General features: G+C 40.3%; 3 protein-coding genes and 1 pseudogene across 4 annotated transcripts in view; all 4 read right to left on the bottom strand.

The window, feature by feature from the left end:
* Nucleotides 1-2578: 2578 nt before the first annotated feature.
* On the bottom strand, nt 2579-18307 carry LOC307010187 (cytochrome P450 2K6-like; annotated as a pseudogene). The gene is made up of 10 exons (XR_013800732.1): nt 18057-18307; nt 15849-15891; nt 9559-9667; nt 5677-5826; nt 5445-5599; nt 5093-5272; nt 4876-5017; nt 3117-3301; nt 2893-3034; nt 2579-2798 (listed from the first exon to the last, which is right to left on the bottom strand). The product of XR_013800732.1 is annotated as a cytochrome P450 2K6-like (transcript).
* Nucleotides 18308-18497: 190 nt separating this feature from the next.
* cyp2k16 (cytochrome P450, family 2, subfamily K, polypeptide16) lies at nt 18498-36754 on the bottom strand. Its single transcript, XM_079607412.1, has 9 exons — nt 36497-36754; nt 29858-30020; nt 23945-24094; nt 23634-23794; nt 23350-23529; nt 23120-23261; nt 21882-22066; nt 21594-21735; nt 18498-21461 (listed from the first exon to the last, which is right to left on the bottom strand). Exons 1-9 carry the CDS (start codon nt 36743-36745, stop codon nt 21274-21276), a joined length of 1560 nt encoding a protein of 519 aa, XP_079463538.1. The 5' UTR covers nt 36746-36754; the 3' UTR covers nt 18498-21273.
* A 3981-nt stretch (nt 36755-40735) lies between these two features.
* Nucleotides 40736-44987, bottom strand: LOC306995664 (cytochrome P450 2K1-like; the record flags this gene model as incomplete). The annotated part of the gene is made up of 9 exons (XM_079607457.1): nt 40736-40966; nt 41062-41203; nt 41283-41467; nt 41589-41730; nt 42078-42257; nt 42350-42510; nt 42589-42738; nt 44554-44716; nt 44784-44987. The coding sequence occupies 9 exons, from the start codon at nt 44985-44987 to the stop codon at nt 40779-40781; spliced, it is 1515 nt and encodes a 504-aa protein (XP_079463583.1). The 3' UTR covers nt 40736-40778.
* Nucleotides 44988-59542: 14555 nt separating this feature from the next.
* Nucleotides 59543-60948, bottom strand: part of LOC306995659 (cytochrome P450 2K1-like) — a 24726-nt gene continuing 23320 nt past the window's right edge. Inside the window, exon 9 of the mRNA XM_079607443.1 lies at nt 59543-60001. Within this exon, the coding sequence (XP_079463569.1) occupies nt 59814-60001 (188 nt within the window). The 3' untranslated portion in view covers nt 59543-59813. The remainder of the gene's footprint in view (nt 60002-60948) is intronic.

Below are 60948 nucleotides of genomic sequence, written 5' to 3'. Positions count from 1 at the left end.
GTACTGTACCTGATAGGCCCCAATTGTTTGATTTTAAATTGAAATAGAATTGAAACGCAAGCTTGTGAATTGAAATCGAATCGTGAAATTTGTCACTGCTCAGCCGTAAAAGATACATTTGGCAGCTCTAAAATATTAATACGAAGATATAATCTATAATGAAAAAACATTTCAATATCTGATTTGAAACTACAAAACAAAAACTAGTCCGTGCAATTGAAACTAAAAACAAAACAGAAACACTAAGATCAGGGAACAAAAATTAAATTGAAAAACAATCAAAACATAACCCTGCTAATGAATAATGCCTGTCAACATTTTTAACAATCACTGAATGTAATGTAATTATTGAATGTAATACAATGATCTCATGTTCATAAAACAACACTACAACTACTATGTGTCTAAACCAGCACCAACTACCAGTGACTTTAGTGTTCGCTGATTGGCCGAACACACACGAAACACCAGCACCCGCCATTTAAAAAAAAAAGCTGTGTAAACACACAGATTATAGCCTATACATTTACTCTACAAACTAACTACAATGATCTCATGTTCATAAAACAACAGTATTTTATTTCCATGTGAATAGATTAACACCTACTAGGTACCCTTTCTTGCACTTGTGTGCAAGTTAATAGTTGACCTCATGTACTCTGCACGTTTTCTGTTCCACTGTAGAAGAAAAGTAAAGTAGTTTGCTGAACTTTTCATTTTCACTACCCTGGTATAATATTAAGAGTACACTGGTACATTTGCAGAAAGTGGGCTAACAGAAAATGATTTATAGAGAGGCATGAGGACTTTGAGGGATAGCAACACCACAACAAGTGTCCAAGCATAGTTCCTTGTGAATGTATGGCCTTAAATGGGCTACACATTTGTGTTCAAGAATATACAAAACAGTTGCATTTTCTCAGAGGGGCCACAAAGTAATCATCTCATTATGGGGCTTTCGCACTTGAGGACCTTTTTCCTAGAACTATTGGTGAAAGTTCACGGATTTTGGCGTGTTCGCACCGCAGGAACTAGGAACGATTTTAGTTCTAGAAACTCATTTTGAAGGAACTAATTTAGCTCATATTTCAGAGTAGGGTCTAGACCAGCACTATGTGATATTGTGAGCTAGCAGGAACTGCAAGTGCTCTGACTTCATTTAAAGTTTGTCATTTCACGTTTTTTACTCAATATAGGGAAGTTTCAGCTATATAAAGTATTTAAATGCAGTGTAAAGTTTAATTGTGTATTAAGAAATATCATTGTTTTAGTGGACTCGATTAAAATAAGTTCAGAGTACTCATAACTATTGTTTTTTTTTTTTACTTAATTGAATTGAGGTAATCAGTTTCCTCAAATGAAACGAGTTAGCTTAACTTTTTGGGTTTTACAGTGATTACATTCAATAATTACATTACATTCAGTGATTGTTAAAAATGTTGACAGGCATTATTCATTTGCAGGGTTATGTTTTGGTTGTTTTTGAATGTAGTTTTTGTTCCCTGATCTTAGTTCATAGTTTGTTTCTGTTTTGTTTTTAGTTTCAATTGGACTGACTAGTTTTAGTTTTGTAATTTCAAATCAGAAATGTGAAATTTTTCATTATAGTTTTATATCTTCGTATTAATATTTTAGAGCTGACATATGTATCTTTTACGGCTGAGCATTGACACAAATTCGATTCACAAGCTTGCGTTTCAATTCTATTTCAATTTAAAATCAAATAATTGGGGCCTATCAGGTACAGTACATGGCAAAAATATATCTCAACTAATGCTTTAAAATATACAGGGAACCCCAAATTGGTACATCACTATAATATTAAAGCTTATAATTTAATGATTTGAAGGTTACTTGCATTTAAATTACTCATAGTGAAGTTTTATACAAATTTTAAAATAATTTAGCTGCAAGCATTTGAAGGGATTCAATTCATTGCATTAAAAAAAGTATTGTGTTTTGTTTGGCAAGCATGTAACCACTTAAATCATAGAATAAACAAGGGAGGGTTGTTTTTACATATGTCACAGGCCTTTAACAACTGCAGGCAATGGTAATCCCCCAGACTCACAAAACACATGAGGCCAAAATGCAGTTTACTCTTTTATTGCATAGTTACTAAAATTTACATAGAGGACTCCAGCGGCCCTACTATAAACATACAGCGTTCTTAAACCAAGCGGATACAAGGGAATAGTGAATAAATATTACCCAGAATGCTACGGTATATTTACTGTTTTAATGGAAAATTGTACTTTACTGTCAGAATTTGGCTTTTTTTTTTTTTTTTTTACAGGTTTTAAAAGGTTTTTACAGTGCAATCTTTAACCATCTGTAGGTAACTATTTCCACATTTCATCCATTAAGTGCAATTTAAATGCTAACTTTTCCCTCAGGTTTAAGTAACAACTTAATTAATAACAACATTTGATTCATTTTAATGTGATAAATACATTTACATATTAAACATATTCTTACATACACTTCTTACCTAATACAGTAAAGGCACTATACTTTCTAAAAGGAAGCATTGAATAAACATTGAATGTAATAAATGCAAATATATCATAAATTTTTTTTTTTAATGTCCAATAAAAGGTCATATTAACTTTAAGACCGCTTCACTGCGTACAGTTTGTGTGGGGCTGGGTTCAGGGTGAAGCCCACCGCTGGTGTGAGATCCAGATCATCTTCAGACACTCCAGGAGGAGGAGTGAAGCGGAAATGCTGAAGGAGGGAGGTGAAGAACAGGAAGAGCTCCATCCTGGCCAAACTCTCTCCAGGACAAGCCCTGCGGCCTAATAAGTAAAAGAGTATTAACCAATATCACCTGTGATGGCTCAATATAATTAGTCGTATTATTAATTAGAACTAATTTGAAGTCCAGTGCACCTGCAGAGAAGGGCAAGAAGGCGTCATTTTTGACAAACTGGCCCTGCTTATTTAGGAAGTGTCTGGGGTTGAAGCTGTCAGGAGTTTCCCACTCATTTTCATCCCTCAATACAGATACCAGTAGTGCGAACACACTAGTACCCTGCACAAATCAACACAAACGATCAATGATAAATGGAACAAACACATAATCAAGAACACAGAATGCTCTTGATGAGCCAGACCTTCTTGATGAGGAATCCATTCAGATGAACGTCACAGGTGGTCTGATGGGGGGTACCAAGGGGTACTATGTTTGCAAATCTCTGCGTTTCATGGATCACAGCATCTGTATATGGTAAGTTCTTTCTGTCTTCCACCACTGGCTGACGTCCACCAATCTCTCTGTCAATCTTGTCTTGGACCTTGGCTTAGATAAATTCACAAGAAAGACCGCAGTATGAAAGTGTAGCATTACTGAATACTTGACTCTGTTTGACACTTTCCATGGTTTGAAATGAGATTTGCAAAGTGTAGAATTTCAAATTGTTATAAAATAATCCAAAAGTCCTGGGGCCTCATTTATAAAACTGTGCGTAGGAACCTTACTAAAAGTGTACGTACGCACAAAAGCCAAAAATGGCGTACGCAAAAAAAAAATCAGATTTATAAAACCGTGCGTACGCACACCTGCACGCAATTTTCACTTTATAAATCACAGCCTACCTGATAATTTGCGTACGCAAAAAAAAAACATTTACCGCCCTTTCTCCGCCCACATTCAACCATATATAGACAATGCAAATTACCTCATTAGCCATGCATATATTAAAGGAGCAAGGAAATTTGTGTTTTTTAAACCATAATGAGTGATAGGCCTACATCCATTTAAGAATGGAAGTGAAAGAAATTAAATTTAAGTACTTTCAGCATATAGTTACTTTTATGTCTTTAAACTAAACATGGATGTATGTATCTTTAGCACCCATAATGGTGATTTAATGTTATTCTTCTGACCCAAAATTTTTCAACTGTAACTCCTCCAAGAGCTTTAACTCTACAAACTCGGGTCAGACCTTCAGACTGTTCTGACTTGGTGTGTTATATCTTTTCAAACTGATTTGACTTTCAGTTTTCTTAAAAATGTATATAAAAAATCATAAAAATCCCATAGACTTACATTGCAGAGTGCTCAAATTGAGCCAAGACAAGGTTGGGCCATCAGTGTACAAGCCAAAAACTCAAATCTAAACTCCCTGAAGCCCTAGACTCAATTAAACTACCATTCTAAATCTATCTATCTATCTATCTATCTATCTATCTATCTATCTATCTATCTATCTATCTATCTATCTATCTATCTATCTATCTATCTATCTATCTATCTATCTATCTATCTATCTTTCTTTCATACTAATCTATCTATCTATCAAACTTTAACCTACTTTACACATCAAACTACTTTAAACTTCTTCAAACTCTCTGGTCCGGCTTTCTCAAGCCAGCTTAAAGTTTGTCTCAACAAACTTTTTTTTCTAGTTTGTATTTTTTGTTGTAACTGGGACTTATGAGCAACTTGTAAATATTGAAATATGTCAAACTTAATTTTGCCATTTTGCAAAGGGTTAATTCCCTTTATCCGCAGTCAATTCCTCAACTCACCATCAGTGTCGCCAAACTGCTTTGTCTTCAAAATGTGCGTACGCATGGGTCAGAGTTTGCGTGGAGGTGCGCATATTTTCACGTCAAGTTTTTCTTTATAAATCCCACGTTTTGCGCAGGAACTGGCGTACGCATGTTTTCAGCCCCGTTTTGTGCGTACGCAACGGTTATAAATGAGGCCCCTGGTTTTGACTTGACTATGATCGAGGACTATTTGTTCACTGTAAACAATTTTTTTTTTTTTCTTAAAGTAGTAAATAAAATAAAGAAGTGAGAATTGTTTCAATAATATTTTTTTCAGTGTTCAAATGTATGCATTAAGATGGCCATTTGCAGTCATACCTTGTATTTCAGGGTACTTGGCCATGAGCAAAAGACTCCAGCGTAGCGTTGTGGCCGTAGTGTCAGTACCAGCACCAAACAGGTTGTTGATTGTACATTGTAAATTCATTGAATGGTACAAAGAGTCTGTTTTGCCAGATTCCTGCAGAAGTCATGACAATGAAAGCCAAAAATGGTAATTGCAAATCTATTTTTTTTTTTTTAAGTATGACAGTACCTCGTCCTTCTGCTGTTGTATCAGGAAAGAATCAGCGATTCCTCTGGGCTCCTGAGAGTTCAGAGTTTTCTTCAGACCATTTAATATTTCCTCACTTTGTTTGAATGTTTCTCTGACATTATTTACAATACGTCGCTGATTCATCACAAAAGGACGAAGCCAAGGAAACATGTTGTAGAGCTACAAACAAGAAGAATTGCAAAGAATCATATGTACCATTGCACATATACACCTTGACAAATATGAAAAAATCATGCATTATAAACAATACATCTTTATTGTACTCTTGAACAATTAAAAATAACAATCCGTATATTAATTATTGGTGGATTGAACAGGAATGTCTGGGTACCTGAACTGAAGCTGATCCAGTCATCTTCATGTTTTCGTAAGCTCGTTTGACCATGTGATGTAACTTAGTGTTGCTGTATTCAAATCTGGTGCTGTAGATAATGGCAGATACAACGTTCGAAACAGCCATGGGCAGAGTTGTATCAAATGGTTTTCCTGCACATGGGCGAACAAGATGTTAATACTCAAATCAGTTTCATCCACCATGATCTTGTCCTTGTGGTTAATCTTACCTTCAAACTTCTCAAATTCCTCTTTTAAATATTGTGTTTCTTCAATGATTATCTCTTCACTTCTTTTCTTTCCCATTCCAAAATCTCGCAGGTTTGTGAGAGCAAAGCGTCTCATTTCTTTCCAGTTTTCACCATTGGAAAACACGATCCCTACAGAGGAATAATTTAATCATTACTCTAAAGTGGACCTTACATTTCTTACTAGAATAAAAACGTCTTGGTTACGGACAGTGTTGGGAACGTTACTTTAAAAAAGTAATTAGTTATAGTTACTCACTTGTTCCAAAAAGTAACTGAGTTAGTAACTGAATTACTCTATAATAAAAGTAACTCGTTACCAGGGAAAGTAACTATTTGCGTTACTGATCAAAAAAAAAAAGTTGCTATAATCCAAAGAATTTGGATTTTTGTGAGCAGTTTTCACAAGTCAGTTGAAATGAGTAGAACAGACGGGTGTTTGTACATAACTTTCGATATTTATTGCACGTCGACAGACAGCAAGAGGTTGATCCTGCACTTCAAGTATTATCTTTGTACCGTTACACCATATAAAGTGCATAACTCGAGCAACTTAAATGAAACTCTCTCAACCTGAGACAATGGTCAAGAAAACAACCTGGCGAACTAGCATCTGGAGGTATCTGTGTTTTTTGCTACTAGCTTTGTAGATGCGCGTGTCAATGTGAGATGCTTCATTAAATTAGAGTTGCTTACAACGGATGTCGACAAAGTCTTCGCTCCTGGACATAATGTACACATTACATGCACGTTCTTGCCTTTGACCACAATGAATTTGAAGTAGTGCTTATATCTCCACCAACTTTTCATCGGATTGCTCCTGACTCGCCATCTCTGCTGCTCCGTCAAATCTGTTTAGCAGTTGTGTGTGTGTGTGTGTGTGTGTGTGTGTGTGTGTGTGTGTGTGTGTGTGTGTGTGTGTGTGTGTGTGTGTGTGTGTGTGGCGCCTGGCGCGTGTGCTGGCATGTGTGTAAAAACATTGGCTCTGATTGGCTACCATGAAACATGACTCTGCCTTAGCCAATCATAATCGCTTACACCGTTATTAACCCACCTCCTCACTAGCTGTGAGCCAGGGGTGCGTTCGGATTCGGATTACACAGTTTATTCAATCAATGCATATAACGCACCACATTTAACATCCAGTAACGTTAACGGCGTTGTAACGACAGGAAAAGTAATTAGTTAGATTACCCCGTTACTGAAAAAATAACGTTGTTACCTAATGCCGTTATTTTAAACGCCGTTATTCCAAACACTGGTTACGGATGTAACCCTCGTTTCCTGAAGGAGGGAATGGCCACGTCGGACTGATCTACTTTAAGTGTAACTAAACGAGCAAATGCACATTGGCATGCGATATTTGCATCAGCTGCTCTGCATCGCAGCGCGAGTATATAATGAGCAGCAAGTGCATCGCATCTTCAGGTTTTCACTGAGGAGCCGAGCCGATGATCCGGCCACCTAGCGGTGGACGGTGGTACAGCAACTGTGCTGATGGGACGTGGCACCTCCGGTTACATACGTAACCGAGATGTTCCCTTTCAGTCGGACACGCTCGACTCCACGTCGGACTGACCAACGAATAAGAATCCATACCTAAGCCAACTGTTGCTGCCCCCTTCCTGCGCCCTGCGTAAGCCTCATGATCCCTCCTGCCTATTAGGCTGACGTAGAGAATGTCAATCACTGCTGTTCCGCATGACCCACTCAGCATGGTCTACATCCTACCTGCAAGGAGTTGTGGAGATTACATATGGATAACCCTGTAGGGCCGTACTACATATGGAATGACTCTGCGGTGACTCCAGCCTCATCAAAGGGGGCACCCCCAGGGAATAACACTGGCTTCCGTTTAGGAGCTATACCGTGGAAAAATTAACATATAGGATCCTCTCTGGGTCAGTACACTGAAAAAAGTGCACATGGCTTGTCATTGGTTTAAAAAACTTTTTATACTTGATCTGACTTAATAAATTCACTTTTCTAGCTTGTCGTTGGTGTGAAAAAAATTATACTTTGGGACCAACCTAAAAAAATTGCTGTAATTTGTTACAGCTAAATGTATTAGTTTTTCTCAAGCTATATTTTTGATTTGGTTGAAACGTTAATTGAGTTATGATTGAGCATTATTGGAGACACCTGATGATAACAAGCAGAATCACTGAAGGAGAAAATCGTAATTGGTGTGTTACCATTATGGTAATTAGTGTGTGTTTTAGTTGGGCTCTTGACCCTTAAATTATTAACTTTAGAATTTGTTTGGCTGCTGTACGTGAGTTATAACAGCCAGATGAACAAAGAGAAAATGTGATATGATGGTGTTGGTTGAGTTCTAACATTACCATAATTTCACAATCAATTGACCTGAATCACTGAATTCACATAGAGCCCAATTACTGGGTTACTATTGCTTTACTGATTATAGCAGTACTGTCCTTGAAAAGCATGATTTCATTTTCATTTATGATGTTTGTTACTTTTACAATGTGATCCAAATCATTTCTTAAAACTTAATCACATACAAAACAGTTTTTTTTTTTTTTTTTTTAACACAGACATCAATAATCTGCCAGTGAATCTCAACAATGGTGACAATTATAAAGCATTGTGCAGTGCATTCTGGATGCCACCAATCAAATCTCATTCATGGCTCCCATCATGCATTGCTGCATGAATAAATAATGACTTATGTTCAGAGGTGATCTGTTTGTCACCATTGTTGAGATTCATATGCTAATTATTGATATCTGTGTGTGCCTACCTGAAAGACTTTTAAGAAGTTTTCTTCTTAATCTATTTGGATTTAATTGAAAAGGCTAAAAATGGCATACTCTACCAGGACAGTGCTGCTATAATCCATAAGGTAAACTTAACTCAGAAATTATGCTCTCAATGAGTTCAGTGTTTCAGGCCAACTATTGATTATATTAAAACACAACCAACTCCATCAGATCACCTTTTATCTTTGTTCATCTGTCTGTTATAAATGAATTACAGCAGCCAGACAAAATCTAAAGTTGAACCAGTAAGGGTCAAGAGCCCAACTAAACTAAACACTGATCTCGATAACGGTAACCATTTTACATAAATTTTCTCCTTCAGTGATTCTGCTTGTTATCATCAGGTGTCTTCAATAATGCTCAACCATAACTCAATTAATCACTTAATTATCTAATTAACTTTAACACTGCTTCTGTGTTAATTTAACACTGGGGATTCTGCTGTGTAAAAAGTAGTTTTTTCCAAAATAAAAATGCTAGTTGTACCAAAATAAGAAAATGATTTATGGTCTCTATAATAAACAATATTTTAACTTTGTTTGAATGTAAAAAAAATTATTGGGTTAAAGAACTATTTTGATTTATATTAAATACAATTTTAACGTTTTAACCAAATCAAAAATATAGCTTGAGAAAAACTAATAAATTTAGCTGTAACAAATTACAGCAATGTTTTTAGGTTGGTCCAAAGTATCATTTTTTTCAGTGTACATATGGACACACAAGACCACTTCTCCCTGAAGAACTGGTTCGTTATACTGTTTGCAGATTAGAGCATGAACAAACTAACTGCCTGGCTCCGAAGCGTAATCCTGAAGATGCGATGCATACTTGTGGTGCGATGCGGAGAAGCTGATGCAAATATCGTATGCCAATGTGCATTGGCTCATTTAGTAACACTCGAAGTAGATTGGCCTCTCTGGGAAGATTCCTATTCGTCGATCAGTCCGACATGGCGTCGAACGTAACCGACTGAAAGGGAAACGATACATTATTATTATTTGCAACTTTATATACAAGACATTACATCTACAAAAAAAAATTATTTATTAAATGATCATCTGAAGGTGTGAAACCTTACCATATCCCTGGTTGAAATCATGGAAAATGGGTGTTATATCTCGGTCTCCAAACTCCTCGGAAAGGTTGACTAGTGCGTGTTTGATGGTCTTATCCTGACAATATTACCACTAAAGCCATAAATAGCTATTGAATCTATCCATCCATCCATATCTATCCACTGGCATCCATCCACGGACACATAGGACAACACATCCAAAACATGCCCTATTAGTGGGAATAGTGACCTTTGAATGAACACAGAATCTGTCTGTCTGACTGTTTATCTATCTATTGGCATCACCTCTTTTTTGTGCATTTGCCAACTGGCATGACGACTGTCTCCCTGGTTAAACATTACCACTGACTCTTACCCTAGTGATTGTGAGAACTGGGTGACCTACATTTTGTAATTTGTATGCACCGTAAGCTTGCCAGTACGTGGCACGTGTAGTAATTAAGCAATAAGGAATGAGAGGAAAGGCCCTATTGAGAATTTAGTCTGAAGGGCATTGTTCTTGAGCTATGATATAACATAACCCCTGGTTTCACAGACGAGGCTTAAGCCTAGTCGCAGACTAAAATGCATGTTTGAGCTGTTTTAACTGAAAGCTAATTGCACTGACACATCTTAAAATGTGTCACTGTCATTGTTTTGTCTCAAGATGCACACCAGTAATGTAAGGCATGTTTATAAAAGCTACTTAAATGCCCTAAGTAAACTGCAAGCCACAATCAAAACATTTTGAAATCTATGTTAATGTGTCAACGTTAACTGCATTGAATTAACGTCTTGTTTGCACCAGCAATAAATGTTGAACTTTTTTTTAAATGTCAACTAAAAATAAATGTTAATGGCATTGAATCAATGTTACCAATGTGATGTTGGTTCTACATCATGCTTGCACTCTCAGAAAATGAAACACAACTACTACAACTGACTTAAAGCCACACAGCCTGAAATCAACTGCAAATAAAAGAAGACAATAAATCACTCAAGATCTCGGCAGAAGTTATTTTTGAGAATTCAAATTAGCATTAACATTTAGATGTTGATTTTTATTGAAAATGTTTGGGTACCATTAAGGAGATCTGTGTTTCCTTTAGTTGGGCAGTGTGACTTGGCTTTTAATGTGAGTTTGTGGACTTTGTAACAGTATTTACCTAAACACACAATTTGTTGCAAAGAAAGGCAGAAAAACAGAATTTTTTTTTTTCATTTTCAATATCATAAAGTAGAATAATTCACTAATCTTATCCCTGAGTAAATTCACCAACAATAATTTCAGATTATCACATCACGTTTTAATGTCAAGAGGTTCAGTCACAGGGCTACTGTCATCAATGAGGTTAAATTCATAATACATCACCCATAAAACCAGATTAGACTCTGAGTGAGATCAGGGAATGAGACTATTACATGATTACATGTTTATCATCAACAAGTATGGCAACATTGTCTTATCACATACTGTTCTTGCCATAACAAACACAGTTAGAACAGACAGAGAGCAACGTCTCGGTTACGGATGTAACCCTCGTTCCCTGAGTAGGGAACGGAGACGTTACGTCGAATGACGACGAATGGGGTTCGCTTAGAAGCCTATCCTCTTCGAACAGTAATAAAACTAGCCAATGGCAAGCAAATGCCATGGGTCTGCTGAATTTGCATAGCGTAACTTCGCCCCACAGTGTGGGTATATAAGGAAGTGAGCCGGCAACATGCAGATATGTTTCTTCGCTGAAGGAGCCAAGCTGAACTCAGGCTGTTCCAGCGGTACAGCGGAAGTGGCAGGAAGACGTAACGTCTCCGTTCCCTACTCAGGGAACGAGGGTTACATCCGTAACCGAGACGTTCCCTTTCGTTGTCACTTCGAGTTACGTCGAGTGACGACGAATGGGGTTCCCAGTCCAATCACGCCACCTCGGCTGTCTTCCAGTGCCCTGCGTAAGTCTGAGCTCCCTGTCGTGAGACTAGCACGGACGAAGGACTCCTACTTAACACAGGAATACCAAGGTACACTGGGAAGCATATCACAGTGGAAATATGCAATCAGTGCCCGCCCGAAGGGGGGGGACTTAAAAAACACACATATGACCCGGAAGGGGGTGCATACGGAGAACACTGGGGTGTCCAGCCCGTAGGGTGGAGTATTTCAACCCCAGGGGTGGCAGACTGGCTTACCAAGGGAAAGACACATGCTCGAGAGAGGCTTATAGTGGAAATACACACGTGGGGGTCGCCCAGAGGGGGAACCATGCACATGGTGGCACCTAGCCAACGCGAAAGCTGCCGGAGGCAAAACTCTGGCGTTGACGTCAACAGCGCTGGAGGAACTCAGGGCTTATCAGGCTCACCTGAGGAATATCGCACGTATCCAGTCCGTGGAGTGGAATCGCGAGCAAGTGAAGACACCTGAGCGGGTCCTAGCACCGGCTGGTTGAAGCGAGTACTCGGGAGGACACTGGCTCCACTCGGAGATTGTAGAATCTGGCGAATGTGTTGGGTGTCGCCCAGCCTGCAGCTCTGCAGATGTCTGTTAGCGAGGCGCCATGCGCTAGAGCCCAAGAGGAGGCCACACTCCGGGTGGAGTGGGCCGTCACACCAAGGGGGCACGGTCAACCTTGCTTCTGGTAAGCCAAAGCAATGGCGTCCACTATCCAGTGAGACAACCTTTGCTTGGAGAGAGCCTTTCCCTTCAGCTTCCCACCATAACAGACAAAGAGCTGGTCTGAGGTCCTGAAACACTGCGTTCTGTCTACGTAAGCACGGAGGGCGCGTACTGGACAGAGCAATGCCAAGGCTGGGTCTGCCTCCTCCAGGGGCAGCGCTTGCAGGTTCACCACCTGGGCCCAGAAGGGAGTGGTGGGAACCTTGGGCACATATCCAGGCCGGGGTCTCAGGATCACGTGAGAAAAGGCCGGCCCGAATTCCAGGCATGCTTCGTCTACAGAAAATGCGTGCAGGTCCCCTACCCTCTTGATGGAGGCCAAAGCAACCAGGAGCGCTGTCTTAATTGACAGGAACTTAAGCTCCACTGATTGCAGAGGCTCAAAGGGAGCACTCTGCAGGGCAGTTAGTACCACTGAGAGGTCCCAAGAGGGAACGAGAGGAGGGCGAGGAGGATGTAGTCTCCTCGCTCCTCTCAGGAACCTGATGACCAGGTCGTGCTTTCCCACGGACTTACCATCAACTGCATCGTGATGTGCGGCGATAGCGGCAACATATACTTTCAGGGTGGAGGGAGACAGCCTTCGCTCCAACCCATCCTGCAGGAAGGAAAGCACGACACTGATCGGGCATGATCTGGGGTCTTCTGAGTGAGAAGAGCACCAAGAGACGAAGAGGTTCCACTTCAACGCGTAGGCATGTCTAGTGGACGACGCTCTAGCGAAAGTGATGGTGGCCACCACCGCTGGTAGGGTACTCAAACCTGCCTCGTCCCGTCCAGGAGCCACACGTGGAGGTTCCAAAGATCGGGACGAGGGTGCCAAGGGGTGCCCCGTCCCTGAGAAAGGAGGTCATTCCTCAGAGGAATTGGCCAGGGAGGTGCTGTCGCGAGGAGTACAAGTTCGGAGAACCAGGTTCGGGTGGGCCAGTGCGGCGCAACCAATATGACCTGCTCCTCGTCCTCCCTGATCTTGCACAGGGTCTGTGCAAGAAGGCTCACTGGGGGAAACGCATACTTGCGGAGGCCCCGGGGCCAGCTGTGCGCCAGAGCGTCCGTGCCGAGCGTGCCCTCGGTCAGGGAGTAAAACTGGGCGCAGTGGGACGAGTCGTGGGAGGCAAACAGGTCTACCTGTGCGTCCCCGAACTGATCCCAAATCAGCTGGACCGCCTGGGGATGGAGTCTCTATTCTCCCGGAAGAGGCTGAAGCCGTGAGAGCTCTTCGGCTGCACAGTTCAGGTCTCCCGGAATATAAATGGCTCGAAGCGACCTCAGATGCTTCTGACTCCATATGAGGAGGTGGCGGGCGAGTTGCGACATATGGCGGGAGCGTAGACCACCTTGTCGGTTGATGTACGCTACTGTCGCGGTATTGTCTGAGCGGACTAGTACGTGCTGGTTCTTGAGCAGCGCCCGGAAGCGGTGCAGAGCGAGACGTACTGCCAGCAACTCGAGGCAATTGACATGCCATAGGCAGTGGGGACCTGTCCAGGAGCCCGCGGCAGCATGTTCATTGCACATGGCACCCCAGCCCGTGGAGGAGGCATCCGTTGACACAACAACATGCCTGGAAATTCGTTCTAAGGGCACTCCGGCCCGTAGAAAGCTGAGGTTCGTCCACGGGGAGAAGGTCTGACGGCAGGTCGGAGTAACTGGTACTCGGAGCTTGCCCTGGTGCCATGCCCACCTCGGGACTCGATCGTGAAGCCAGTGCTGAAGCGGTCTCATATGAAGTAATCCGAGCGGCGTTACCGCGGCTGCAGATGCCATATGCCCCAGGAGCCTCTGAAAAAGTTTCAGTGGAACCGCACTCTTGCCCTCGATTTGTCTCAGGCAAGTCAGCAGTGACTGCGCGCGCTCGCTCGTAAGCTGCGCGCACATGGCGACCGAGTCGATTTCCATACCGAGAAAAGAGATCCTCTGCACGGGGCAAAGTTTGCTCTTCTTCCAGTTGACCCGAAGGCCCAGACGGGCTAGGTGCCGGAGCACTAGGTCCCTGTGTTCGCAAACCTGGTCCCGAGAGTGAGCTAGGATTAGCCAGTCGTCGAGATAATTCAGGATGCGAACCCCGTGTTGCCGTAGCGGCACAAGGGCTGCCTCGACGACCTTCGTGAAGACGCGAGGAGACAGGGCCAGCCCGAATGGGAGAACCGCGTACTGGTATGCCTGCCCCTCGAAAGCAAACCGCAGGAACGGTCTGTGTCGAGGAAGAATGGAGACATGAAAGTAGGCGTCCTTCAGGTCGATCGCTGCAAACCAATCCTGTGGCTGCACACATTCGAAAATGCGTTTGGTCGTGAGCATCTTGAACGGAAGCCTGTGAAGGGAATGGTTCAAGACACGCAGATCCAGGATTGGCCGTAACCCACCGGTCTTCTTGGGGACAATGGAGTTAGGGCTGTAGAAGCCGGACCTCATTGCGGCTGGAGGGACAGTCTCGATCGCACCCTTCGCCAGCAGGGTGGCGACCTCCGCTCTCATGACAGGGGCATTGCCACCGACCATAGTGAAGCGGACTCCCCTGAAGCGGGGAGGAGACCGCGCGAACTGAATCGCATAGCCGAGCCTGATGGTCCGCGCGAGCCAGCGGGACAGGTTGGGAAGCTCTAACCAGGCTCCCAAGGACTGTGCCAGCGGGGTCATGCGAACGACAGACGTCCCCCCGGGGGTGCAGCGAAGCGGAATGACTGGCCCAGACGTGGGTGGCATAGCGGCCCGGTGTGGGGGCACGGTCATTAACCGCGTCCTGCCAGAGGAGGCCAGGGAAGGACCAGCGTTCCACGGGGGCGTGCTCTGGCAGGGGTCTGGTGACAGAAGGGGATGAGAGCGGCGGGGCCCGTGGGCGGCGCACACTGTCACTCCCTTCTGGGGGCTCAGAGATGGGGATATCAGTTCTCTCTTTAACCACATTAGGGTGCTGCCCACCCGTGGGTGAGCAGCGGGGAGTGGAGAACAAAAGATTCTCCCCCGGCCCTCCACCGGGGGAAGGAGTGGTCCTGCTACCATCTCCTGTGAAGAACTGATTGCCATCTCTGAGCAGCCCGTCTCAGGAGCGCCGCTTGGCCTGGCGTTTAGCGGGGCGCGGGGCTGGAGAGGGCTGTGGCGCCTGCCTGCGGCGTCCTCCACGACGCGGCCCGGGTGAAGGCTGCTGCTGGGGCCGTGCGGGAGGGGCGGGAGCCGCGGGAGGGCGCCCTCGGCGGCAAGCAGGCTGAGGCGTCTGAGCCGACGGCTGGGTGGAGGCAGCAGCGGACCGTCGGGGCAGAATATGTTTGATAGCCTCAGTCTGCTTCTGGGCGGTTGAAAACTGTTGGGCGAAGTCTTCAACCGCTCCGCCGAAGAGGCCAGAGTCTGATAGTGCGCTCAGCGTCCCTCATATCGGCCAGGTTGAGCCAGAGGTGTCTCTCCTGGACCACACTAGTGGACATCACCTGACCCAGGGAGCGTGCGGTCACTTTCGTCGCCCGGAGAGCGAGGTCTGTGGCGGCACGCAGCTCATTTAAGAGCCCTGGGTCAGACCTCCCCTCGTGCATGTCCATGAGCATCTGGGCCTGGTAGACCTGCAGAGTGGCCATGGCATGCAATGAGGCAGCTGCCTGCCCCGCAGCTCTATAGGTCTTCGCCACCAGGGTCGACGAAAACCTACAGGCCTTGGAGGGGTGCTTAGGATCACCACGGGAAGAAGCGCTCTGAGGACACAGTTGCATCGCAACAGAGCGTTCAACCATAGGTACCCCAGTGTACCCGTAAACAGCCGCCTGATCAAGAGGAGGAAAGGCGGAGGAGGTCGCCGAGTGATCACGGGAAGACAAGGGTGCCTTCCAGGACCTCGAGACCTCCTCATGCACATCCGGGAAGAAAGGCATTGGGGTCGGACGCCGACGTGAATCGGCGGCCGCCCCCAAAAACCAATCGCCCAGACGCGAGTGCTCGGGGCAGGGCGGCGGATTGCACTCTAACCCGATGCTCGCGGCCGCCCGGGAAAGCATGGCCGTCAGCTCAGGATCAGGATCGGGCAATGCTGACGCGCCCGAAGGCGGCAGCACAGCCGACCCCTCATCTCCCGAGGACTCCTGCCCACCTTGTGATGCTGTGATCGACATAGCATCGTCATTAGGAGCGCCAGACGGCGTGCTCGGTCCTCCGCCGACCGTTGGCCGGGACTGATCAAGCGCATCATCTGGTCGGCTCGCGGGTTGCGGCACTTGAGAGGGGGATGTGGCCCGAGGACGAATCGTCGGTTGTTGTTGCCACACCGTCACCCTCAGGTCAGCCTGGCCACCAGCCGAAGTACCAGCTCTATCTGCACTAGAGGGGGTAGATCGGGGTGTGGATGAGGAGACTCTCACTCTTTCGAGATCACTGAGTCTCGACCGTAGTGTCGCAATGGTCATGTTTCCGCAATGAAAACATGAGTCATCCACAAGCGCTGTTTTAGCGTGCTCTAAGCCCAAACACGCAAAACAGCGATTGTGCCCATCTAAATCAGACAGCCAGTGACCACAACCAGAAGGGCACGGGCGATGCATCTTTAAAAAGACGTGCCACGCGCTTTGCTCTTTTAGAGAAAAGGAAGATCTCCGCAGATGCTGAAGCGACCAGGGAGAGAACACACACACACACACTGGCAGATCACTGCTCAGATCGCAGGGAATGTGCACTCGCTGGAACTCGCTGTCACACCAACACCTGGAGGGAAGCTCGTCTCGAAGAGGAATGTAGAGATGAAACTCAGGATGGCTTGTGGAGTGAAGAATAAACTTGGCTCCGAAAGCGAAAACATATCTGCATGTTGCCGGCTCACTTCCTTATATACCCACACTGTGGGGCGGAGTTACGCTATGCAAATTCAGCAGACCCATGGCATTTGCTCGCCATTGGCTCGTTTTATTACTGTTCGAAGAGGATAGGCTTCTAAGCGAACCCCATTCGTCGTCATTCGACGTAACTCGAAGTGACAACGAAAGGGAACTAATGTTACACAATCAAGTGTCAAGAGTCCAACTAAAGCAAACACTGATCACCAGAAAAAAACGTTTCCTTTTTTAGCACATTGTTGTCGTGTAAATTTACCTTACACTGCTTCAGTGTTACTTTTAACACCCTGCTGGTGGTTCCCATTTAAACACAGAGCAGTGTTAATTTAACACCGGCTATTTGGCTATCCATAAGGAAACAATCTGGCACACACTTAGGAAACTACAGTCAAACAAAAAATATTCAGACACCAGATATCATTTTTTATATTTTTTTTACTAGTGGGTGCAGGACACTATAGGTTATTTAAATAAGTGAGGATAGCAAAATAAAGTAAACTGTGACATATTATACCCAAAAATTGTTGTTATTATGATGAACACCAGTACAATGTATAAAAATTTGGGACCAAAAATTAGGTTCCACTTTATTTCGCTATAGTCCACTTTAGACATTCTACTAACTATAAGTAACTTTGCAACTACATGCCGACTAACTCTCATTAGAGCATTAGTAGACTGTAAAAGACTGTCAGTAGACTGGTAGGTTATGGTTAGGTGTTAGCAAATATTAAGCATACAGTCTATGAACACTTTAATGACAGTTAATTGACATGTAGTTGCAAAGTTACTTATAGTTAGTATAATGTCTAAAGTGGACTATCGAAATAAAGTGTTACCAAAAATTATTCAGACACTTTGACCCAAGGTTTATTTTTTTATTTATTTTTTTATTATTGCTAATGTGACCTTTTCACACCACAGAGTCTCACAAATAAATTAGGTTGAATAGCTGACAGCTGTTCAATTTAAGTACACAATTATATAATACCAATTTAGGTCAACCAATTACCAAGCAATGCTTAATTTTGTTATACCTGATTTAAGCATGTTTGGTTTTTGCACAGGCTCATGTAGGTTTTCTTGAGGTCCAGCATGTGCAGGTTCCCCAGCAGTGGCAGTGGTTTGGGTCCTGGAGGATATTTCCCCTCATCCTGAGAGCTTGAGCTGATGGAAAAGAGAAAAATAACCAAAAACAACAGCAGGGCAAGTATTGTACCTGTGCCCTGCGAGAGTAACACTTCTGTTAAAGCCATGGTCAGAGATCTCGTTTAGGTTTGATGTTGGTTGTAGTCTTGCTCTATGTACTCTGTAGGTATAGGAGAAGTATAGGAGGGGCCATAAGTAGGGTAACCTTTACTTAAAATTGCATATCTGTCAATGGTAAGCTGATTAAAGAAAATAGCTAAACCTAATTATAATTGCAAATAGTGCCGCTTTCTTGAATTGTTATCAATGAATTCAGACACAGAAGATGTTTTACCAGTCTTTAATAATAACAGCCATTGTCTTAATTTCATGTAGAACAGCTTTGAAAATCAGTACTTTGTTTTACAGCATAAGCAAATAATTAAAAAGAAGTATTTAAAGAAAGTATTTACAATACACTGAACCTTAAGCTTGAAACAAATATAGAAGAAATGTAGGTGTAAATTGTTCATGAATGCATTTAAACAGAACAGCAATCTTCCACAGCACACTTTGAACGCCACCCTAAAAATCTGGGAAAACTACAAAATAGTTTAAATATTAACAGATGCATGTGCAATGCATTTGTGTTATGACATACGTGCTGAATGAGTTGAACTGTTTCAATAGAACAACTTGTCCTACATTTTTTTTATGTTTTTACATGACCCATTTATCTCAGTATAAATGTTTATTATATATAAATAAGTCTGATCTGTTGTGTTATGGTTTACACTCATGCAACAAGATAAAAAAACTTGTTTCGATGGTCTCTCATCTCAGTCAGGTCTGTTGAGTGTTGTGGACACTTTTCAGCTGCTCAGGACAGAAGATCAGCTTGCTGCCAAACCACCTGTGCACCAGTTCGACCAGTCTTTGAGACCAGTTTAAACCAAGCAAAACAGCACCAACGCATTTAATTCCGGTAGTGTTTTTTTTAATACATTTAATACTGATCTGGCCCACATGCAGCGTGCAATGGCGACCCTGTTTGCCAGATCTGGGCCACAAGCAGACCAATGCCACATGCCAGCCAAGAGCAAAGAAATCAACTGAAGAGAAAAGAAGACATTAAATCTGTGAAGATCTCAATAGAGGATGATTAAACAACTCCACAAACAACATTATCAGCTTCACTTATTACTAACCAGACTGACTTTATTTCTGTCAGACGTCTACAGAAGTTTTTATTGAGAATTAACAGAGGTTTAACTCTGTTTCATTTGAAGTCATAACAGTGATTAGTGTTTCCATTAGTTGGCCTCTTAACTCTAATTGTATTTATTGGCTGCTGTGACAGTGTGTTTGTCAAATATATTTGCAGTAGCAAAGAAAGCTAGTGAAATGTAATTGGGAGAAGGTGGTTACCTGTTGATGGCTTTATAATCATCATAAAATAGCCTGGAGACTGGTCCTTGACTGAGTTTGGCTTCACCGAAAGGTTTTGTTTTCTATCGGGTCATCTGATGGGAGTTTTGGTTCCTGCCACTGTTGCCTCTGACTTGCTTAATTGGGGACACTTAATATTCAACAATTTGATCTGACTGTACTGACGCTGTTGCATTAGAACTGAACCTCATCACCCTGTCAGGGGTTATTTTGAGAGAACAACTGGCTGGATGTACACGATCCCTTACTCACCAGAGGTTTAGATGATGATTTGTTGAAAATGTTTGGTCACCATTTTTATAGATTTTGCTTTAGTTGGGCAGTATGACTTTTATGTGAGTTTGTGGTTTTTGTAACAGTGTTTACTCTGTTAATTCTCAAAAAGAACTTCTGCTGAGATATTGAGTGATTTATTCTTTTCTTTTGTTTGAAGTTGATTTCAGGCTGTGTGGCTTTAACTGTGCGTTCACACCGCCGCCGGCGAGAGCGGCAAAATTCGCTCTCGCCGCCCTGTCACCGACGCCGTGAGATTCGGGGACGCTCTGACGTAGATTTTAGAATGCGTGATTTTTTAAAAACTTTATTTAAAAGAGCCGCAAAGCAAATAAGAACTGAACAAAAATCAATATCCTATTTTGTGCAGGCTGGCCACATGTAGAGTATAAGTTAACCTAATGAAATCTTTTAAATGTGAAAGTAACAAAACACCAACAATTTCAGACACCTTTTTCCATGCGTCGTTCTTTTTATTAATGTCCCTGTATGTAAACAGGGACAAGTCGTACAATAACGGGAAACCCGCAACATAAATAATTAACTTTTCCTCCATTTTGCGTAGGAACTAATATGGTCAAAACCAAAGTTTACAGGATTGTGTTCTCTGGTATCCTCTCAGGCAGAGGACTTCTACATTCCGATTGGTTCCCGCTGGTTGCCGTCGAACCGCGTCATAGCTTATTACCATAAAGTTGACTTGATTTTAACTCTTTATGACGCTCTCGCCGTCCAAGACGCGCCTTGTCGGAGCTCGACGCCGGCTCTCATTGAAAATGAATGGCGTCCGGCCACTTTGACGCTCTCGCCGCCGGCGGTGTGAGTCAGTTGTAAGAAGTTGTGTTTCATTTTCTGAGACTGCAAGCCTGATGTTTCATTTTTGGATTAAAAAATAAATAAAAAAGTCAACATTAATTGCTGGTGCAAACATGATGTTGATTCAATGCGGTTAACATTGTTTCACTGCTTGCTTGCTATTCTTAAACTTAGTTTTTTTTTGTATCCTACATAAACCAGATGTGCTGAGCTGTGACAAAAAAAGACCATTTAATTATTTTAAAAGCTTTGAAAAAGAAACACACATGTAAAAAAACTGTTATGTAATGAAATATTTGCAACTGAAAATGTTTATTTAATCACACAATAATGATATTTTGGAATAGCCATCAAGTAAAAAAAAAAAAGCTCTTTGATTGCAACTGGTGCAGTTACAGCAACTGTTTAAATGCAAAGAGGACTTAAAAGTCACACAGTAACGGCTATTATTTTATTTAGTATTGTGACATACGACAGTTGTTCAACACTTTGTAATTTCTGATGTTTAAATAAAGAATAAACACTATAATGCAAGGGCTGTATCTGATTGAAAACTATCAACTTTACAGTAAAAAGAATGAACAGATTTTACAAGCGTTTCACTGCGCACAGTTTGTGTGAGGCTGGGTTCAGGGTGAAGCCCACCGCTGGTGTGAGATCCAGATCATCCTCAGACACTCCAGGAGGAGGAGTGAAGCGAAAATACTGAAGGAGGGAGGTGAAGAACAGAAAGAACTCCATCCTGGCCAAACTCTCTCCAGGACAAGCCCTGCGGCCTGAGAGAGAGTCAAAAACAATTTCACCAGGGCCAAAAACAACTCAGAGAAAGTCAACTTTCATTTGAGACCATTTATAAAGGATATTTAATTAATAGAGAAGACAACCAAGCCCTACGTGAAGGAAAGTACCTGCAGAGAATGGCAGGAAGGCGTCTCTCTTGATAAATCGACCACGCTCGTCCAGGAAGTGTCCAGGGTTAAAGGTGTGGGGTGTTTCCCATTCATCTTCATCCCACAATACAGACATTAGAAGAGGAAATATGCATGTGCCCTGCTCAAGGAAAAATATCACATCTTTATTTTTTGATATGATGGTGTTTACAAAGTAGATTACTGCAAGGAGTGTGACGGTACTATCTTGTGTAGCATGATACAAAAAAACTGTTTTACTTTTGTTTTATTTTATAGTATGCTGACCTTCTTGATGAAGTATCCATTGAAGTGAACGTCGCAGCTGGTCATATGAGGGATACCCATGGGTACAATGTTGGCTAGTCTCTGGGTTTCATGGATCACAGCATCTGTATACGGTAAGTTCTTCCTGTCCTCTGTAACTGGTTGCCGTCCACCAATCATCTGATCAATCTCCTCTTGAACCCGATCTGCAAACGTCCAAAGTGTATTTAACAAATCAAACACTACCCAGTTAAAGAAGGCAAGGCAAGGCAAGTTTATTTATATAGCACATTTCATACACAGATTTCAATCAATTAAATCTGTGATTTCAAAATTTCAAGAACTGTCATGCCTGATAATATATATATATATATATATAGTGATTGTTATCATTAAAATAATTTTCAATCCTTCCTCTTCTTTTTTAATAAAAAGTAAATATTAGTTTAAAAATCGCGAAGCGCAAGACAGTAATGTTTTCAGCGGCAAGTGATATTTTTTTCTTCTGTAACGTATAGCATTTTCTAAAAACATGTAAAAAATGTTTAGATAACATTGTTAAAACATTATCTCCTAACATTCTTATAAAGTTTTTTTAGCTGGAAGTTTTCCGAGTGGGCACTGGACATGGACTGCAATGTCAGTCAGAAGCCGAGTGACAAAATGACAATGACAAAATCAAGCCGAGGTCTAAACTGAAAGTTTGTTTGACTCAAGCTCCAACGTTGGGCAGACGTCAAATTTTGGTTGGAATAAACACCACACTGAAACACAGACTACAACTGACTTCCAGCCACAGCCGTAGATGAAATCAACTGAAGATAGAAGACATTAAATCTCTGAAGATCTTAGCAGATGATTAAACAGCTCCACAAACAGCATTACCAGCTTAACTTATTACTAACCAGATTGCTTTATTTATGTCATATGTCTACAGAAGTTCTTATCGAGAATTAACAGAAGTTTAGATGTTGATGTTTCATTGAAAATAAAAGTTTGGTTTGATATCACCATTATGGTGATCAGTGTTCGCTTCAGTTGGGCAGTTTTGTTCGCGTCTCGTGGTTATACCATTGAAACAGTAAGTGTTTTAACATTTATAGATTGCCCTCATTAATTTCCATTGTAAATAAGTGTCTTACTGTTTTCCCTTGGTAATCAACATTATGCTTCAAATACTGTTGAGCTGAATTTAACTTGTAAACCCAGAATAATGTTTTAAGAAAACATTTCAGTTAATTGCAATGTTTCTATCATACCCTGTATATGTGGATATTTGGCCATAAGCAGCAAGCTCCAGCGCACTGTTGTACTAGTAGTGTCCGTGCCAGCGATGAACAGGTTGCCGATTGTGTAAATGATGTTCTCCTTGTGGAAAAGTGAGTTCTTCTCTCCAGATTCCTGATCAAATGGTACGTTAGAGATTTAAAGAAGAAAAAAACCAAGATGAGCATTCAAATTTTAGGCTGCTTGATGTTGTTGACCATACTTCTGCAGTCTGCTTGCGGATGAGGAACGAATCGACAATGCCTCTGAGGTCCTGTGGGTTCAGTGATTGACGTAAACTGCTCACCAGCTCTGATATCTCTTTGATATCAAGCTCAAGGTTTTTCATGAGCTGTCTCCAATTCTTGAGCCATGGACCCAAGAAAGGGAACATGTTGTAGAGCTGGAGAACCAAAATCACGAGATGTTTCTTTCACCATAAATCAATAGTGTATAACATTTTAAACCAGTTAATTCTCACAGGTTATATTAAAATCATATGTGAACCTGCACAGACGCCGTTCCACTCAGTCTGACGCTCTCATTGGCTCGATCCACCATACTCCGTAGGTGAGGGTCTGTATACTCGAATCTACGGCCATATACAATGGCACAAATGACACTTGAGGCAGCGTAGTTCATCAACTGTGTGGTTTCAAACGGTTTCCCTATAAAAGAACAGGCCGAGGTTTTTAACTTTTGGTCCATTTGAAGACCATGCCTATTTCTTTACTACTAGTGATTTTCTAGATGCTTTTGAAACTTTGCATTACAGGCATTATGTCTCTTTAGAAGCATTGATTATTTGATTACTTTACCTTCAAACTTCTCAAATTCCTCTCGTAAATGGCATGTTTCCTCTATGATTTTCTCCTCAATTTGTCTTTTTCCCATCCCGAAGTCTCGTAAGTTGGTGAGAGCAAACCGTCTCATCTCTTTCCAGCTCTCTCCATTGGCAAATATAATTCCTACAAAGATGTTTAATTTCTTAAATTAATCTAACAGAAATCATTGTAGTTCAAACAGTTGAGTGACGCCAAGGTCATCGGTTCGATTCCCAGGAAATGCATTAACTGATAAGAATCAAGACATTGAAAGCAGTCATTTTGGATGAAAGTGTCTGCCACATGCATAAATATAAATAATAAACAGTGACCGTAAAAAAGTATATACTTTAAAAATGTGTAATTGTGTTTTCATTATGTAACAAAATGGCATTTAAAGAAAGAAGATTATATATATATATATATATGTATATATATATATATATATATATATATATATATATATATATATATATATATATATATATATATATATACAATATTCTAAGAACAAGTATTTGCTACACTGCCGATTTTGCAGGTTTTCCTACTTACAAAGCATGTGGTCTGTAATTTTTATCATAGGTACACTTCAACTGTGAGAGACGGAATCTAAAACAAAAATCCAGAAAATCACATTGTATGATTTTTAAATAATTAATTTGCATTTTATTGCATGACATACGTACTTGATCACCTACCAACCAGTAAGAATTCCGGTTTTCACAGACCTGTTAGTTTTTCTTTAAGAAGCCCTCCTGTTCTACTGTATCAACTGCACCTGTTTGAACTTGTTACCTGTATAAAAGACACCTGTCCACACACTCAGTCAAACAGACTCCAACCTCTCCACAATGGCCAAGAGCTACGTAAGGACATCAGGGATAAAATTGTAGACCTGCACGAGGCTGGAATGGGGTACAGGACAATAGGCAAGAAGCTTGGTGAGAAGGCAACAACTGTTGGCGCAATTATTCGAAAATGGAAGTTCAAGATGATGGTCAATCTCCCTCGGTCTGGGGCACCATGAAAGATCTCACCTCGTGGGGCATCAATGATCATGAGGAAGGTCAGGGATCAGCCCAGAACTACACGGCAGGACCTGGTCATTTGACCTGAAGAAAGCTGGGACCACAGTCTCAAAGAAAATCATTAGTAACACACTACGCCGTCATGGATTAAAATCCTGCAGCGCACGCAAGGTCCCCCTGCTCAAGCCAGCGCATGTCCAGGCCCATCTTAAGTTTGCCAGTGACCATCTGGATGATCCAGAGGAGGAATGGGAGAAGGTCATGTGGTCTGATGAGACTAAAATAGAGCTTTTTGGTGTAAACTCCACTCAGGAAGAAGAAGGATGAGTACAACCCCAAGAACACCATCCCAACCGTAAAGCATGGAGGTGGAAACATCATTCTTTGGGGATGCTTTTCTGCAAAGGGGACAGGACGACTGTACCGTATTGAGGGGAGGATGGATGGGGCCATGTATCGCGAGATCTTGGCCAGCAACCTCCTTCCCTCAGTAAGAGCTTCGAAGATGGGTCGTGGCTGGGTCTTCCAGCATTACAACGACCCGAAACACACAGCCAGGGCAACTAAGGATTGGCTCCGTAAGAAGCATCTCAAGGTCCTGGAATGGCCTAGCCAGTCTCCAGACCTGAACCCATGCAGCGATAATCAAATTTCGGGGAATAATTCATTCAAATGAAATGAATATGAATATGATTTATCGTCTATGAATATAAATTTACCCTTAAAAGGGAACAAGTTGTCCGTGCGTATATGGACACTCATTTACAAGGAATTTATACTTGATGATCCATACAGTTAGGCATAACTAGATCCATTGTGTACATCAATAATTAATCATAACGAATTACAATTCAGAATTAATATATCACTTGTCTAGAATCAATTTTCGGGATAACTTTTATGGAATCAATTTATCATCAAACAAATCTATTCGTCCAGCGAACAGATCGCAGATCTTTATTGACTCTCATTAAAGCTACCCCTATATAGAAACTCACGAAAAGCTATTCTTCTGGCCACGAAAAATAACTTCCTGTTCTATAAAAATACTAATTTGCGTATCAACAAAATGTAAAGCTTGTAGCTAGATCGAACATTTTAGTGACTTGAGACATGAGCTTTAGGCAGTTCCAGTAAATGAATATAATGAAATTAACACATGAGTTACCAAACAAACAAATGACGACACTGTAAAAATGAAAACATATATTTTATTTATATCTAATTAATAAAAATGAGGCAACAGATTACAAGCAATATTATTAATTAAATTTAACAAATTAGAATTGAGTAATGATTAATCAAATTAATTCCTTAAATGTTAACCATTTTAAATGAGTAAAAATTACAAAATATGTGTTATTGCCAACATTGAAGACACCTGATGTTAACAAGCAGAATCACTGAAGGAGAAAACCATAATTAAAGTCACCATTATGGAGATGAGTGTGTGTTTTAGTTGGGCTCTTTGTCACAGGTCGAGGTGGGCCAAGCCAGACTGCACCCACCCCTGGACCAGGATCACCCTGAGGAGCGCGTCAAAGGAGGAGGCAGGAGACGGGAATAAAAAGAATGACAAGCTTTATTTAGTATATAAAAGTAATTTGAAAATCCTATCTAAAATCCTCTTCCCAGGAATCCAAGGCGACACCGTGGTAAGTGATAGACCGGCGGGTATCACAGGAGAGTGGGTGGGTCAGGCTCACTTCTTTCTGGCGCTGGTGCCAAACTCCCAGTGGTAAGTACTGAACCGGTGGGTATCACAGGTGAGTAGATAGGTCAGGGCTCACTTCCTTCTGGCGCTGGTGCCAAACTCACATTAGTAAGTGACGAACACCACACAAGGGGCCTCCGGGCCACAGCAACCTCAGGGTCGTCGGCGGAGCAGAACTCTTTTTGAACAGGCCAGATCAGGACCTCCAGCAGAGATGTACGGTTCTCACGTGGGTTGTAAAGGGCGGGCACTTCGCACCATACAGGTGGGTTTCAGGGCTGCAACAGACTCAAGTCACAAGCTGAGCGGGGCTTTCTGGCACAGACAGAATCAACACTTCAAATAGAGGTGAACAGCTCTCACATGGGTTGCAGGGGACAGATACTTCGTACCTTACAGGTGGGTTTCAGGGCTGCAACAGACTCAAGTCGCAAACTGAGCGGGGCTTCCACTGGAACAGACGGAATCGACACTTCAAATAGAGGTGAACAGCTCTCACATGGGTGGCAGGAGACAGAGTCACAAGCTGAGCGGGGCTTTCACTGGGGCAGACAGCATAAAAACTTCAAGCAGAGATAAACAGTTCTTATGTGTAGTGTGCACACGGGGGCTTTTCCTTCTGACATCCAACAGGTGACTACAATCGATCTTACTAGGCTCTTATGATGAACGGTAGACCAGCATGACACATGGGGAGTGCACGGCGATAAAAGATAAATCTTCCACACACACATGACAGTCCAACTCCAAACATGCAACGTGATGGGAAATGTCAATTCCAGCACTACAAATCCACTCTTCAAGTGCAAAATAAGGCCAACACTCACCCAGAGGTCTCGATCTGAAGAGCCGATGATAGTCAGAGTTGGGACAGATGTTGTGAATAATTTCCTCACCACTACAAGCGGGCTTCACTTCGCTGTTTCCAATGGCCAAGGAGGAGGCAAGAGATCGACAAGGAATCAGTATATTTCACTCAGTGCGATGTGTACCACGTGATCCGAGCACTCCAAACCAGTATCCAATTTAGTGTAGAAAACATGCGTTTATGAGATTCAATTTTTCAATCACTCATCTCACTCTTTTCCAGTCCAGGCGACGAATTCCACTCTTCAAAAACTGCCCTCGGATCCCACAAGCAACACTCCTCTTCTTTCACGATGATCCTTCAGCTGCAACACTCTACAAACATTTCCCAACGGGAGAGAACCACACCAGATCGACAGGGGAAGACAAAGAAACAACAAGCCAACACGGAGAGAGAACACCCAGCCTTCTCTTCCCCTTGTGTTTTATCCTCTCAAAACTCTGGCGACCTCAATCAGGCACTCAAAGTGAAGTCCCCACACCTGTTGCCAATCTGCCGTTTAGTTGTCATGACAACAGACACACACACCGGCCCGGGGACAGTGTTACACTGAAAGTGCCCCGGCGGGAACACTTCTCTGGTGGAATCAGTTCCGGGGATTATTTGTCACCCCGTGACATCTTCACCCTTAAATTATTAACTTTAAGTTTTGTTTGGCTGCTGTACATGAGTTATGACAGCAGATGAACGAAGAAAAAAGGTGATCTGATGGTGTTGGTTGTGTATTTACATTATCATTATATCACAATCATTTAACCTGAATCACTGAACTCATATAGAGTCCAATTTTATTAACACCATATAGAGTGTTTTTTTATTTCAAAGAGAAACAGTTATAAGGAACATTAATTTGTTGGTATGGCAATAAGAATGTATACTGCACAGAAATGAAAACTGAACTACAACTATAGCCCTAATAGCTAATACACATTAAATGTAGTCACGCAATAATGATGTAGTTAACATTAATAATTTGAGAACAAAATATATTTTTCACGTTTTGACGTGATATAAGCAATCGTTAGATTTAATCAGCATGACATAGCCTACTGCAATGCTTCCCCCCACCCCCCGAATTTGGTCAGAACAAAAGTGAATGTTACTTACTTGTTCAGATGACATTTACCTATGAAAATTCTAATGTTGGTTATACACTTTCAAAAAGTATACTCTGAGATTGCTGTTGACAGCCTACAGTATCCACAGCGACGCGGCAGCGACAGGTTCTCCTCAATACATTGTGTTCATCCGCGCTGTTTCATGCCGATTTACTACCCACGCACAGTTAATAATTACGCGAATAACTGCAATTGCAGATTTCGAACAGAGATGGCGACAAAGAGGAAAAACGACGGACTGCAGCTTTAATCAAGTGGCCAATATCCTGTGCTTAAAGTCCCAGGGGTCTTCTTAGTCTCTTTGGGGAGCCACAAAGATGCAATATTGACAGTCCAAAGCAGACTTAGAGATGCCAGTGCGGGAGTGAAAAGACCTCTTGCCATTTCAGACAATGAAGGATGTGTTTGCGAGATCAGGCTTTCACTCATTTGAAAAGCAGCTGACCGGATGTCATTGTCATTGTTGCTACACCCAATAGAAAATCTTTGGAGGGAGCTGAAAGTCCGTATTGCCCAGCAACAGCCCCGCAACCTGAAGAATCTGGAGAAGGTCTGTATGGAGGAGTGGGCCAAAATCCCCAGTGTGTGCAAACCTAGTCAAGAACTACAGGAAACATATGATCTCTGTAATTGCAAACAAGGGTTTCTTTACCAAATATTAAGTTCTGCTTTACTTATGTCATGAAATAAAATGGTAATTAATTACTTGAAGAGTACCTATACAAATTACAGACATGCTTTGTAAGTGGGAAAAAATCGGCAGTTTATCAAATACCTGTTCTTCCCACTGTATATACACAGGTATATAGTATTTTTCAGAGGAAAAAAATCACAAATGAAGATCGTTGTTATAAATATACATTCAAAATATAAATTGTTGAAAATATAGACAGGTTTTGGACACTTTCACTTTCTGAAGAGACTTCATACATCCATGAAAAGAGACCAGTAACATTTTTTTCAGAAAAGTGGAGTTGGTTCTGAGAAACACTCAAACGTTATTTGAGCACATATGACTCTTGATTGATTTTTTGGTATCTAATGCAGTGAAATTCAGATTTTATAATTGTGACATAAATGTCCAAAAGTGTCCAAAATGTGTATGTAACTCATTTGTATGTAAATAAGTATAAAGAAAGCTTTAAGTATATTGCCAGGACACTGGGCTGCTCTTACCATGACCTTTAGTGAAATCATGGAACAGTGGCGTGATTTCTCGGTCTCCAAATTCGTCTGCATAATTAACAAGTGCTTGCTTCACTGTTTTGTAGCCGGCTAGTACAACCACTTTCTTTGGACCAAAGTAGACCGTGAAAACGGGACCGAACTGCTTTGCCATCTGCCGAAGATTGAAAGAGATGTTACCCCTTACGAAAAGAAAATATATTTCCCTATATATGAATGATTATTAATATATTAAATGGTTTAAACTGATTTGAAAATAGGCTACAGAATAATATATTGTGTTAATATATTACAATATATTGAATAAAAGGAATTGCCGCTTTTCATATATTGAAAAATATGTGACAATATATTTACTAATTTCATCATGTATGTAATTGTATATTCAATAATACACTTCATGATAAATATAGATGTATATGTGGACAGATATGGTACTGCATGTAATATATTGCAGATCATTTTACTCATGCATCAAAAACACACATATATAGAAAAATATAAAATGTAATATATTTCTTATTAATTTCATTATAAATGTTTAAAGGGCACCTATTATGACATTTAAAATGTTCCTAATGTTGTTTAGGGAGTCCCCAACAACAGTTTTACGTGCATGCAATGTCAAAAAACACTTTTGTTTTCGTATAATATGCATTTATTTTTACCTGTGTAACCAGGTGATGGTTAGGGTCCTTAATACTTTTATTTTGAATAAGAGACATATCTGTAGAGTATGTACTGAAGGGTCCTTTAAGAGGCATCGGGTGACGTCATCGAGAATGCGCACGAACAAATGAGCGTGAACGCGCGATGAGGAAGTCTGTGTCTGTGACTGCTGTTCGAGTCTAATTTGTCGTCATTCAGGTACAATCTATGTATAACGCTGAGTTGATAGTGTATATTTGCTGTTTTCTGGAAGATTGCCTCGAATGTTGATTTGTATTCATAGGGAGTTGTTTACGCAGGATTGCGTGAATGTGTGAGTGTGACTGAGCTGACGCACCGCGTGTACAGACGAGGCCTGTTTGCATTGACGAAGTGATTTCATAGTGTGTAACGCGAGAAACACGAGAGAAAAGTGAGTAATATACATACAATGTAATTTCAGGTATATTTTGTGAGTGTTATTTCAGCTTAATTGTTATGAAGTTCTAAGATGTTATGTGTTTTCTTTATAGAAAAGTACCACTACCGTATTATTGTCATTGGTGTATCAGTATCTGCATTGTTTTGATTATTGCATACAAAAAGAGATGACACATTGTATTTTCTTTTTATATTTTCCTTTATTTTGGGGAACAACTTGCTGTGTGATTTGAGAGTACACTGGCACTGTATTTTGTTTTATTGTGAGTTGTCTGCCTGTAACTGCCAGAAAAGAAACAGAAACTCCTAACAAATTTATAAGGAATAAAATAAGAACCCCACTTTTATTTGTTGGTCCGGTGTCATTTTCCTGTGGCCACACCTGATTTGCTCACCGACTCCCAAATGATTCGTTCAACGACTCATTTTTCCAAACCCCTCCTTTGCGCGACGCTAATCTGCGATTGGTCAGATAACCCAGCAGTGTTTACATAGATAATACTTATTGTTTAACACGGAGTACAATGATGCATCAATTAAATTGTGTTATAATAATGATTATACATAGGTTTCTTGTATACAAACAATACCGGATGCGCGCGCATCCAAGAGGCAAGACCGCTATATGTTATGCCGAGTTCTGTAAAAGAACATTGTAATTAACGTAGATTTCGCATTGTTTGTAAATTCTTGTTGACTCAATAATAAACTGCAATTTCAGAGTTGAATCTGTTTGCTTGTGTTTCATTTGCATATTAATATAACATTATGTAAAAAGTTAGTTAGTTGACTAGTATGAAATTGTCCAACTAAGTTTGCGAATCATAAAAACATGACATACCCTATGCATTTAGGTTAGTTTACAGCACAACAGCTCCGCGTCATCTCTGCTTCTGCTAGATATAGCCGTAAAGACTGTTGCTTTCTGCCTCTTAGATGCGCGCGCATCTACGTGATGACGTTGCACAGAAACCCGTGTATAGTCCACTGCTTTGTAGTTTGTAGTAAAAAACTAAAAATAAGATAAAGAATTTAATGTTTCGTTAGCGAGCATAGCCCAGAGTTCATATTGTAAAAGCACAATCAGTCTTTGTTTGCATTAGCCCGATGCATAAACATAACGTTTTTACACACAAAAAAAATGCAGTTACGTTACTCTATTCTTTAAAACAACTCCGAAAACAACGACAAACACTTCACATATCTCAATACAATTGCCATTGAAGACCTAGAAGCTAAACGGTGCTTACGCAACAAACAAAATAATAATTAAGCATGTTACATAAAACATAAAAGCAACAATTATTAATAACACTTACAGGTTGTGATACGGAGGAGGAAGCTGATGCAAATACACTTAGAAATGAACCTTCCTTCAATATCAGCCAGCTCGCGAATCCCAGTTTGATTGCATTTAAAAAGCAATCGTCTTCAAAATGGCGCGAACAAAGCACAAGGCTCGGACTATACTTCTGTGGTATAGTTATATATATGAATTGTGGCCACTTAGTCTTCAAATGCTCCTCCTTGGGCAGATGAAAAAAGTTGGCTTTTGAGTCGCACTTCAGAACACAGCGTCTCGTCGGCATGATATTTTCCCTGGCCTTGGAGCGCAATAAGTGGTCGTATCGTATTCAAATAACTTGACAAGTTGACGTCATCTAGTCAGAGAAAAAGCTTCGGTCTTCTAACGATTCATAAAAACGACTCAGAGTCGACTCTTACTTTTGAAAGACAATAACGTTATATACGGTGCACTTTCATATTTCAAACTTTGCAGGATGTTTTTGTTCACTTAGATCTATGTTACACACTACATGAAAGGTAAATTTCAAAATTCCATAATAGGTGCCCTTTAATATTTTCAGAATTCATCACGATACTACAAGCACACCTACATTCACTTCAGTGTTTCAACATTTTAGTGTTTAGCCAATAGACTAACACTGTGTTGAGAAGCGCAAAGTCTTTACTCATTTAATCAAATAATTAAATTCTGAATAATATTTTGCCCAATCGTCAAACTCACCACAGGCTCTACTCTTCAGCACAATGGTGACCCCAAAAACTCAGACATACCAGAAAACCTTTTAAATTAAAAAAATAATAGCACATTTAAGCCCACCGGCAACTATAGTTGCCGCAGTGTATAGTTGTCATTTTCCTTTTGTAAGTATTTTTCTAGATGTTATCCATGTTTAATGTCTCAATGACATGCAAGCAAACAACCAAGTAAAGGATTTCAAGAAGAAAAAAAAGGTATTCACTTCCTTCCTGTCACATGAGGCTGTCAACTTCCTATCCCTACTTCCAGGAAGCATGGCAAAGGCAAACCCTCCCAAAGAAAGGTCATTTTCATGTTAATAATACGATTTTTTTTGTTGACATATATATATCTACATAATCATGAAGGTCTCTAGAATCATCCAAACAAAACAAATCTTACAAGAGATCTATAGTTTTTTGTATACTTAGTCAAAAGTCCAAGCGGCAACTATAGTTGCCGGTGGGCAAATGCCTTGTAAGTACATATATCATGGGGAAATGGATCATACTGTGTTAATAGGTTAATAAATCAAGGTTATTGGTCTTGTTTAGTGCATAAACATAACTTAACCCTTTAAATGACATCTGTATGCACTGTTATTTTTGTTATTTGCCATTTTGTTATTTGTTTTTTTGTTTGTTATATAGATATATTTTTTTCTTCATTCTATTTATTTGTATTTATTTATTTATTTTCATTTAACTTTTTGATACACAATGCCCTAGTATGGCTGCACTTTGTTCTGAACTTTGTTCCACCACTTTAACCCTTGTGCGTGTTTCGTTTGTGGTTTACAGTCGGGCTGTTTGGAGTCTTAGAGACCCCAGGCAACAAAATGTAGGCTAATATTGTAACAAAAAAATTGTTTTTTGTTTTTGTTTTCACAATGTCATTTTACTCAGTTTATTAATGTTTTTACTTCACATTTGGACATTTTTACTCCACAAAATGTATACAAATAAATGTAAAAAAAATTTTTGTAATATATAGAAAAATATTTTAAGATATAAAAAAACATTTGACATTTTTTTTATGTCAAATTCACCTTATAAAAGACCCACATTTCTAAATTTAATTCATTAAGATAACATGGATAATTTGACATGGTTTAGTGTAAGATTTTTGCCCATATTTCGGAAAATTCCGTTTTAAATGTAAAAAAATATATCACTTTAACCAATAAATGGCTGCAGAGCTCTAAAAGGCATACTTTTCACAAATCATATCTACAATATTATTATTAAATCATAATATGTATATGAATACAACTGGAAAAAGTTGTGAAAATATGTCTTTCAGTTAGTCAAATAGCAAATAGCCAAATTTGTTACTTTAAAAACTGCATTTTCCAAAAGATATGCAAAAATCTTACACTAAATCGTGTCAAAAACTAAGCCGAGGATGGCGCGCTGGTTCTCTCGCGGCGCGGGCTCCTCTTCTGACCCTGGCGTTTCCTTCCAGGCCCCGTCCACTGCTTGTTCCGGCCGAAACGAGCGTCCGGTTCGGGGCGGCCGCGGGGCGCCACGGCGGGCTGTCTAGGCTGTCCTTGAGCCTGGCGAGGAGCCGAAGAAGAGCGGGACCTCGCAGGTGACTGGAGTGAGCGACGGGGCATCACGTGGCTCATCGCTTTGGCGCGCTTCTGCGTCTCGGAAAAACGCTCCGTGACTGACTCCACGGCGTCACCAAAGAGGCCGGAGGGAGTGACTGGAGCGTTCAGGAGCGTCTTGCGGTCTGAGTCCTTCAGGTCAGCTAGGGTTAGCCATAGGTGCCTGTTGAGGACGACCATAAATCCCATGGAGCGGCCGATAGCCTGTGCAGAGCGCTTGGTGGCCATCAGTGCGAGGTTCGTTGCCGCGCGCTCGCGTCCGCGAAGCTGACAGCGTCGAAAACCTCGTCCTCGGGTGGGGGAGGGCCCACCAGCGGCTCGCTGGCGGCAGTGGGCCTCATCCCTACTGTTGCTCGAGCCACTTCCCTTCTGGCTCTGAGGGCGCGCACTGGCAGCTCGGCGCAGTGGGCGCACGTTTCGTCATTCAGTGCCGCTTCGGCGTGGGCGGGGCCCAGGCACGCGACACAGAACTCGTGAGGGTCGGGCGGGTCCAGGGGGCCCCCCACATATCTGGCATGTTATAGATTTCCGAGATTCTGACGCAATTGTCGCGCCCATGCATTTTATACTGCCCGCGAACCTGTCAGTATTTGCATGCTTCGCGTCGATTGGCCAGCTGTCCCTCAGCTGGCGTTAGCTTATAAGATTTCAGCAAAAATGGAGAAGGGAGGAGTTCCCATATACGTCTCAGTTGACGTAATGTTGAAGTTACCGCCTTGAAAGGGAACTGCATTTTCCAAAAGATGTGCAAAAATATTACACTAAACCGTGTCAAATTATCCATATTATCCATGAATGAAAGTTAGAAATGTGGGTCAAAAAGACCCCGAACAGCGCACAAGGGTTAAGACAAATGGATTTATTGTTTGTTGTGTTTTAAGATTTAAGAATCTCACTAACACCTCTTCCATGATGCCAAATGTTCTCCTCCTATTCATATTTTACATTGAGGGGGTGCATACAACATATTTGCCCACCGGCAAGTTGCCGCACATTCAAATACGATTTTCAAGAAAAAAAAAAAAAACCTGGGGAAAATAAATGCAGAATATGTTCATATAGGACACTATTAACACGACTATATGCATGAAACCATTCAGAAAAATTTGAGCACAAATGGGTTAAACACCAACAGATCTCCCTCTTATACTAATATTGAGCAAAACACATTAAATAACACTTCATTTTTAACATTTGCTCTCCATTAAAAAGCAATGCTGGGAACTAGAACTCATTCCGTGAATGTGTGTAATATATGTGTGTGAACATATGTTCACATTTATATGGGAATATGTATGTGCAATATATGTACACAATAAAGGATACATATTTGTGAATAATTCATGTAATGTTATTTTTGTCTTAATTTTTAAATATGTTACATGTATTAATATATAGCCATATACGGTCAATGCTGCAGTATATTGAAAAATATAAGCACTAGTTTCCCAGAAATGTATTATGTAATATATCACATTAGATTTTGCAGTATATTCCCATATATATTTTTGTTTTGTAAGGGGCAGGCATTTAAAGGAGAAATAAATCTGTTTCAAACATGATTTGACTTTATTCTGTGGAACAGAGAAGATATGTTTTGTCCATGCAGTGCGCAATAGCGTCCACTGTTGTTTGGCTCATCAAAATATGTAATTTTGTTATTAAAAGTCATAAGTGTTTGGAGCAACATGAAGGTAAGTAAATGATGACAGAATTGTAATTTCTGTGAGAACTATTGAATTTTCTCCCCGTGGAAAAAAACTGAATTGTTCTCTGCTGTAAAAACTCACCAGGCCAGTTTGTCAACACTTCGAGGCTCTCTACTGATTAACCACTGGGAACAAAGCTGAAGCGGTTGCCCAATAGGACTGAAATCATTCATGCTTACCTCACATAGGCTCAAGTGTGGTTTGTTTATATCCAACATTAGCAGATTTCCCAAAAGTGGCAACGGTTTTGGCCCTGGAGGTTCATTTTCATCTCTCTGAGACTTGAAGAATAGGAGATAAACAACCAAGAGCAGAAGCAAGCAACATGTTATTGTTCCTGTGCTGGAAACCTGAAGAAATACTTCCATGAAAGCCATGTTCACAGAGCAATACCCATAAGACCTTAAGGTTTGTACCGTAATGTACATACTGTGGGAGTGGCTACTTCTGGTCTTGGAGGTGGAGACTGTCAAAAACTAGGACACAGAATGTTGTTGTAAACCATGGTGTAAATGCACAGTAGATTACAGTTAAAGCAACAGTTATATTTTTCCAATTATACTATTTTTTATTATTGAACTAATATATAGAAAAAAATTAATCATTGACAAAGCGTTTGAACATCAAATATGTTGTCATTTATCTGGAATAATTGCTTTAGATCTGGCAAATTGCAAAGATTAACATGCATTTCATCTTTCAAGACATTTTGTTTTGTTCCAGCATAAGTCATCTTCATTTATATAGCGCTTTAAACAATGTAGATTGTTTCAAAGCGGCTTTACAGTGATAAGCGGATAATTTAAGGTAACAGAGATTGTTTTGGCTTTATAGCGGTTCTTGAATAAAAATATTTTCCAGCTAAAGTTAGTTTTGATTGATTCACTTCCGTGATTCACAATGATCATTAGTTATTAAATTAGAGGCTGTTAAGACGACATTGTTCTCTCTACACAGACTTTAAACGCAAACCTGTGAGAAACGCTGATGGTGCTCACGTGCGCATTAAGAATGAATTCTATAGTTATGCACATTTGAATATATGTGCGTAATTCCCTACAAAACAAGCCTTAACAAACTACTTGACTGGCCTTAAATTTTTTATACAGAATTGTATCACTTCGGGGGAGATACGCGAAACCGAAATTATCCCGACAACGCTTTATCTGTAGAGTGGTAAAGGGATCCTTCACAGGGGAGAGACTAGTTGGCACTTCAGCACTGTGTATGTGGCACTTTAGGTGCTAGTTAGTACACTAGTTGGCACTTCAGGTGCATATCAGAAACAATTTGATCAATACTTATCTATCTGTAAACAGGCTAATTTTCAGCAGGCTGGTTAGCATAGCTTAGTTAGTTACGTCACAACTACAATTTTTTACATAGATGAGATAAGTGAGAAACAAAATTATATGAAGCAAAACGTTTATTTTCAAAAAATACATCTTGAAGTTTATTTTTATTTTATTTCAAACCTAACTTTGAATCTTATCTTTCATAGTTGTGCCTCTTAAGTAATTTTGTTAAAGGCGGTTAATTTTGTGTGAAAACTATAAGGCGATAATCCAAGGAAGATAAATACGAAGAAGAGGTAGTAACACATGGTTTATTTAAACAATAAAGAACAAGATACTTAATGTGCCAGACAGTGTGCTATGCACAAACAATACCGGACAACTCAGCAGAACACGTCATGAACTAAAAACACAGTGACGATTAAATATATGACGAACAGCTGTGATGAATATAGTTAGTGTCCATGGTGACTGACGAGTGGTGGGAAACTAAGAAAGGAAAGGTGATGGTGACATGGTGGTGACAGGAGGAGGTGCAGGGGTGGTGACAGGAGGGGGTGCAGGGATGGGGACAGGAGGAGGTGAGGGGATCTCGTGATGAGGGGACGACGAGATCCCTGCGGCAAAGATGGGCGCAGCCTGAATGCACAGACCCAGAGCTGTCCAGTGCAGACAGCCCACGGCGGAGTAGAGGGAGAGATGAGCCAAGCTGGTGTCGAGGCTGACAACAACTGGGGGACGACCGACGGAGACGAGGCCATTGGATCCACAGGTGCAGATGGAGAGCCGATGGAAACGTGCGACATCGCTGGTACTGGAGACCAAGGCGATCGTCGAAGGCAGAACCAGAGTACCCGAGGGCTGAGGTGGAGCCGGTGTGACGGAGTCCAGAGGCGATGTCGAAGGGTAGGAGGTACTCACTTCGCTGCAGCTGAAGGGGTGGAGGGACGGTGTGCAGCGGACGGCCCGTAAGTCTGTGGTGGAAGCAGTGTGATGACTGACCAAGGGGGAGCCGGCAGGATGAGGGAACCCGCTGAAACTGCAAGTCCGAGGGTCTCCGGTGGAGCCGAAGGAGGGAGGGAGCCAAGACGGAGCCGACAGGTTGACAGGCGAGATGGAGCGAAGAGAATAGAGGCCGGAGGTGGAGCTCGATGTCACAGGGACTCCCCGAAGACGCTGCAGGCAGCGGCGGGGCTGGAGGACTGGGTGAGCTTCATAGTGCCACACAACTACACAGAAACATTTTAATAGCACAGTCCATGTGGATCAATGGAATGATGGCATCATAGTTCACACAGTCATTGGTAATGTCCAAAAGCAGTGATGATGAAGGTACCGGGTGGGATAGGGTGGGAGTTGATATTTCTTCCTCGAAGTTAATCAGCCAGTCCTCATCCTCAATCGTAGTTACGATTCCCTTGTCCGCTGGTATCGCGAGGTCACACCCCTGGTCAGACTAATGGACTAACAGACTAACTGGAGCTCCTCTGGGCAAGGGTCAGCTCTGTCTTCATCTCCTCGGGCTCTGGCTGATGCGTCGCAGCGGGTGGTAAATTCTCTGCGGTCGAAGGTGGTAAATCGGGCCTGGGTCTGGCTGTGTCCTGGATCGGGACACAACGATCTGCAAGCACCTAATGACAGTCTCCCTCCAGTCCAATCCGATGGTGTCTTGGAGGTCGATAGGGTGGTGGAAGGTTGCCCCTATTCAGAACAATGTCTTCAGGGTCTTGTCGTCGAGGGGGCTGGAGACGGCGAAACAACACATTTTATTGACAAAAGAGGCAAAATCATGGCTCTCCTGAGCCGCTGCAATGAATTGCGCTCTTGTATCCTTTTTTTTGGTCCGGTATTCTGTAACGCAATAATCCGAGGAAGATGAAGAAGCAGATGAGGTAACACAGGGTTTATTTAAACAACACAGAATACGATACTTAACGTGTGACAGTGTGCTATGCACAAACAATACCGGACAACTCAACAGAACACGTAATGAACTAAATACACAGTGACGATTAACTAAACGACGAACAGCTGTGATGAATGGGTTACACTTTATTTCGATAGTCCACTTTAGACATTCTACTAACTAGAAGTAAATTTGCAACTATATGTCAACTAACTCTCATTAGAGTATTAGTTGACTGTAGTAGACAGTCAGTAGACTGTAAGGTTGGTCAGGTGTTAGGGTTCGGGTTAGTAGAATGAGTTAGTTGCCAAGCTACTTATAGTCAGTATAATATCTAATGGAAGACCAACAAAATAAAGTGGTAGCAAATATTAAGCAGACTACTAATCCTCTAATGGCAGTTAGTTGACATGTAGCTGCAAAGTTACTTATAGTTAGTAGAATGTCTAAAGTGGATTTTCGAAATAATCGGCAGTCACTCGAAGCGAGTATGACTGTCCTCTCCGTTGAGTCGTGCACTGCACCAAAGTATGTGGATCACGGATTGGAGACCATCTGAAGACCCACAAGGAGAAAGTGGTGATTGTTGTTGGTGGTTGAGCCTTTTTGTCTTTCTCCTTGCGAAGCTGTTGCTTTGTCTCTGCGGCACGGCGGAGTTCTGTTTCATGGCATGCTGCACCTTCCTGCACGGATTTGCAATGCATTCCCAGTTACTTGATGTGATATGGAATTTCTTCAGACGGGCCTTGATGTTGTCCTTGTAACGTTTCTTTTGCCCACCAGTTGCTCGATTACCTTCCTTCAGCTGGGAGTACAGGATTTGTTTGGGGAGACATGGGCATGCGGTGACATGGCCTGTCCATCGAAGTTGGTACTGCATTGGTGATGCTGGTCATGTTGGCTTCCTCCAAGACGCTGATGTTGGTGCGTCTGTCCTCCCAGCTGATCCTCAGAATCTTTCGTAAGGATAGTTAGTATTGGTGGTATTGACATTTTTTTTTTACCGATGAATGTTGACAAAAACAACATCGATTTTTTCTATTTTTATTTTATTTTATTTTTATAACATTAAAAAATTAACAAACACTATACATGCATCTGCTTCTCAAGGAGTTTCATGCAATGCAAAAGTCAGAAGTGATTTTACACATTTCTCATCAGGTTTGTGGAGTTATTTGCATACATTTTCATGGCAGTTCTTATGGCAGTTCTTATTTAAAATTATGTAAAATATGTTGTTTCTTTTTTGATTGTCCAGTATCAGGAGCATCTGATCGCACACAGCTTGTGTGGGGACGGATTCAACGTGATTCCGACTATTCCTTTGAGATCCAGATCATCTCTAGACACTCCAGGTGGAGTTGTGAAGCGGAAGCTCTGAAGGAGGGAAGTGAAGAACAGGAAGAGCTCCATCCTGGCCAAACTCTCTCCCAAACAAACCCTTCGGCCTGAGAGAGCGAGAGCGAGAGAGAGAGACTGTTTTTAATTCCAAATCAAATGTTTATTTCTTCAAAACACTGGGTGTTTAGAGTTGAGTGTATACCTGCAGAAAAGGGCATGAAAGCATCTCTCTTGACAAACTGGCCCTTCTCATCTAGGAAGTGTTCTGGGTAAAAGCTGTCCGGTTTCTCCCATTCGCTTGGATCCTTCAAAACAGACGTCAGCAGAGGAACTACAGTGGTACCCTAGAAAATGGAGAAAAAACAATGTTCAAGATGCACATGGTATCTTTTATAGGCCTAAATATGTATTCTTCTGACTGACCTTCTTGATGAAGTATCCGTTGAACTGAACATCACAGCTGGTTTTATGAGGGAGATTCATGGGCACTATGTTGGCCAGTCTCTGTGTTTCATGAATCACTGCATCTGTATACGGTAAGTTCCTCCTGTCGTCCACCACTGGCTGACGTCCACCGATCACCCGGTCAATCTCCTCATGAACTCGATCTGCATTATGGCATATGTTTGTGTTTTACAAATTAAATGAGTTCAGCTGATGTGGAAAAAAAAAAACTTCACAAATAAACATCAGCATGGGAACAAACACTTTAAATGACTGTGTTTTTACCCTGTATATGAGGGTATTTGGCCATGAGCATCAAACCCCAGCGCAGAGTCGTTCCTGTCGTGTCAGTACCAGCAGCAAACAGATTTCCCACCGTCATAAGAAGATTTTCCTGGTGAAAGTGTGTGTCCTTCTTGCAGGATTGCTGACAAGTACGAATCCACAAAGGCCACATTTATACTTTTTTACTAAGATTTTACTAATAGAACTACCGATCTGTAACATCACATACGATTAATTAAACGCTTTAGAAGTATTTTTATGATAAATAATGTAGTTAACTAATGGTAAAAAATGGTTAGTGTAGTGTTCCCAAATATATTCATATTTCATTTTTATTTAATAACTAAGTTCAATAATTAAAAAAGATTTAAATTAGTTTTATGAACTATTATTAGTTTTATAGTTTATTTTTAAATTAGTTTTATAAACAAGCTGATGATTACTTTTTAGTCCCTGCTGTATTTCTATTGAACAAGGTGATTTCTGTACCTCGTCGCTCTGTTTGCGGATGAGAAAGGAGTCGACAAACCCTCTGCGGTCGTGTGGATTCAGAGTCTCCAGCAGTTCAGTGATCAACCTCGTCATTTCTGCTCTATTTTTCAACACATTTCTTACAATAATCCTTTTGCTGTTGAGGAATGGACCCAACCATGGAAATATATTATAAAGCTAGAAGTACACAGAAAAAAAATGCATGTATTAATGATTTAAAAAAAATTGAAAAAATCACCAAAAACATACAGTTAAACATACTTCCATACCATCATAGAAGCCGATCCATTAACTCGAATATTTTCATTTGCCCTGTCGACCATATCTGTGAATCGTGGGTCTGTGTATTCAAATCTGCTGCCGTACACAATAGCTGAGATGATGTTTGACACAGCGTAGTTCACAGGCTGTGTTGTGTCGAAGGGTTTCCCTGTAAAGAAAAAACAAATGTCTCTCAACGGATCCTTTATAGGATTGCAGATGTCCATAAATGTGTTTCAGCTTGTACCTTCAAACTTATCAAACTCTCCTTTCAGATACTGAATTTCCTCTATGATTTTCTCTTCACTTCCTCTCTTGCCCATCCCGAAGTCCCGCAGGTTGCTGAGAGCGAAGCGTCGCATCTCTCTCCAGTTCTCTCCATTGGAAAAGAGGATTCCTGATCAACACAGAAAGAACCAACCGTTCACAAGTCTATAGAAATGAGAAAGTCTGGGAAATTTCCAATCAGACATTTTCTTACTATGCTTGGTTGCACTAAACTCCAATGGCAGTAGAGCAACAAGCAGAATATAGCTGCAAGCAGCAATTATCAGGGCCAAGCACAATGAACATGATAAGTCATGCCAAAATGGCTGGGAGCATCAATCAACTGCAACAATGAGCAATTAAAGACATATTAAGAACATTTTAGGCAAAATGGCTGAAAAATCACAAGTACAATCATTTGATTTAATGGTTAATCACTTGACCATGAAGCGCTGTGACTAAATGATTGTGGTGTGGTCAGAATAAAGTGGCAATAACACATGCAAAGTTTGGTGTCAAAGTGCCAAAGTTTTGGAGAGATACAGCCGTTTTGGCGTTTTGAGTCATTTTGGCATCATGCTATCAAATTTGTTGATATACGAAAACGGTTTTGTCTATCGACACGAAATCCATAGCTTTTTGTTGGAACAGTCTGAAGATGATCTGACTAGAATGTGGAGGAACTCAGACATACGGTCTAAGAAGAGTTTGAAAAAGATTTTGAAAAAATAATCTTGGCATCCAGGAAGTTTGAAGTGGCAAAATTGGTTTTCTCGGCATGACCCACGGAATCATTCGGTCTTTATTTATTATAATAGACTTATGCAATCAAACGTTATTAGCATTTTTTGGAATGCTGGGAAAATTGGGATTCATGCTGCACGTAATCTTAAGAGAATTTTGGCCAAAGAGTTCAGAACTTATAAGCAAAAATTTCTATTTTTCATACTTCATATCTACATTTCTAGTTTCATACCACTAGGAGGCACTGCGCCAAAATTGTGCCAAAAATTTCGAAAAAATTTTAATCGCGGAAATATTTTCATAACGTCATAAGGATCAAGTCGTCTTGAGCCAAGGAATCAGAAGAAGAAAAAACATATTTCGTTTCTAGCCCTTACGGTTCAAATGTTATTAACATAAACGTGTGAATCTGGACAGTTGGTGGCGCTAGGCTAGAGGGATTGAGTTTGAGACAACAAACTTGCTATGGTGACAGTTCAGACTGTCCTCTATTTGTGTGCCAAATTTCATAACTTTCCCACAACCATTTATATGTGCTGCCATAGACTAGAGCGGAAGAAGAATAATAAGAACGCCAACGATAACCTATGGTGCTTGGCCCCTAAAAACTAACCAACACAATGAGATCCCTGCACAGCTTCCATTAATGAACAAACAGTATATAAATCAACACACTTGGGGCCAGATTTACTAAACAGGGCAAATTAGCATGAGAGCGCAATTCCAAAAAAGCACAGATGGGAGTGGAAAGTTCTGCATTTGATCTACTGATGACACACACATTGAAGGATACAGACACAGCCGGAACATTTCCATAATGACCAATCTACCAAGAACAGCACAAATGGTTTAAGACTTGCTTTTTTTGGATGGTAAATAATTGAGCAAATACCAGTAAATTAATGAGCGTAGACCTTAGTAAATCATTTTGCATGATTAATTTAAATACTCTCCTCCATATAAATTTTGCTTCTGAAAGGGAAACTCCTACAAATGCATATGCAATAAGGTCAGCCGCAAAAATAACTGTCCACGCCCCTTTTCAGCACTAAGTTTTCACTGTGTTTCTTCAGTTAATCCTGACAGTAGTTTTTAATGCCAAAAAAGGGTTTGCGCTGCCCCAAGCTGTAAGTTAATATGGCCATTGGATGGTAAATTAAGAACTGATTTAAATGCAAACACAGCATTCAATTATTCTTACCATGACCATCGGTAATTATCCTGAAAGCTGGTGTAATATCTCGCTCCCCAAACTCATCTGCGTAGTTCACAAGAGCTTCTTTAACAGTTTTGTGTCCAGCTAGTACCACAACTTTTTTAGTACCCAAAAACACTTGGAAAACACTCCCGTAGGTTCTGGACAGCTGGAGGACACAGAGAAAAACATCTATTAAAATGTTACTATTATTGTTTAATATGTCAAGTTCTCACCTCACAAAGGGTGTCAAAGGGTCTCTTGAGGTCAAGGGTCAGCAGGTTCCCCAGCAGCGGCAGAGGTTTGGGTCCCGGTGGCTCTTTCCCCTCTTTCTGAGATCTGGAGTCACAGGAAAGTCGATAAAAAACCAACAACAAAATAAAAGCACCCAGTAATGTAACTGTGATGGAAAAATCTTGCATAGATTCAACAACAACCATTTTTCAAGGCTGCACAAACGTTCTGCTGCATCCAAACCCTTGTGATGCATACATATGGGAGGAACCTCAAATGAATCCATGGAGAATGTATCATTCAAAACAAGGTCGCCATGAGAATACAGAGCTGTTGCTACAGCATCCAGATACATGATACCCTTCAATTAATAAATGAACAATACATTCAAGTACTAAATCCACAGAAGCAGCAAGTGTTAAAGAATAATACACATTATTTAAAACACTAGCCTTTAACATCAGAGATAATTTAAAATAACATGTTTGATTTGTATGATATAGAAAGATATTGTGATTTACTGGGCTAGGCATACACTTGCATGAATATTTAAACTCTTATAATGTATTTTGCTAACTTGCTGCCATTTTGTCTTCCACTACATGCACTCTATAAAACCCTTTATCTATTTATTTGGCAATTAATCATGCAATAAGTGGGATACAAGAAAAAATAAACCTCTTTAAGTACAAAGTAATGGATTTGTATGACGTGTCTCCCGGGCTCTAGTCCTAGTGCGATCACACCTCTGGACGAAAGCGTGAGCGGAGGGAACCGCGACTTCAGACTCCAGACTAGGAAGACAGGTGGCTGGTAACCTACACTACACTCAAACGGAGATAGGCCCGTAGATGACACTGGTAACGTATTGTGGGTGTACTCCACCATTGACAGTTGTTGGCTCCATGAGGAAGGATTCTTGGAGGCCAGACATCGCAACGTTCTCTCTAAATCTTGGTTGGCTCTCTCAGTTTGACCATTGCTCTGGGGATGGAACCCTGAGGACAGACTGACAGTCGCTCCCAATAACTTACAAAACTCTTGCCAAAATTTGGACACAAATTGGGGTCGTCTGTCGGAATCACGTCCGTCGGGAGGCCATGTAAGCGAAAGAAAGATGTGATCAACGACGGTCAACGCTGTCTCCTTGGCTGAGGGTAATTTGGGCAAGGGAATGAAATGGGCCGCCTTCGAGAACCAGTCCACCACGGTTAAAACTACCGTGTTACCTTGAGAGGGTGGGAGGGCGGTGATAGAATCTAGCGCAATATGGGACCAGGGTCTCGAAGGGACAGGCAGCGGTTGAATTAACCCATCTGGGGGTCGATTGGAGGTCTTACCAGTGGCACAAACTGAGCAAGCCAAAACAAAACTGTGGACGTCACGAGCCATAAGTGGCCACCAGAATTGACGAGTGCCTGGAAGACTGCTGGGGAGTTGGACAAACCGAAAGGCATGACCAAGTATTCAAAGTGCCCCCTGGGAGTGTTAAAAGCAGTCTTCCACTCATCCCCCTTTCCGTGATGCTGTTCAACCCTCGGTAATCAATACAAGGTCGCAGAGATCCGTCCTTCTTCCCCACAAAAAAGAACCCCGCCCCCGCTGGAGAAGAGGAATGGCGGATGAACCCTGTTGCTAGAGAATCAGAAATATATTTCTCCATAGCCTCCCTCTCTGGAACAGAAAGCGAATATAACTTGCCTTTAGGCGGAGATTTACTTGGCAGTAATTCTATAGCACAGTCATAGGGACGATGCGGAGGAAGAGAGACAGCGCAAGACTTACTGAACACCTCCTTCAGGTCTAGGTACTCCGCGGGCATGTTAGATAAATCCACTGCCCCCTCCTGAAACACAGAGACAGAAACAGACGAACAGGCAGACACGAGACAGGACTCATGATATGTACTGCTCCACTCCAACACTGATCTTTGCTGCCAGTCTATTTTAGGGTTGTGATCGATGAGCCAGGGGTGTCCAAGAACAATAGGTGCGAGGGGAGAGTCCAGTATATAAAATGAAAGGGTCTCATTGTGGTTGCCCGACGTGATGAGTGTGATGGGTCCGGTGATGAGTGAAATGGTGGGTAGCTCTTGACCGTTGAGTGCATATACAGCAATCTTGCGGGTGAGTGGTAGGAGGGGAACTTGAAATCTGTGCGCGAATGAATGGTCCAAGAAATTTCCTTCAGCCCCGGAATCCACCAGTGCTTGACAGTCGTGATTGTGAACTGACCATCTTAGTCTTACCGGGAGGAGCGTAGATGTTGGTGAGGTCTTCTCAGCGGAGGGCCAAGCAAAAAAAAAAAAAGTATATCTAGTAAGTAAGTATGAGGCTACTGTCGGGCTTGGCCCTTTTACTGGACATTTATAAGCGTAGTGTCCCGCCGCTCCACAGTACAGGCAGAGCCCTTGGGATCTCCGCCTCTCCTTCTCCTCCCGGGAAAGCCGAGCTCGCCCGATCTGCATCGTGCTTGTGATCGTAGACGGGGCTGACCGCGTCCCCGCCGCTGGACCGTTGACTCTCGACTCCTCCAGGGCATAGATATCTTTCTGGACGCGGTCAGCCAGCCCATGCAGGAACATGTCCCACTGCGCCTCCTCGTTCCACTGACACTCTACCGCCAATGTCCTGAACTCAATCGAGTAATCTGACACCGATTTCTCTCCTTGTTTGAGTTCCGCGAGCATCCGGGCACTCTCTCTGCGACGGCTCGATCAAAGACTATTTTCATCTCGGCGGAGAGTGTCTGGAACGAGGCGCAGCATGGATCTTGGTTCTCCCACACCACCGTCCCCCATAGCGCTGCTTTCCCAGTCAGTAGGGTAAGCACGAATGCAACCTTGGCTCGCTCGTTGCAAAAAGTTCTGAGCTGGAGAGAGAAATGCATTGAGCATCGAGTTAAAAACGTTTCAGATTCTTCTCCTGATTGTCCATTTGCAGAATGCTAGAGTTAACAAACTCTTCCAACGGTGTAGGATTACTTGCTGCTTCCATTGATGGGTCAAGATCGTTCTGTCATGATCGAGGAGACGGAAGCAAGGATGCGAGTAAAACTCTTTATTATTAAAGTAGTGAAAGTTCGAGGTTCACTGAAAGGCTAGTGGCGCAGGGACTAGATGGTCAGCGAAACCGGTCGATGAAGTGATGAGATGATGATGTAGGTGAATGGTGATGTAATCCAGACAAGGAACGTCAGCCAGATGAACAAAGAACAGGAACAAAAGCACGAAACTGAAACGCCGACTGGAACAGGACCAACACACACGGAGGACATCATACAACGATCTGACAAAGAGAGGAGAGTGCAATGAGTATTTAAAGGTGAGTGAATTGGCTGCAGCTGGTGAGGGGAGTGAGATCAGCTGGATCGCTGATAAACTGGAATGAGCGGCAACGCCCACTCGCACACGCCCACACACACATAACAACAACTACACGAGACAAGAAGGAAACAGTGAATTCATGAACCATAACATTTCCCTTACAGAACAAAAATGTATGGGAATATACTTCAAAATAATGTGATTTATTAGATAATACATTTCCATAGGCTATGGGAACCTATCAACGCTATCTCACGACCAATTTGTACGAATTTGTACGAGTGATTAAAAGGTGGCTAATTCGTACGAATCTGTACGACCTCACTCGTACGAATTTGTACGATTTGTCTAAACCCACGTGATGGGTAGGTTTAGGGGCGGGGTCAGGGGTAGGCCATTCGTATGAATTCATACGATTTTGGCAAATCGTAAAATATGTACGATTTAGCAAAAAACTTACAAATTCATACGAGTGAGGTCGTATGAATTGGTACGAATTAGCCACCTCGTAAAACTAGTACGAATTGCCGTGAGATCGGGTTGAAACTATGCTTGTATTTTTCATTATACTGCAATTATGCATTGACCATGTATGGATAATTAATCCCAAATATTTATAGATGAATTTAAATAGATTTCTAGTTCCCAGCATGCTTTGCTTCTGACTGTTAAAGGAGGGCAAATGTTAAGATGAAGTGTTATTAATGTGTTTTGCTCCATATTAATATGGGGGAGATCTGTTAGTGTTTAATGTTCTATTTTATTTTGTCATTTAAAAGGTTTTCTGGTATGTCTGAGTTTGTCACCATTGTGCTGAAGAGTAGAGCCTGTGGTCAGGTTGATGATTGGCCTAAAATTAAAACAATATTTATTATAAACTGTAATTATTATTATTATTTTTTTTTATTGATATCTGTGCATTTCTCAGCACATTGTCTATTGGCTTAATACTTCAGAACTTGCAGGTGTGCTTGTGCTTATGACAACTAGCTTGAAAATATGAAACTTTTATAATGTAGATAATTTTGAAAAATATTACATTATATAATTGAGTGAGTGTTTATGTTGCATCTGTAAATCTGCAATATATTACACATGCAGAACAATATCTGATCAGATACATATATATACTATGGAATGTATTATTGAATATATAAAATTACCTACATTATGATATATTAGTAAAATATATATATATATATATATATTGTTGCATATTTTCAATATCTGAAAAGCGGTAATTCCTTTTGTATTATTCAATATATTGTAATATATTAACACAATATATTATTCTGTTTATTTTCAAATATACTGTTAAACCATTTAATATATTGATCATTCATACACTCTAAAAAATGCTGGGTTGTTTCAACCCAATTGTGGGTCAAATATGGACAAACCCAGCCGTTGGGTAAAAAAATGTAATTACATTTTTAACCCAACGTTTGGGGTTTGTCCATATTTGACCCAAAATTGGTTTGATACAATACCCAGCATTTTTTAAAGTGTATATGGGAAATATATTTTAGTTCCGTGAGAGGTACCTGTGCTGAGAAACTGCAGAAGTGCCTCGATTATAGCCATTAGCATCCAAGCAGCATAACTGATAAAGATGAATGATGAAGAATAAAGATAAATGATACTTCATATCAAAGTAACTATTAAAGAAATGGATGGTATGGTAATGTCATTGGGGTCCAAATGTTAAGGCCATATTCAACATTTGGGATACAAAGTATTAATAAAGGCTGGAGGAACAGAATGTTCGGTGACCACTGGCAATTTTTTAAACAGTTAATCATTCTATTGCTAACATAGTTTAAATATCTAGTAATTATTGCACAGAGCTAGATAATATTTAGCACTTTGCTTGCTCACTGTTTTCTGTAAAGCTACTTTTTTTTTAACTGCATGTGTTCTGCGCCTGACTGGAAGCCAAAGGGTTCGATAATTATAAGCAGAGAGTGTTGCACATTTTTAGTGTGGTGTTGTTCCCTCCTGAATCAAAAGATGTAAACATAGTCAACATTCATGGTATTAGACCTTAACTAATTTATTCAGCCACCAATTATTTGCCTTAATTTTTTGTACTGCCATGTTTGCCTTAAAACATATTTTTGTGAGGTGATTATACATCTTGTAATTATAGAGAAGATGAAGGGAGAAGTCTAGAATGCTAAACATTTCAATTTCAAAGACTGTGCATAAAAGTCATAATCATGACATTAAAAGATGAAATTATGACATTGTTGTGGCAAAAATTCATCAAACAAACATCACTGCGTAAGGGAGACTCAGAGTCAAATTATAAAAATTTAAAGTATTTATTCTTGCAAGAAGGAGCAGTCTAATACACAGCTGTTACCCTGTGCAGAAGAGTGACCCACCCCCAGACAGACTGAACCAGCTTTTATCTAAGATTCAAGGCCTTCTTCCCCCCCCAGAGCCATCCTCCCAGTAGTCTTCCATTCAGTAGTTTTCCATAGACCAGGAAGACATAACACTAGTTTCGATTCGTCACCAGGGCCAACTCCTAAGCCCTCCTTCACCAAATGGCCTTCTGACATCTAGGTCAGAGGTCCTTGTTCGTCTGTTCTCTGGAGTGTCTCTCCCTTCTGCCTCCCCAGGTACATAAAAATAATCTTTTCTCACTACAAGTGAGAGTCACACATGTGACATTCTTTGAATCATCTATATTTTACTAAAGATCAATGAATATCATAAAACCGCCACTACAACTCCTCACTTTTTATCATTATTAATCAAACATAATAATAATAATAACAATAATAATAAATGCAAGTTCAAGTCATTACATCACATAAAAGATCAGTCTCCTTGAACCTGTGAAGAAAAAAGAGTTTAGGATGAAGAAAGCATAAGGCTGTTTTTGTTGGGGTAAGACTCATACTTATTTAGCAAGCAAGTAAACATGTTTACTAATGCCGGGCTCGACCGCAGTCACACTAGTAAGGAAAAAAATAGTTATAAACAGTAGGAAAAACAAACAGATAATACATTTAAAAAAATAAAAATAAAAAAAAATAAAAAATCCCTCAGTTTCAAACCCTGTCCTTGTACGCCATCTCGTAACACGGATGACTGCTGCTTTTGACCTTCCTTACATATCAATCGTTCTCAGAAAGAAAAAGAAAACATCAACACATTTAACTGTAATCTCTACTTGAATCATCTGCATAATTTTGTTCATCATCATCATCATCATCCAGATAGACTGTAATTTTCACCAATGGAACAGACATTCCAGTTTTCTCATATTCACCCATGAATAACAAAATTATCAGAATAACACATACAATCATAACTCATACACATTCAACATTTTCCCCATATCCATTTCCCTAACCATATTTTGTTCTTTTACTTTTAAATCAATCAGGCAGTGGTTCTACTTAATAAGCTTCAACAATAATCCCTATAATTTAAATTAATTAATGGATCTTCTCTTCCTCAAAACATTTGCCTTAAATATTTTCTAATGAATCAGTAACCAATCAAATCATTTGTCATATACCAATATCAATACTAAGCCCTATTTTAATATAATCAGATAAAATCCTCAAAATCATCACAAAACCACATTCTTAAACCATTAGTTGGTCCACATCCTCCTCCAGGCGTGTTGATCATCTCGTTCGCCCCATGGACTATGGGATGGTTGCGGCCTGTTGGTGTAGGTGAGCGGCTTGGACCCAGGTGTCACCTGAGATCACCACCACACCCCCAATGGAATGAACCATTTCCTGCTTACTGTCACCTGTGAATGGAGACTTTAAGTATTTTGTTAGTGACCGCTTGTCTTTCCCTCTCATCCCTTTTGGTGTGACCTGTGGAATTTTCACCATCTGTTTACAAACTGAAACATATTATCATTAGACATTTCTTGCTTATTAGAGTCAGAGTCCTTTTCCCCTGGAAAACGTTAACAAGTCAATATTCATACATTTGGAAAAAGAATCAGTTCAGCTTGATGCAATCCTCCTGACATTCTGCAAAAGGAAAATTTTAGGTTAAGGTGTAGCACCTTTCTGCCACAATAATAACCCAGGCCAGGACAGTTAGCAAAATTCATTCATAGCCATTATTCAACACATTTTGCCCTGTCTCCCAATTCTGCATGCTCTCTGTAAAGCAAAACAAATTTCGAGGTTATCATCAGATAGTAAAGTACGTATTTTCTTTTGTCTACTATTCTGCCACGGCCTTCGATGCCCTTGGAAACGTCCTGTTGAAACAATCCAGACAGCAATTTTGTTAGGCAGAAGACTGGCTTCTTTCAGGGCTTTTACCCAATTACCCATAGTGTTCTCCCAACATTTATTCCATAAAGAATATAAAACATAAAGCATCCCCCTTTTGATGGTCGACACAACTCGATCATCAATTTAACATAACATTTAACATAGTGTCTTCAGACAAATTTCCTCCAGACATCTTTCTCTGTCTCTGAAACTTAAAGCCACAATCTCATTTCCTTATCGAAGTATTTGAAGGGCAACAGCCCATCTCACAGCGTATCCTGCTTTTTCAGGCCTGTTGTTTGGTCTCACAACTCAGTCCTCTACAACCATTTTTAAAGTCATCAATCGTTTCGTTAAGAGGTCAGGTCGTGCTGTACAGACTTGGTCAATGTCAGTCAAACAACAAAAACATTCTCCTCTTGTTTACGATAATCATAAATGGCTCTCTGCATAATTTGATATCGATATTTGATATTGATATCATAATTTGATAGCCAATGTCTCACTTTGTTATTGCCGTCAAATCTATAACATCTTCTTTTATTTCAACCCATGATCTACAACTCCACAATTCCAATTTATATAAATACCTAAACTTATCCAAAAGTAATTCAAATCCACATCATAAATGACAAAAGTAATTACTACCAGACGGAGCGTGATCTTAAAGCTCGTCCCATGTTCTCTATCATCTTCTCATCAGATTCACTCAGCATTTGCCTTCTTTACAATTTGTCACTTGCCTTAACACATCTGTAATGAAAAAACACTCTCCAGAGGTTAAAGACACAATATACTCACTATTCAGGCGGAATAGCTGCCCTAAACTAACACAAGACATAAAGTGCTGTCCCCATCACACACACTTATGCTAGACACACATACAGCATGTTAACTGCTCATTTACAATGTTCGCTTTTTTTTATATTAACTCTAAAAGTATAATATTTAAGGTTTAAATAAGATTTAAACTTCACATCTTTCTGTAGCTTTTATATAATTTTACATGGCCTTTCAAACCGTTTCAAATGTTCTATCTGTTCATTATTCATTTTTCTTTAGAAAAGTCAACTGGGTTGTTTTGGTTCATTATCATTATTTTGTTTAAACTTGCCTTACCAGGCCTGATAACAGAAAGACAAACAGAGTACCAAATCCCTTCCTCCACTCAGCCGCCTCTCATACTATACACAAATAATCTTTTCAAACAGCCTCCTAAGACTGAAACTTAATTAATCATAGAACCCTTAATAGTTCATAAATGTTAATATACAAATGTTTAACTCAAATTAGAACCATTACAATAATCTAAAATACATTATGCTATGAGCATTCCTAAGGTTATCTTTAGTTTGAATACTTGTATAAATTCTCAATTCTTTATTATCCAAACTCTACAAAAACTGTCTTAATCTTTACCCACCACCATGTCTAATGACCTTCAGGAGTTAAAACCATCTTATAGACATATTAGTTCGAAATCAACACTTCTATAATTTTCCTTGCCCAATAAGGCAACCATCATGTTCCTGATATAAATTAATAAGTTATGTTACTGTCTCCCCAACAAATAAGGACAATCACCTCATGGTCTCAGCTGACTCTTGAAAGCACATTCACATTAGCTCTTTATCTATAATTTCCATCAGACTTGTCACAATTGAAAACAAGCCATACAGTGAATTGCGTTTTTTTCTCTGGTGAGTGGTATAGAGGAACTCACATTTTTCTCGGTTCAGACCGCTCGCGATTCCTCACAAAGCATCTGACCTCCCAATGCTATGCTGACCCCGGTTGGCCTCCGGTAATCAGCGCTCAACTCTCATACCTTCTCACATATGGCACCTCCATCCGGAGGTGCCCAGTGTTATTGCGTGACCTCCCTGCCTTAGGTATAGTCCCCTGGCCAGAAGGATCTGCCCCGTCGTTGGGTAGGCCACTCGTACCCACTGATGACCCGCTCACACAATCAGTTTTCTTCAACAGAACTCAGCTGTTTTCTGGAGCTTAGGAAAGGCACATTTAAGAGTCACCTCTATCTGGACTGCATGCCTAATAAATGTTAAGGGAGACAGGTTAATAACAACAGTATTTAATCACTCAAATCTGTTAGACCTGTCTGAATCAACAAAATCACAGTGAACTTTATTCACATCCATCTATTCAAGGTACATCTATAGCATGGTCATAGGTCCTGTGTCATGGTGAAGGCCAAGATCAGACAAAGACATTACTGGTCCTAAAATAACAAAGTACAAAAATGTCACTTCTGTCATTCAGGTCTACATTATTATTTTAAAGACTTCTTTAAAGTCATTCAGTTTTACAAATCTAAAATATTTAAGTACAAATTGCCCTCTGAATGGCAATGATTTCCCTTAACATGATTTCTTTTAACATCTGTGTCTATAATTTTCAACTGTAAATAGCTTATCGTCATGACAGGCTAAGGTAACAGCCTTCTGACATTGAATGAGAGAGAGACTCTGAGACCTTCAAGACTGGCACACTGTTTCTCATACTAAACATTCTCTACTTTAGCTACTTTATCTTTTAATTCTAGCCCAGTTTAAGACATCTTTGCCAGCAATTACATACGTTTTCGAAATAAAAATAATTTTATAGTTGTCTTTTGCCCATACATCATGGAATTTAGACATAAAAAAAAATTTCCACTCATATGAGTCTGCCACACTGGCAGTTTCAGTCAAGTCCCAAAGCTTATCTTTTGAAACCAAAACATCAGCTTCTTCCTTCATGGTCAATTTCCAAGCTGTTTGTTTAATCAGATCCATTTCTACAAAATTGTTTTTACATTTAGCAACCCAGTGCTACTGCTTCTGCTTATTTGATCTTAAATACAAATAGTTATTCTATTTCTCAATAAGGTTTCATTATAACATCTCAATTTTAGTTGTCAGATTCTCAATTACAATCTGCAAAAAAAAAAAAATGTTTAAGCGTTTCATTAAAAGACAATCATCTTTTTAGTTACCTTTACTTTTACAAATATTTTTCTTATCTGTAATTTTACATTTACTGGTACTTTAGTTATTTTCCTTTTAAAAGGATTTCCTTACGACTTAAATCTTTCAACTTTCTTTTTTCTTTCATTTACTTAGCACTGCATTCACATTCTTAGTTCTTTCTCAGACGAAAACTTTAATATCGTCTTCAAATCCTGTTCTACTTTCAAACCCACATTAATACACGTCACTTTCACATTCCATCAACTTTCTTTTACACCTTTCTGAGTGGGCATTTACAGTTGCTGCTAAATGACCCCACTGACCACAATTAAAACATTCTCTGTCCCCTTGCCTATAGTTCGATCTCTCTGTGAGCTTTCTAGCAGCTCCAACTTACTGCACACACTTGAAGCAGTGTTTTCCAATCAGTTTGTAAACAGAGCTGATAAGCAGTTCTCTCTATTCCTTGACAGTCCACCAGTGGCGGATTCTATCACACTAGCCAAATCATTATTTTTGTCATTATTTTTTGGCAGAACATTAATTTTCTGCACTGAAATGCATAAATTGTTTTCTAAGCAGGCTTCACAAAGTTTCTGTTTAACTTTAACACTTGTCCAGGGAAAATTATCCCCAACCCATAATTTCCTTTATAAAACAGACAATGTCTTTTTCCTCAATGACTTAATATCAAACAAAATATCCGACATTTTACATTATTGAATTCCAAAATATGTCTTTACATTTCTCTAATTCGTTATTATCATCAACAACACTGATTACAATAGCAAGTACACATTTAACATCCGGAAGCCGGGCTGAATAAGCACGCGCTGTTGCTGTACTCTCCCAGCATAGCTGGAGTCTTTAGGTTCAAAAGATAATGGTTGTCAAACCAAAAATAAACATAATTTCACTCTTTATTTTACCACTAAAATATAGAATTGTTCCCCATTTTGCTAAATGAAACATTCATTATCTTTATTTCATGTTAATCCCTGTTAATCATACTCAATACCTTATTATTATTATTATTTTTAATATCTGAACCTCACTTTTCATACCATTTCTTAATCTGACTTAACAGGCGTTCATATATAGTTCCATAAATTTTATCAGAAATGTTATTTTCATAACATACATTTTCTACAGTTGTTTTCTTCTCAAGATGGTTAATCTGCAGATTCAACAAGTATTATCATTACTGTCTCGGTCCCACTTATCTCTACTGTTTTTACAGAAACCAAAATATCATATTACTCAAATCTCAATCCTTCACAAAGAGGATCAACTTTTGTTACAAAAAAATCTTCTGACATCTAATGTCATGCATCCATCTAATGGATGAAAAATAAAAACCCTTTTTATCAGTTATATTCAATCTTACTATATGGCAATACATTCTACATCAACTCTGTTCTCTTTTATCTGCTTCAAGCCAACAACTCTTTGTCTTTTCACACTTTTACACACGTTGAACACAGACACAACAACTTCTGTTTCTCACTGCCCTGTTCAACTGATTCCTGCACCATCTTTAATCTTGTGGTGCTCAATATAATACATTTCTGCCCTTAATTTTTATCTCATTTGACAAAACACCGGTGTACCAAATTTTGCAAGCTTGCTTTTGAAACATCCCCATACTTTGGCTGTTTCACTGTCTTCTGTGGATTTTCCTTTGCGCGCGTTCTCTTTATTTGTCAGACGTCTCTGAAACAAACCCGATCTTTTCTTTTAACCCAAGTCGGTTGGGTTGCACTATCAGTGCCCTAATTATGGTTCACCCAAAAATCTGTTACGATTGTCTTGGTTCCCCCTAATTAGTCTCAGCACCCAAAAATAGTTCGCTCCGTGGTGGAACAATTAATTTTCAGGTACCTATCTGTGTGAAATGTCTTGGTCTGCCACAGTTCTCAATTAATTCCAGATTATTTATCTGCTTGAAATATCTTGTTCTGTCACAGACCTCAATTAATTTCAGATTACGTACCACAGAAAACAGCCCTCAGCCAATATGGTTCAATTTCACTCTTCCCCCAATTAAACTTAATTTAATTATACCTTACCCAGAGATATGTTGTTCGGAGCCACCTGAGTTCTTTTGATTCCAGTGGTCGACCCCCCCGGGGCTCTGACATCGGCCGGCCTCTCTCTCTCAAGTTTACGAGGTACACTCAAAAAAATAAATTGTTGAATGAACATGATTTAATCGTATCACCCATTATGCATCTAAGCAAGATTTGAATATTTTATTTGAACACAATATTGGTTTGTAAATTGAACATGATTGTAATATGTCAATGCAACTTCTTTGCAACTAATTGAATCAACATGTTTGTATTGTGTTAGACTAATCAAATGTATTCTCATTCACTCAAAGCACAGGAAAGCAGAATCACCAAAGGAGAAAATCAAATTTTTAAGTCGCCATTATGGAGATCAGTGTGTGTTTTAGTTGGGCTCTTCACCCTTAAATTATTAACTTTAAGTTTTATTTGGCTGCTGTACATAAGTTATAACAGCCAGATGAACAAATAGGAACGGTGATCTGATGGTGTTGGTTGTGTATTAACATAACCAGTATTTCACAATCATATAACCTGAATCACTGAACTCATATAGAGTCCAATTTATGATTTAGGTTTATTTTATTAATATTAGCTGCATAATATGTTTAGCCTTATCAATGAAATTAAATGATCAAATCAATAAAAATATATATATATATATATACATATTAATATACACATTTATTTTTTTTAGGCACACACAGACATCAAGATTTAACGTATGAATCTCAGCAATGGTGAGAAACAGATCACCTCTGATCATAAGCTCATTATTTATTCATGCAGCAATGCATGATGGGAGCTATGAAAGAGTTTTGATTGGTGCAACACAGAATGCACTGCAACATGCTTTATAAATGTCACCATTGTTGAGATTCATACACTTATTCTTGATGTCTGTGTGTGCCCAAAAAAGAAATGTGTATATATATTTTTTTATTTGTATTGATTTGATCGTTTTAATTTCATTGAAAAGGCTAAACCTATTATGCAGCTAAAATTAATAAATTAAACCTTACCCATAAATTGGACTCTATATGAGTTCAGTGATTCAGGTTAAATGATTGTGAAATAATGGTTATGTTAATACACAACCAACACCATCAGATCACCGTTCCTATTTGTTCATCTGGCTGATATAACTCATGTACAGCAGCCAAACAAAACTTAAAGTTAATAATTTAAGGGTGAAGAGCCCAACTAAAACACACACTGATCTCCATAATGGTGACTTAAAAATTTGATTTTCTCCTTTGGTGATTCTGCTTTCCTGTGCTTTGAGTGAATGAGAATACATTTGATTGGTCTAACACAATACAAACATGTTGATTCAATTAGTTGCAAAGAAGTTGCATTGACATATTACAATCATGTTCAATTTACAAACCAATATTGTGTTCAAATAAAATATTCAAATCTTGCTTAGATGCATAATGGGTGATACGATTAAATCATGTTCATTCAACAATTTATTTTTTTGAGTGTAGAGCTGGAACTTACTCAGTCCAGGTGGCCAAACACCGTCCGATCTCAGGTCCAGGAGGCATCGTCCAAGGAATCCCACTATTCTGACACCAAATTGTTGTGGCAAAAATTCATCAAACAAACATCACTGCGTAAGGGAGACTCAGAGTCAAATTATAAAAATTTAAAGTATTTATTCTTGCAAGAAGGAGCAGTCTAATACACAGCTGTTACCCTGTGCAGAAGAGTGACACACCCCCCGACAGACTGAACTAGCTTTTATCTAAGATTCAAGGCCTTCTTCCCCCCCCTAGAGCCATCCTCCCAGTAGTCTTCCATTCAGTAGTTTTCCATAGACCAGGAAGACATAACACTAGTTTCGATTCGTCACCAGGGCCAACTCCTAAGCCCTCCTTCACCAAATGGCCTTCTGACATCTAGGTCAGAGGTCCTTGTTCGTCTGTTCTCTGGAGTGTCTCTCCCTTCTGCCTCCCCAGGTACATAAAAATAATCTTTTCTCACTACAAGTGAGAGTCACACATGTGACATTCTTTGAATCATCTATATTTTACTAAAGATCAATGAATATCATAAAACCGCCACTACAACATTAAAATATTTATGATATAAAAAGAAGAAAATTATGACAAAAACTTACATTTATTACATAAAATTGCTTTTTATTTCTCCAAACAATCAGTAACAATATTCTAAATTGATAGCAACTAAATGTTTAATTCAAGTTTTTTTTTTTTTTTTTTTACTTATCTGAGACGTTTTATGATTCAAAAAGTCAAAAGTGGTTTGACAAATTGCTCATTATTTACATATACACAATTAGTGAGAAGAATGAGTAAAATATGTGCAGATATTGTCTAACTCATACTGAAACGGTGACATTTATGTGTTTTCTTCTAAGGACTGATGATACATTCTTGGATCAGGAGCGTCTGATCGCACACAGCTTGTGTGGGGACGGATTCAACGTGATTCCGACTATTCCTTTGAGATCCAGATCATCTCCAGACACTCCAGGTGGAGTTGTGAAGCGGTAGCTCTGAAGGAGGGAAGTGAAGAACAGGAAGAGCTCCATCCTGGCCAAACTCTCTCCCAAACAAACCCTTCGGCCTGAGAGAGCGAGAGAGAGAGAGAGAGAGAGAGAGAGAGAGAGAGAGAGAGAGAGAGAGAGAGAGAGAGAGAGAGAGAGAGAGAGAGAGAGAGCGAGAGCGAGTGAGAGAGAGCGAGAGAGAGAGAGAGCGAGAGAGAGTGAGAGAGAGCGAGAGAGAGAGAGAGGGAGAGAGCGAGAGAGAGAGAGAGAGAGAGAGAGAGGGAGAAGGAGAAGGAGAGGGAGAGAGAGAGAGAGAGCGAGAGGGAGAGAGAGAGATTCTTTTTAGTTTTAAACACTTTATTAAAAAACAGTTATTTCAAAGAAAAAAATATCAAACAGAAAAAGAAAGAAAAAAAAACACTACATGATTGTAACTACCTTAATTCACGTATAAAAAACAAGTCGTCATTAAGTACAAAACAAATACCAACAACACAACACCATTCAATCTCAAAAACATTGATTGCATTCATCATCTTGAAATAATTTAAATCAACAAGAATTCTTAATTTGAACATATTCTTAAAAACTGATACAATGTGTTGTCTATTTCATTTCTTCTGGAAATATAAATCGCTAATTTGGCTTGACCGACCATAAAGTTCATTAATTGACACTTATATTGTTGTAGTTTACTATACTTAAAACCAAGTAGCCTATAAAACATTGCTTTGTAAAAAAAAAAAAAATCCCTAATGGCTCAAAAATCTCTGAACAGAAAGGACTATTATCATTTACAGTGGGATTCAATTTCGTCAAAAGCGTTAACAGCAATTGCACCATGCAAGATTCTCCACTAAAGATCGCCTGCTCTTTTAGTCAATGCTGGTTTGTATAGTACTCTCCACTCTGGTTTTAGTTCCTCGCTCTACCACTCTCAGTATGTCTCTCCTCCATACTGTCAACTCTGTCTTTAACGTATGTTTATTTATTATCTTCACAATACATTTGTATATCACCTTTCCTT

The sequence above is a fragment of the Phoxinus phoxinus genome (genome assembly GCF_949152265.1).
Source record: "Phoxinus phoxinus genome assembly, chromosome: 1".
Lineage (NCBI taxonomy): Eukaryota > Metazoa > Chordata > Actinopteri > Cypriniformes > Leuciscidae > Phoxinus > Phoxinus phoxinus.
The sequence above is the reverse complement of the archived record's forward strand: the minus strand, read 5'-3'. Positions and strand labels throughout refer to the sequence as shown.

Coding starts and splice junctions, on each gene's coding strand:
- cyp2k16 (XM_079607412.1), bottom strand. CDS start 36,745: ATGTACATTACGGTACAAACCTTAAGGTCTTATGGGTATTGCTCTGTG. Junction 30,021..36,496: donor CACACTTGAGCCTATGTGAG/GTAAGCATGAAT, acceptor AATCTTCGGCAG/ATGGCAAAGCAGTTCGGTCC. Junction 23,262..23,349: donor TCCGCAAGCAGACTGCAGAA/GTATGGTCAACA, acceptor CCATTTGATCAG/GAATCTGGAGAGAAGAACTC.